The sequence below is a fragment of the Anneissia japonica genome, unplaced genomic scaffold (assembly GCF_011630105.1).
Source record: "Anneissia japonica isolate Jap-2015-1 unplaced genomic scaffold, ASM1163010v1 scaffold426_len1935630_cov189, whole genome shotgun sequence".
In the NCBI taxonomy this organism is placed as follows: Eukaryota; Metazoa; Echinodermata; class Crinoidea; order Comatulida; family Comatulidae; genus Anneissia; species Anneissia japonica.
The window spans coordinates 933,924-1,003,677 of record NW_022713172.1 but is presented as its reverse complement, the minus strand read 5'-3'; the positions used below and the strand labels follow the sequence as shown (position 1 = coordinate 1,003,677).

Here is a 69,754-nt window from a genome sequence, read left to right as displayed (position 1 = left end):
GTGTGTGTGTGAGGCTTGTCCCCTGTCCCCGCCGATGGGCTACAATGATCGCCATTAACATTATCATTATTCATTATACACAAAACACTGATGCAACACCTTATTGGCTAATTTTTTAGTGTGTTTGTAATAATATAACATATTACAGATAAAATTGATAAATTAATAATCACTATTAATTCTATATTGGTCTTTAATGGGAGGAAACTTGCCAGTTGGATCCTCCAAAACCATGGTATTTGGTCTCTTAATAGAGAGTTTTTAATTGGAGGGAACAGCAAGGTATTAATAACACGCATTCAACCGCAGCCGCAGAGAAGTGAACTTTAATTATTATTATTATTGTTGTTGTTGTTGGTGGTGGTGTTGGTGTTGTTGTTGTTGTTATTATTATTATTATTAGGCCTATTATTATTATTATTATTTTATTATTATTATTATTATTATTATTATTTTATTATTATTATTATTATCATCATCATCATCATCATCATTATTATAATTATTATTATTATTATCATCATCATCATTATTATTATTATTATCATCATTATTATTGTTGTTTTTGGGTTGTTATTATTGCTGTTATCATTGTTATTATTATCAACTTCGCCATCATCAACATCAATAACAAGGACACGATAATACAAATAGAGAGAAAAGGAACAATCATTAACAACCGGATGGGTTTAAAGAAGAGAAACAAAACATGATGTAATAAGTTTCTTTTAATTTCGCATTTGTGGGCGGTGTGTTGTGGTTACATTTGTAGGCGTTTTCACATTTTTTTAAAAATTATTTATTTGTTCTTTATACTGGGTTTCCTCTTCAGTAACAAATTACTGTTCTCCCAGAGGGCCCAGTTCACATAAAACAGTCCACGAAGGGCCGGGTGAACCAGTACACCGGGGTAACCCTCTACTCATCTCGAATGATGTACTGGGTTCTTTAAAGTGCACATGAGCATTTGTGTACACTGGGCCTACAGTTTATAGTCCTTACCCGAGAAGACTTGTTCCACCACCAGAACCATAGGAGCGAGCCGGCCGTGAACCTATGCCGATATTGTTGGCTATGATCACGGTGCCCCTGCCTTAACTGCTCGGCCATTTGGCTCGCATTTGTGGTTTCAACACCCCACTCCCTCACCAAAAGGCTGAAACGGACTATTATTGTGAGTTGTTCCTGCCTAATTGTATTGGTCTTATCAATTACGGAGCCATTGACGACAGAGCAACCATGAGAGGTTTTGATTTAACAATAATTTACGTCTGAGGTGTATTTCTTGAGTCGAGTTCTTTGTAGGAGGGCTATGTAGAAGTATTTTTCACTATGCTCTGAAATTCGCTTTACCAAAGTCAGTCTTTTCATTTTTGAATTAGGAAGCAATCTCACGACCCTCGGAAATATTTTGGCGACTTAGGGCGAGAGCCATAGTTTTAGAAGCAGCAGGGCCTTAAAGTATTAACATGTTTACGCAGTACTTTACACTGAGCCCGACAATGGTCGATACATCAGGACTTTGTCGCCAACTCAAGTTGAAAGTGACTCCGTGCGATCTACTTAAATACTAGGAAATATAATATAAGTGTGGACGTTGATGAATAATAATGATGCTATGAAGATGGGAGTCTATCACATTACTAACGAAAGTTGATTATGCTAAGTGAGTTTCTTTTTAAATTTGATTATGCATTCTGTTATTTATTTATTCATTTAGGTGCACAGTGGCACAAAATTCTGCTACTGTCATTAGATACAATAATAAACAGATGTACTTACATTGTGCAGACAGCCTGCATAGCATGCGCTAGTTTGTCTAAGTGTATTTATCTATTGATTATTTATTAAAATTCGACACAAAACAGGTTAGCGGCGTGTCAAGAGAAAATAAGGAGCTTCCGATTTGTGCGACGTCACGTACGGCGCTAGCACGGAATCACTCATGCGTGACCGTCCTACCCTATTATTATTATTATTATTATTATTATTATTATTATTATTATTGTTGTTGTTGTTGTTGTTATTGTATTATTATTATTATTGTTATTATTATTATTATTATTGTTGTTGTTGTTATTGTTGTTATTATTATTATTATTATTATTATTATTATTTATATCATTAACATTTTCTGAGATTATTACTGTATATTATCATTGTGTACTAGCGTTTAATAATCTGAATTTGCATCGATCAGGCAGATAATTAATGACATTAATTATTATGATCTCTACGTCTGGCCCGGGTGATATACGAGTATTTCACATGATATAACGCTACACTAAAGAAGTTCTTGTATTCATTATTGTTCATCTGAAAACAACCTTAACGGCGATTCTCGTGTCTTCATGTGAGGAATTAAACCGCCTACAGAACAATAGCACCGTAATCAATCGTCTCGCTCGCTATGTAAAACGTTCCAGGCAAAACAAGACACGCGAAAACAATCCTTTGATAATAATGCAGCCATCCGCATTAATTAAGTCATACAGAGAGTTTATTATCGAACCATATTATTATCTATCTGGTTTTGGATAGGCCTACCTTGCTTGGATTTTTTCAGCGTTTATACCAAATTTGAATTTATTGATGACTGCGATGATGAGATATCGATTGGTCCACGTATTGCGATGTGTCAGCTGGGCTAAGAGAAATCCCGCATTTCGAGGCACATGTTTCATTGAGAGTCTCTACACGCAACAGCAAGAGGAAGAAGTCGCACCCACCCGTTAGCGAATGAGATGTCATTCTGAGGATACAATCCTTTCTCAGTCTTTAGACAGTGTGAAAGACAGTCGCACGCAATTCCACATATCCCGCCAATTCCATTTGGAAGTAAAATGGCACCTTCCAGAAAAATTGTCCGAGCCATTCTCTTTACATCTATGTTGTGGATTACTCTCGATATGATGCTTTTGTCACTTTACGGAATGTCAACGGGGGAAGATAACCAAGATATATCAGTAAAATTTCCTAACTTAAATGCGAGAGCGGTTGACGCGGCACACGATACGCAAGTGTCTGTTAAAGAGGACATGGGCGATTTAGCAGCATTCAGCCTTCAACAGAACCAAATGCTTAATGATATTAAAAAATTACAATTAAAAATTAACGAAATGGAATCGAAAGTAAATAGAAAATCCGATACCAAAGAGGAAGGCCTACCTTATAAACTATTAGTAGAAGAGGATCAGCCTATTATCAAAAAGGACAACTCAAAAAAGGGAGAACATAAAGATGACGCCGACAAGGTAATACTTATTTGGTTTTTACGTATAATTATTGTCGTTATTAATGTGATATATTTTTATTTTCAATGAGTGTTGACATTACAAAGAAAAAATCAAATCTAGGTAGGCATTATATATTATAGTAATAAGTATGAAGGTCTACTATGTTTGATACAAATGGTATACCCTTTCATCATTTTTGCATAACCATTAATGGCATTAAAAAATCCAACAGGAGACACATATTAAACAAAAAGACAAAATGCAAAAGGACTGATACCAGAATATTGTTTCTTAAATGTATATTGGTATAGGCATAATGCATGTGTTAATGTGTATGAATTAATCTTGTCAAATTTGACCCTTATATTATAGGATTGTTTTTCTTTTGAATATTGATCCACATCCATAAAACTGTAACCATAACATTACTCTCTTTGATAATGCATCCAAAGCTCAATATTATAAATATATATTGGCCATTAGTTAATAGCGTTTAAATTAATGAACACCTATACAACTTTTTGTTGTTTTTTTTTAATTACATTTATATATTTTTTTTTGTCATATATTATTGTTACAAACTATTGTAATTTTATTGTTATTCTTAAGTCACTAAAATATAAAATATGAAGAATCTACATCATCGATGTATGAATACGTGTGAAAATTTCACGATTTTGGTAGGTGAGCCTTAAATAGGAGCACCCCACAGGGGACTTAACAAAGCGTACCCTTACAAGGGGCTCTACTATATTGTTGGATTATTACTGCGAGGTTATTTACCTGTACTGTAAAAAAGGATACATTCTCAATAAACTTATAGGGTGTTCGAACTCTATTAGAAAGTTAGCAATTCTCTAGTGCTATGTTTATTATTGAGCCCATGCCAGCGTGTTGGTAGACCTGATATCCTTTATCCAAAAAGGCATGATAAACTTCAGGGTACATAAGATTTTTTCTAAAACAACGTTTTCAAATATCACTTAAGAGAAAACTAATTCTGCTCTTGTATTGTTTTCCTGACGTAGGCGCGTTTTAAAATTCATCGTTTGGATTCTTCGATGTGTCTCCTCTGTTGTCTTCCGTCAAACTTCGGAGTCTACACGAGTGTTCTTGGTGTGTACTATGTGTTATCCAAAGTGTGTTCAAAACATCTATAATGCAATGAGGTCTAATTTGTTAATAATGATCGTTGACCAAGGTATCGCATAAAATCTCCATCTACAGATCAGACTGTCAACACCAACTCTCTTATAGTCAATGTCATTTTTTTTTCTCTTAAGACGGCTATTACACCAGTATCAGCAACAGCCGTAGGACTCACGGTTTTTTGCTGTACAGTATGACGCATAATGCTGCCTAAGAACATGTGTTTACAGTCTTACATACATTTTTCTTGTGGCTGTCTGACGCGTAATATTATATCCCCTATAATGGTTTTACTAATAAACCAATACATGGTGCATCGGTGATCGATTTCAGACAATGTCAGCTCACTGGAATTCGCGTTTTGCATGCAATGTTTATAATATATGTACATATATGTATATATGATGTAGATTTGCGGCTATACCATATAGGTCTGTATGGTCTAATACAGCCATAATATTGGCTCGCTGGTTCGAGCAAAAGGCTCGCTTATGGTTCTGGTGGTGGATCAAGTCTTCACGGATAAGGACTATAAACAGTAGGCCTGGGTACACAATTTGGCTCATGTTTAAATCGTCCAGTACATCTTTTGAGACGATTAAGGTGTTACCCCGGTGTACTGTTCCATTCAGCCCCTGTGGTAGCTGGTACAGGTGTACCGTGTAGCTCAGACGCTAAGAGACCTTAGTGGAGAAGCAAGTTAATGTACGAACTAGTCCAGTGCACCTCTAGCGTTTCACTTTTTTCATACAACTGAAAAAGTAACTTTTCGTTGAAGGACTATGCTTGATACGATTATAATTATCTTATGTTCCTATCTGTTATTATTCATATTATATACATACATATATACTGTTTAGACAACAATACATCTTGTTAGCACAGGTTTTCATTAGTGCAATCCCAAATCCCAATTTATATGTTGATTGGATGTATTCGGTGTAAACATCAAGGATAGCCCCGAAAGAAGACTTAATTCCAGTGGAGTCCTTCTGGTGGTGATTGGACAATACACCGGGAGACAATCCCCTTCTCTTTTTCGAAGAGTGTCGGCGTTCTTTAACGTGCACAGGAGCCATTAATGCACACGGGACCAACGGTTTAAACGTCTCATCCGAAAGACGGTGCGCTATTGTAACTTGTATTTCAGTCCTCCAGCTGAAGTACAAGGAGAGGCAGCGATGGGAATTGAACCGGGGACCTAGAGATCTCCACGGTTCAACGCACACACAGTTGCTACCACCAAATTAACCGACTGAGCTAAACTGCTCTCTAAAATAAAGATTTATTTATATATTTTATGTATCCTTAAATCAGTGGAGAAACTTTATACAGCAATTTAGTTTGTTTTTGTTTATCCTGTCTCTGATTTTTGGTATTGTTATTTCTGTATGTTTTGTTTTCTGTTTGACGAAATAAATGAAATAAAAAATGAAATGAAAATTAATGTTTCGGTTTGATATGATTCAATAATTAATGCTCGCTGTGAAGATTTATTGGTTAGACACACTTCATTCTGACACTATTATGCTGCATGCTAATGCAAATATTTACACTTTACAAGTAACTACAGCTGCTAATCATCCCACAATGAGAATAATACGGATGGAACTGAACGTTCTATTTCCTTACAGTGCTAATGATTATGATCAAAATTTACAATGACTTTCCTACTGCACAAAAGTGGCCGATTGGCCCAAACAAAAACAATTACATCATTGTAGGGGGTCAATTTACGTATTTAAAATAATATTTGCAAATTTTGCCTAAAAAGTACAAGGAATTGTATCCGGAATGAAATTACTGTCCCCGAAGGAAACATATTTATGTGCATGCAGCCGACGCTGAGTTATATATATTCAAAAATATGTTATCAACTCAGAAATGATTCTTTGGCCAACCTGAATCCAAGTCTTAGAGTGCGACACAACCTGATTCTGCAACAGCAATAGCCACGTAATACTCAATACCATATTAGCTAAATTCAATATAGACTTTTACTTATTCTATAATTTGTTTTTCACTCGTTCTCAGTTGCAGGTTCATCCGGTAAAAAATCTCGATATGACATCAGCACCACGTGATGTTCATGCACCTGGAGAAATGGGGGTGCCCGTTGATACCAAAGTAGCAGACAAACAAAAAGTGGATGCCGGGTGGCGCCACGCATCATTCAATGAGTTTGTCAGTGATATGATATCTCTCGAAAGATCGATACCGGATGTCAGACCAAAGCAGTAAGTATTAAATATTTTATTATATACTGTATATATTAGTGACAAATGTGTATGTTATGCCCATATATGGCCAATAGCAAAGCCTTAGTGAGAATCCAGGACCTATGGAAAAAGTGCCCATTGACCAAAGTGTAAAATGAACATAACACAGACAAACCCTCACTCATTATTTTTCTCCATTTATTCATTTCATTTATTTTGTATATTTTTAATCAACAAAGACATGACTCATGGCTTCTTAATTGGTTGCAACTAATGAAGTTGTATTTATGTTGAATTTTTGTTCCATTATTTTAATACATTGTGACTAATAATTACCTGTTACCTGTCGGTGCCATTTGCTCTAGCAGTTCAATGACCATGGATCTCCATCCCTCTCTACCTTTCGCCCTTCACACACATTCCCCATACTTTCGTGTCCAAGTCTTGATGTTGCTCATCGACCTTGTTCTTGGTTTTCCTCTCTCTCTCTTTTACCTTCTAATCTTCCTCTGTATTCCATTTCATCTTTTTATTTCTTCTAACAAGTGATAAATTGGTAAAATAATAGAATAACTAATTAACCAAATAATCGATTGAGTGATTGATTGATTTATTGATTTAATGAATGACATAGCCCAATAAAACTAGCTATATATATTCTGGTGATGTTTATAAATTTGGAACATGCGTGGTAGTTTTACTGTTTCAATTTCTGTCCTGCAGCAAAATAATATAAATGCAATTATTGCTCTACAGTATCGTATACTAACAATGGAATTATCAATACATTAGAGACACCATACGATAGCAAGTGATTCCTGGAAATAATAAACATAGACTAATGGTATCCAAATACTGTGAACTTCGTGGAGTCGCCATAGTCATTGAACGAATGAAAATATTTATAACAATAACAATAATAATAGGCATGCTAATTATAATATTCATAATTAATATCAATTTTCGCTTAAAATAGACAATGTAATAAAAAAATTAATACTGTAACGGTTCCTTGTAAATTAATTTCTAGGTCTCATTGATAGATTATAATGACGAGGATAGTAGGTATGCATTTGATGCCATGTAGAACAATAACAAGATAAAATATAATGAATTTTAAATTACGAAAAACAAACCCACATCCCATTATGAGTAAAATCGTTGGCACAAAGGCTACTCATGAGCGAAGATTAGTACTATGACATAAACGTATACATTGAGGCTCCGTGCAACAGATGAACGACATTTGAATTTCATATTTAAAAATGCATGGAAACGAATATATGATAGGCCTAATTCAAATTTTAATAGTTAAAATTAGGTCTAATGAACAAAAGGATTAATTTAACGGTTCTTGTGTGAGAGTTCCTATCAATTCAACTGGTTGCTTATTGTCCTATATTCCTTGAAAATGATGAAGATATTATGAACTTCGTGTTATCTAGTAGAAAATTTAATAAGATAACATCAAGATCGGATCAATATTTATACTTGTTTAGCAATGACTGAAACTGCTTCCATTCCTTCTCTGCGTCATGAATCAATTAACTATGTCGGTTGGTACGCTTTTGAATATGTATGACGAGTTGGATGGCCGAATGGGGTACTGGTCCATACTTCCTCTGGCCTAGTTCAAACTAGGTGGATAAACCCGGCTCAACTCACCGGGTTTATCCACCTGCCAGTCTGAACTAGGTGGCTTACCTCAAGCCGGGTTGTGTTCTTATAGTAACAAGGCCTGGCGCGCCACCGTGTAAAGGCCTAATTTAGACTAGGTGGATAAACCCGGCTCAACTCACCGGGTTTATCCACCTGCCAGTCTGAACTATGTGGATTATCTCAAGCTGGGCTGTGTTCCTATAGTAACTAGGCGTGGCTCGCCACCGTGTTTAACTTTTCTAAGCCGGGCTTTAATCATTGCGGGGGTCTTGCATTGACTTCCGGGTAACGAAATGACCAATCAGCATTCAATTACGTACGCTGTGAGCGAGCGTACGTTTCGCGAGCAATGTTTTGAAACACGTTTCCTGCTTACGGTTCATTATTATGCAAATTCTCGCCTGGCTAAACCCGCTAGTCTGAATTCCCGGCAAAGTTAAGCCGGGCTTAACTCAAGCCTGGCTTATCTCCAAGTCTGAACGTAGCCTATGTTGTGGACAGACGAGCTGCTACCAGTTGGTGGGGTGGGGGGGGGGGGGGTTATTGGTCCATACTTTCCCCTGTTGTGAACAGACGAGCTGGGTACCAGTTTACCGGGTAGTCAGACATGAAGAGACCCTTAGGGGAGAAGAAAGTCATTGAAAGGAGTTAGTCCACAACGCTTTGTATCCTGTGGAAAGGCGATAGGCCAATATCTGGTTTCTTTTTGCCACCTTTCGACAGGTTTGTTTGTGGTGTATCTGGCATGTTCACTAAAAAAAAGCTGAATACTATAATTACTAAAAAAAAATTTATGCACAATCAATCTCCGACTTTCACATGGACCAGAAGAGGTCGGAAAGTCAAATCGATTGTCAGTGAAAATACGAGGACAGGGCAGTGATGTAGGTTCCCTCTGATTCTAGTCTGTCTCAACTTCTTTAGTTTAAGTTAGCGACAGGTTAGAATCGGCGAAAAAAACGAAACAAAACAGAAAACAGTGAAGTGATGTTGTTGAATTGCTTATTGGCACAGCACAAAATCTTAATACTCAACTCAAACAAGTGCATACAAACATAATGACCTTGGTTTAATCATGGAGGATCCGAATTAGTGGTTTAATCATCAATCTTGTAATGCTGGTAATTATCATATACTAACGCCTAGGGATGATTTTTTTAAAAGTGGTTTTAGCTATTAGGGTCCCTTCCATTTTAATTCTGTACCTAAATGATATCCGAAACAGTAGGCCTACTACATTTTATGCTTTTAAAAATAAATTTAAACAATCAATGAAACTTGGTTGTAGATTTGTTTTTTGTGCAGGAACTTTAATCATTTAAAAAAAAAAAAAGGACAATATCATGGACTAACGTGTATAAAATGTATTGGTTTGAGCCAATACATTTTATAAAAGTTAGTCTTAAAAGTACTGATGTCATTTCTTATATTGTTCTATAGCAGACTAACGCGGCTAAAAAGTATATCTATCCGGGTTTTGTAATCAATAATAGGGACATTGCAGAGTATTTCTTTTTTTTTTTTTTACAGACGGGAAATTTTTGAGAATATAGCCAGTTATATCTCAGTAACTATATGCCTAAGGTTAATAATTGGAAAAAAATCGAGAAAAAAAAAATGTTTATGATAAAAAATGTGCGACGTGGATGGGACAAAATTTGGACATGACTTTTAAAGAGGTTTACATATTCTAATATTTCTCCTTATCTGAAAGAAATATTTAATAATTTTTCGTTTAATACTTTAACCACAAAATCATAACTGTAATTTTATGAAAAAATAGAATTATGTGCCATTACGGACGGGACATTCCTGACGTCACGGGCGGGACACTTTTGAGTCAGAGAAATACCATACTATTCAATATAAAAAGGGGAAAAATTATTAATTTAATTATTAATAATATTATTATCAATGCAACATTTTATTTTCAATCCTAAATGAAAATTAATCTTTTAATCACAAAATAAATAATTTACAAATTACCGTATTATTATTTATATAGCTTGACTATATATTTTTTTAATGACACATTTAAAGAACATATGCAAATAGATTAGAATCATATTTTGTAATCTAGTGTTTTATTTTTTAATTAATATTTGAAGATATGAAAAAGTTATAAATTTATCATTAATGTAATTTGTGATCACGCATATCAAATAACTCAAAAATATCCATCAAAAAAATAAATAAACATTTTAATTTTTTAATTAAAAATTGTACATTGAAACTAAAACATAAAAACCGAAAGGTCCACTGATTATTCTCAGATAAGATAGTATAATACATACGGTACTCCAAGTATCGAAATGCACGCCATCGAATTACACGATGGCGTGCATTTCGATACTTGACAAACTGTTTAATAATAAAACATTTCAACAAACACGTGATTTTGTAATAAAGGGAATACAAGGTAACTGTGTCTGCACCAAGTTATCAGATTCACTGTTCAAGAAATATTTAGCATTTTTAAATGTACATTCTTAATATTCAATATCAAATAACTCAAAAATATCCATAAAAAAAAAAAATTTCAATTAACTTTGATATATCTACTTTGAGAATTAGCCAACATTTATATTAATAAATGAAAATGAAATTTAACCCTCACAGACCAAATACTGTGGAATGCATTAATATAATTCATATTGGTCAAGCCTTGGCCTGATTGGCCAGACCGCTTCTAACCATAGGCCTTGTTAAAATGATTGGATAAAGGGTAATAAAAATGAATACACTATAGTGTAAGATTTGATGGCACAGCATGCATTGTAATTGCTTTTAAAATGTATTATCTATAATTCAATTCTCAATGTTCGTCGAAACGTATTAATATTTTAAAGATTTTCGTGTTCTAAAAATTGCAATGACTCAGTATGCATTTATCGCAATTATTATTATTATTATTATTATTATTATTATTTCATTTCTATGTCTACGTTGATGAAGTCAATATAATATGTTTTAGTTATTCGATATTTATAATTCGTCACAGACTGCGAATGTTCTATAATACATTTCTGCAGAGGCGTATCTAGGCGTGCGAGGGGAGCGCTTCCTCACCCCACCACAAAAAACTCCAGTCTCCCCATTCTTCTTTCCCCACAAAAATACTACGCTTAAGTAGTTAGACATCAAATAACATCACCTTATTTTGCGAGCTAGCGCCCTTCACCTTAGCATCGAGCCCCTCCCCATGTGATCTTCGCTCTTCCATCAGCCCTCCACCCCATTTCAAGACCCCTACATAGGCACTGATTTTCTGTCAGTGGTAATTTAGGACGAATTTCATAATACAGCAAGTATCAGCTTTGTGATGTTGGAACCGGTCTGGTACCCACTTGTACCCAAGCTCCTGGGTGGAGAGAGACTCGTAGGTGCCTTGACCAAGCACAAGTAAATGCATATCGAGGGGCTTGAACTAGCCTACAACCACAACGGAAACCGCACCATCAATCATTTATTTTATAGGAACCAATTTGGTGCTTAGTATGATCTCACAGGATTACGTCACTGTCATGCGATATGTGTACATTTTAACGGTCGCGTAATTACGTCATATGTATATGATTATACTCTTCATCATAACCAATCACGAGGTGCATAAAGCAGGATGTTTGTATTGTTTATTAAAGATTGATAATTTCAATCTGCCAGAGAGTGGTGTTTTCCTTTGTATATTATTAAAAATAATGAATCGCACTTAATTGAGCTCGAGCTTCTGTGGTAATGCATGTGGCTGTCGCTTAGGTTGACCGAATTCTGCGTCGTAGATATAATAATATACCATTAAATATCAAAGAATGGCATGAACTTTTTTTCTTGTATTAAAAACCATAAAAAGGTTTTTAGACATACAGTTTATAGACTAGAAGCATTTCAAATCTCTGAAGGTTAAGCTTTAGTCAAGATTCTATTTATTGGATATGACGATGATAAATAATTTTCATTATTGTCTGTAGTAAACAATGCCAAGGTTTCGTTCACACAGTTCCGTTTAGGCCTACTGAATGATTGTGGTCATATATTATTAGAGGTCAAAGCATTGTCGTGAAACCTCATGATTTCTGTTATATAGGCCTAATCGAATTTTGTTTGTTGTGTTATATTGTGTAGTAAACTTTTCTCATTTAAATCACATGAACATGTTCACTGCAATAAAGATCGTGACTCTGATACAATATGTAGACTTAGTCTGTAAATTTGAGTTCACCTTGGTTGAATAATACTAATACTGTAGGCCTACCAACGTCAGCAGTTTTTTTAATGGGAAAAATATGAAAGATAGGCCTACGCGTCCTCAAGAAAAAAATGAATTGATTATGTAAAGAATACAATGTATTTATGATATATACACTGTATATGTTTCAATAGATCTGACGATAACTCGCTGTCCGACAGCCAATCATTTTTTTGCATTCAAGAGTCTTTGCTTTAGTGATGTGTAAAACTTCTGGATATTGGTCGAGTGGGATGACACGTGAATATTATAGGTCTCATATACAACGGAACAAAATTCTGATGGTGTGATAAGAGATGCCAAACAATGTCATATAAATAGTGACTTGTCGGAAACGCTAACGCCGCCTTGGTTCATTGTTCTCCTTTAATGCCATAATAACCAGCAATCTATTATTTGTCGTTCATTGTCAGTCATCATAGCTATTGTTTGAGTTCATTCGGATGCAACTGATATATCTCCTGAGATTACCACTTCTTGTGGCTTACTGGACTAAACAGCATGTGATCAACGGATTCACTCGAATTCCAGTGTCTTGGTCTGTAAGATGAACTTTAACCAAAATTTGATGTTCCAGGAAACACAAGTATCTTTATTGTTTATAGGTAAAGTAATGTACTGGTAATTCATGATTTCGTTATCTTTATCGAGATAAACATCAAAACTTAATACACAGCAATGGCATTCGGTAACTGTAGTTTGATACTATTAAAATTTAAAAATTGTATTAAAATTATACCAATGATAGTATTGAATAAATACTCATCCGCAATTTTATTTTTTTAATTACCGTACCATATCATATAAATAAATTTGTATATAACATTGATCTTCTATATCTAAAATGTCTTAGCGTCTTAGAGTGCTTTTGTATGCTCGTTTAGCAAGCAATGTTCAACGCTGGAAACTGAGCTCCGACATCAGTTTAAAGACAGAGTAATTGAGTGATTGTTGCAAGGGGCAGTACCGGTACTAATGTTCAAGGGATCTGGTCAGAACATTAAATATGATATCAGGGATAGCTCAGTTGGCAAGTCCACTTAACGGCACTCCAACATGTCTCTGGTTCCAGGGGAAGATTTAGTGGGGGGCGGACACCCCCCCAGAAGAAAAAAAAAAGAAAAAAGAAAAAAAGAAAGAAAGGAAAAGAAAAAAATTATCGCCCAAGACGCCTCAAGAGTTTACTTTCGAGAGTCTACTCCGACATCAGTTTAAAGACAGAGTAATTGAGTGATTGTTGCAAGGGGCAGTACCGGTACTAATGTTCAAGGGATCTGGTCAGAACATTAAATATGATATCAGGGATAGCTCAGTTGGCAAGTCCACTTAACGGCACTCCAACATGTCTCTGGTTCCAGGGGAAGATTTAGTGGGGGGCGGACACCCCCCCAGAAGAAAAAAAAAAGAAAAAAGAAAAAAAGAAAGAAAGGAAAAGAAAAAAATTATCGCCCAAGACGCCTCAAGAGTTTACTTTCGAGAGTCTAGAAAACAAAAATTTTGCGGGGAATGCCCCCAAAACCCTTGGTGGTGTTATCTCAAAGGACCTCAATCAGGGCTCCCCTTTTGCCGACCCCCTCCCCTTTTCGGACATCTCTGGATCCGCCCCCGGGTTCAATTCCCGCAGCAATCCACATTTCCTTTGCTGAATTTTGATTTATGCATGCAATTTATTAGGCAGTCAACTTATAGGCCTATTTTATATACTGTAATTTGTTTTGGCAGGGAACAGTGAATGGTTTTGGCCTCAACCGCATGCCAAACTCCTGACGATGATATAATTAATGTCGAAATATTGAATCCGAACACGATGGCGTGAATTTCAATACTTGGAGTAGCCTACGTTATACTTTCGTACCGGTATACGGTATAGTTTATTTTGGTTTAGCGGCATAAACCTTGTTTCATTTAATAGTTAATAGGCCTAGTCACTTTAACGCATACAGTATATGGGTCAGTAATTTTTTAGGGGCATATGGAATAGGCCTACTCATATTATTAGATCTCAAGTTCAGGTTATTTTTTATTTCTCTGATAACTGTTGAATTGAATTGGATACTACTGCTATTAGTAGGCCTAATTAAACTTTAATGACAATAGGCTAATGTTATTATCTGCATAATGATTCCCGTGTTGTGTATATTATGGACATGATAAGCAATTTAATATTGTACTCATACCAGGTTTGCCTATTCTACACGCAACTTCAAATCTTTACAGCCATTAGCTAGATTATAATAAATTATTCGAAACGTTAATATCTCCACCCATCGGATATTATTTAAAATCAGACATTGCATGAGGTACCGCAGTATTGATTATATCTATACGACCAAACCAACATGATTATAATAATTAATGCTTACAGTACACTACGTAGATAGTTCTGAAAAGAATTGTTGTTTGTTGAGAACAATCACTAGCCTAGTTCTTTTCAGAACTATCTACGTAGTGTACCGCAAGCATTTATTATTGCTTGCCATGCAAACCTTTTAGCAATGATTATAGTACTGAATAGGTATGGTCTCTATTGTTTTTTAAGGGAAAATTATGGAAAGAAAATAAGTAAAGAAATACTGGATAGCGTTGACGTATAAATATCATTGCCACAAGACTAAATCGTCAACACAGATTGAATATTGAATTAAACAATAACAATCAATCAACTGATTATTTTAGATATTTGACAGACGTTACTGTTTCTCTCTTGATAGATGCAAATCCAAATTGTACTCAAACAAGCTTCCAACGACCAGTGTCATCATATGCTTCACAGAGGAATCGTGGACACCACTTCTGCGGACCGTCCACAGTGTTCTCAACAGATCTCCTCCAGAACTTATTCAAGAGATCATCCTCGTAGATGACTACAGCCAAAGGGGTAACTATCTGCCGTATTTTCATTTATGAATGAATGAATTTCTATTTATTACGAATTTTTTAATACAGTACAATTAGTGATAGTTCACAATTGTTGACATTTTATGAGCTTTATCTTTTTATCTGTGTATTTTGTGAGTTTATTTAATCATTACGGAATCGAGGAAGAATTCTTTCTCTTTTTGAAACCTTATGTTGAAATTAATTATATCCGTGAATAAATATATTACGTAGGCCTACTTACTATTAATTACATATGGAAAAAGTCGATCAAGGCCAATTGTAGAAATACTTATAAGAAACCCTAGCAACATCTCAGTTATGATAACAAACCATTAATACTGTCATGCCCCGGAGAAAATATATAATATGAATGATGAAAACAAATGACAGTACAGATGAATTCAATAATACCTTAACCATCTAAACGAATAAACGAATCTACGATGAGCAGTTGTGGTAAGAAAAATTGATGTTCACGGCCACCTCACATGAATAAACAGACGACCTTTAGTATACCTAGGCATTCCGGCAAAGATATTGCAGAGAACATTAACACTTATTTCTCAAGTATCTGCAATAAGTTACCACCTTTAGATATTAAAACTTTGTCTGCCTATTTGCCAGCAAGTGAGGAACCTCCACATATATTTGTAGGGCAAGTGAAAGCTTTGCTTGGCAAGTTAGCTCCAAAAAAGGCAGGTCAAACAGATATTTTTAATTGCCCTTAAAGCAGGTATATTCCCTAGCTTCTGGAAAAAGGCAACTGCCATTCCAGTTCCTAAAGTCAAGAGTGTCAAATCATATAATGACCTTAGATCAATATCTCTCACACCTATACTCGCTAGAGTCTTTGAATCTTTTTTAGTTAAATGGATCGTGGAGGATATTAATGTTAGTTTAGATTCTAGACAATTTGGAAGTGGGAAGAAATCATCGACATCCCATTACCTTATAAGCCTAATTGACACAGTCCTTAAAGATCTTGAGTGTGGTGGAACCTATGTTAATTTGTGTGCAATTGATTTTACTAAGGCCTTTGACCTTGTAGACCATTCCATTCTCATTAAGAAGTTGATCGACATCGGGGTGAGGTCGTCTATAATTCCTACCATTTGCAGCTTCCTCACCGATCGTACCATGAATACCAAGCATGCTGGATGTATATCTACATCTAGTAAGATTATTTGTGGCGTCCCGCAAGGGACAAAGCTAGGCCCTGTGTTATTCTTGGTGCTCATTAATGATGCATGTGTTGGAAGCTGCAGAAGGTGGAAATACGTAGACGACCTCACCCTGGGAGAGGTTGTTAATAAAGGAGCAAGACCCTCAATGCAGGAGATGCTTAATGATCTTAATAATTGGTGCAATGAGAACAACATGACTCCGAAGCCTTCTAAGTGTCATATAATGACTGTAAATGTTTTGAAAGATGTCAGTGTTAATGTAGAGTCCCCCATTTTCAATTTAAATAGCACAAACTTTGATGCAGTAGAGCATATGAAATTGCTTGGTGTCATAATCCAATTTTTTGAAGTGGGACCTTAACACCCAAGATATTGTCCCACGGGCATCAAGAAGACTGTTTGTTCTGTGTATACTAAAGAAATCAAACGTTGTTCTTGATGACCTACTCACTGTTTATGCTTTCTACACTAAATTAGGCCCATCTTGGAATACGCTTGCCAAGTATGGCGTGGTGCTATTACCAATAAAATGGCCAATAGCATTGAGACCATCCAGAAAAGAGCATGTCGCATAATGTTAGGTGCTGCCTACATTACTTATGACAATGCCCTAGAGGTTACGGGTTTACCATCACTTGCGGCAAGGAGAAAAACCCTTGTTTTTTCTTTTGGCAGGGGTTTGATTAAGTCTGACTGTTTTCGTGACATGTTGCCTCCTTGCCGCGAGCAGAAGAGAACCCTTAGGTATAATACAACTAGAACTCTTGATATCCCCAGATGCAAAACTGAAAGATATAGAATGCAAATAATTAAGTCCGGGTTGATTTTAATCCTGAATCATAATAATGTATTTAAAATTTTGAATTAATTGACTTTTTTTCTTTTTAAATTTAATTATAGTAATTTGGTGTATATATTTATATATATATATTGTAATATGAAATTAATTTTTAACTTTTCTAATGTAATTATTTGAATGTTTTGATATTTCTATATGTATTTTTAATTTTGAATTAATTGACGTTTTTGAAATTTAATTATAATAATATGGTGTGTATATATATATATACATATATATATATATATATATATTTGTAATATGATATTAATTTTTAACTTTTCTACTGGAATTATTTGAATGTTTTGATATTTCGATATGTATTTTTCCACCTGACTTGTTTTCCTATGTTGTCTTTATTTGTTGATTGCTGTTGTTTTGTTTTGTGTTTTATACCTTAATGAATAAATAAATAAATATTGATTCATAGCAGTGTAGCAAATCATGCCACGTGTGTTAAGTTACGTTTATCTCACTTGCGAGATGCAGATGTCACGCTCAACTCTAAAAAGTGCGACTTTCATTGCACCGAGGTTAAATTTTTGGGTCACATCATTGACGGTGCTGGGGTTAGGATATATGACGAAAAGGTCACAGCCATTACTAGGTACCCAGTTCCGCGCAACGTCCCTGAACTATGCAGATATCTAGGAATGGTACAACATCTGGGGAAATTTGTCCCAAGATTGGCACACATCAGTGCACCAATGCGACAGTTACTTTGTAGTTCCTGTCTCTTATACACATCTAGATGTGTATAAGAGACAGGTAAATACCTAATTCAAACGATCTACAGACAAGAGAAAATAGTGTCGCCATTGCAAAAATAAAATGCATATAAAATAGAATACAAACTCAGTCAAGCAAAGAAAATTAATAAATCAACGTTTCTTATTTGATTGTAGCAAGATAAAAATTATAACCTCTCAACCTAACGAACGAAAATAATATGATGGATTTATTTAATTTGGACAGAGAAAAATATGAAGGTTCCACATTAGCTTCGGCTGAGATGTGTTGTGATTGGATGTTGCTAGAAGAATGGTTGCTTGGGTGGATTACCAAAGTTCTATTGTTAGGCTTTATTTCTCTATGATTATTGCATGCACAATAGGTCCACGGTTACAACTCCCTTTGTAATAGTCAGTGACTGGCTTCCTGTACAATTAGCCTGATTAGTTATAGTACACATTTTATTGATTCTAATTGGGCAATCTGATTGGGCACTATTGTTCAGAATCTCTGTTCCATACACATGAACAGAACGAAGTAACAGAGAAACCAGACCGGGGAGCAGACTCAAGACAAATAACAAACCAAACTGATTGCTTTAAGACTACACGTAATTTTGTATTGTTTGTTCTGGGTGAGTAGGCCTACAGCATTGAATAGATGTAGTTTTTATTTTTGTTATAGTTAACGTGTACATCCTGATCAGTCTCAGCTATCACACAGTAGTTGCCATAGGTATTACGACCGTACTTGAGTGATATGGTAGTGCTATATTTTAAGTTCATATTTGAGTGGGGTGTGCTATAAAACTCCTCATGTATCCCAACCACAGACCAGTAAGGGAAATTAAAATAACATTTAGCTTGTATTGTTGTGCTGTCGGTGATGTCCTGACCGTTTTGGCCGTGTAACATGGAATTTCAAACACCAACATCTGCTTTCCGATCAACATGGTGCTACATCGTGGTCAAACCGATTCCCGACCGGACAAATGTATAATCCATTTAGGCCTACTTATCTTTCAGAACTTTCAATTGAATGTGTGAAAATATTTGCAGCTGCGGTACAGTATGTCAACGCATGAAGGGAATTTGCATAACACACTGAAGCCTAAAATTAAAGTTGAACCAGGTTAGTTCTATTTTTTAATTTCAGCGTGACCGAAAATGAAATGTTGTATTTGTATGAAGACAATATGTTAATGGCACAGAGATATAAAAAGATTGAAAATTAATTGTTTCTAATCGGATTTGAATATAATAGACACCTCAGTGGCCAAGTTGGTGCTGAATAGACAGCAGAAGGTCGCGGGTTCAAGTCCAGAATTGTCAAAATCGTGCATGATAATTCTCAATCACATTAACATAATTTCCTGCTAATTATTGTTGTAAACGTTACTACAACCTTGTGTTAACTTGTCGATTGGTCTATTCATTTTATTCTCTATTCTAATCCGATTAGAAACAATTAATTTTTTTAGGCATATTTCATTTGCTTAGGCTTCTGTAATAATAATTCCTGACTAGCGACATTGTTTTTTTTTTAAATTATTATTTTCTAGGCCAGTGCAATGTTTTTGATAACTATCCAGAAAGAAAAGATGATTACGGTTTTTTGAAAAATGTTTTGCCAACAATTCCATCAACAGTAAACCCCTTATAAGATCTCAAAAAGAAATTGGAAATAATGATAATTGTATGAAATATGAGGATAACTGCAGAAATGTATTCAGTGAAGAACAATATAAGTTTGACAGTTTAATAGAACATTTGGAAGAAAACAACGAACATTGTAGAGAAACCCATTTAGGTATCAAGATAGAAGAGGCACACTCTCAATGTCAATTTTTTGCCAAGGAATTTGATCATAAAACTAAATTAAGAAAACATTTGACAATACATACAGGAGAAATGCCCAATGAATGTAGGAATTTGAACGCACATTTATGGAAAGTGATAGGAGATAGGCCTACATCATATGAATGTGAACATTGTGGAATGAAGATCAATCAAGGCAAGAGTTTGAAGGTACAATTAACGAAACATAAAGGACAAGTAGCATATGAATGTGAACAATGTGGAAAGAAATTTACGCACAGGAACAGTTTGAAAACACACTTCAGGACACATACTGGAGAGAAGCCATATGAATGTGAATATTGTGGAAAGCGATTTAATCAAAGTGGTAGTTTCAATACACATTTAAGGATACATACAAAAGAGAGACCATATGAATGTGAACATTGTGGAAAGAAGTGTATTACCAGTAGCTATTTGAAAATACATTTAAGGACACATACGGGAGAAAAACCGTACGAATGTGAACTTTGTGGAAAGAAGTGTATTACCAGTAGCTATTTGAAAATACATTTAAGGTCACACGCGGGAGAAAGACCGTATGAATGTGATCATTGTGGAAAGACATTTATAAATTACCGGAATTTTAAACTACATATAATGGAACATACAGGTAAGAAACCACATTCATGTGAACATTGTGGAATGAAGTTTCTTCACAGTGGCGGTTTGAAAAAGCATTTGCCAAAACACACGGGAGAGAGACCGTTTGAATGTGAACATTGTGGAAAGAAATTTAAACAACGTAGTACTATGAAAAAGCATGTAACCATGCATACAGACGAACCGAGTGAATGCAAAGAGTGTGGAAAGATATTTAAGATAAAAGAGTCGTATAAAAGACATATGAAGCTGCATGCAGATGACGTACCGTATGAATGTGAACATTGTGGAAAGAAGTTTCTTTATAAAGGCGTCTGGCAAGTACATTTGAGAATACACACAGGTGAGACTCCATATCAATGCAAACAATGTGGAGAGAGATTCGGTGACATTTCCAACCTCAGAAGGCATATAAAGAGGTGGCACGAAGAAAAACTGGAATTTTCCTGAATCTGAAAGCGGGTTGTACATCCTTCTTGAAAGACAGTCCTACCCACCTTAACTTAGGTTGTACAGTATACCCCAGAAAATAATATGCTGAATAATATAATTTTGATTTATTTAAAAAAAAAAAAAACAAAACAAAACACAAAAACCTTAATATTGAAAAAAAAGTAGAAAGTCATAAAATAGAATAACCTTCAAATCGTATACTCTTTTCTGTAGTCAGAGCACAAAATAGCGTTCTCCGCGATTTACGCGTAACAAATAAAAGCGTCGATTTGGCAACAGAAAGTAATCATTTTTGGGAGAGGGCGTCCTAGTTGTTGCCATAGATCTGAGATAAGGTATTTGCGTTACGCCAAAGTTCGTTACCAAGTACGTTATTATTATTGTTAATAGGCAGTTTTCGCCGCACGACGTTAACTTTAACGTTAGTACACAACATGCAGCGCGATAGCTCAGCCCCTTTTGTAAACAAATCGAAATTTTACGTGCTCGACGTACGTTGATTACGGGTTTGCGCATGAGTATTTCGATTAGTTTACAAAAGGGGCGGAGCTATCGCGCTGCATGTTGGGTAGTAATGTTAAAGTTAACGTCGTGCGGCAAAAAATACCTAGGCCCTATTTATTGTAAATCGACGCTTCTAATTGTTACGCGTAAAGGTAAAATCACGCGGTGTACGCTATGGTCAGAGCGGTCAAGGTTCAAAAGCTTTCCATTTTGCAAGAGAGCGCCGTTCATGCGTTATTATATAATTTTCACGAATAAATCACGGAGAACGCTATCTTATAAAAAGATAAAAAGTAATCACTTTTATAGAGGGCGTCCTGGTTGTTACCTTGGCTGTTATAGAATTTGCACCTCAGATGCGCTGTCTTTAGTTACGATTTATTAAGAACACTCTTTTTTTTTGTAATTGTGTACCGTATTTCTTTTGGACGCTCCTTCAATATTTTGAGTATGCCACTTAAAAAGCGTATTTTTTCCAAATAAATTACTAATGCAATATAAAACGATGTCAAAGTTAAAAGACACTACCTTTTTACAGAATTTGCATGCGGAGAACGCTATCTTGTAATTATATGATCTTTGTAACAGACATGTACCAGCTGAACGTGAATATTGTTAGAAGTGACACCATATGAAGTTCACAGGTACAGTTAAATCATATGTGGCAAAGACAAGCCAAACCAGTCACTCGTCGGAAAAATCAATTTTTAGTTATTAATACAGGGTTTACCAGTAAAATGAGAGCTATAAAATGGTAAAAGAATCATTTAAATCCGTCACTTCGTTATGAAGTTACACGAGTTTAAACATACAGCTGTTTAAAGAAAAATATTTGAGAAATCAGCCTTCAAAGTTTACGATTTCAGGCATTTCTTAGGCAGAAACCATCACCAAATCGTTAAAAATGGTTGTTTTAACATTGAAAATGAGGAAAATAACAGCATAGCATGATGTATAGATATATAAAGGTTAGTTTAGTGCAATAAAATAGATTTCCAAAATTTTGAAATTCCAGCATGTTTCGGCCATTATCTCCAAAACAGGATTTGCGACGAGTGACTGGTTTGGCTTGTATTCTTTTGCACACGTTATACACTTTATATCGTGTAAAATAAAAAAAAAAATAGAGTAATAAGAATTTACATAATAATAATATTAATAATAATATAACTATTATTATTATTATTATTATTATTGTTATTATTGTTACGATTGTCACTGTATATAATATACTATTGTTATTATTGTTATTACTATTATTATTAAATAATAACAGCTTTCTTTTTTTTTTTCTCACATGACGTTTTCTCGTAATTTGTTATTTTTCTTAACATCACATTTTATACCTGTGTACATAAATTATTTTTTAGTGAATGATAATGGTATAATTATTTCTTGCGTGTGAAATGTAATACAGTGAACAACTGTAGAGCTTGATGAAGTTACAGTTCGGGATCGAATGTTCATTTTTTTACTCTTACCAGTATAATTATTGTTCTGAATTTAATTCCTTTATCTGTTGTTTTGTCATATAACCACATTAGCTAAGCACATTGTTGAAATAAAAACAATATTGTGAAATAGAATGTGTCGTTTCTTTTTTTTTCTCAATTTCCTTGTTATGTTTTGCTTAAATAGACCAACGCCACGACGACCGCACCATAATTATGCACCATTCCGCTATGAAAAAGTGCCTGTAGCGGAAATGGAACCTGCAGCCTCTCGCTATGCATTTGAAAGTCCCACCCTTCAATATAACAGCAACAATATAACAGCAACAATATAACAGCAACAATATAACAGCAACAATATAACAGCAACAATATAACAGCAACAATATAACAGCAACACGTGTGTCCTAGGCCCTGATTCGTCGGTTAAGTTTGATCCACAATAAGTAGGCCTACAGATGCAGTAATAGTAAGAGAGTACCGGTATTCCATCGTGAATTTTATGCTGTTGTGTTTATGTTTCACTGCGTGCTACTTTCGGCAAACTGGGTTTCGGCAATGAGATTCATTGTTTTTGAATCGGCAAACTATGTTTCGGCAAACTGGACTTGGGCAATCGGGCATTCTGCAAACAAGGTTTCGACAATCTGGCCAAGATACGAAGTAAGACCATGGAGGTATAAAAAATACCTACTTGGTATATGATTTATACCGAAGTTGTGAAAAGCATCTAATGACCGATAAACGTAATCGTGATAATAGCCTATTCGCACTGTACTTTTTTTTTACCGGACCTACCTGCTGGTAAGTTTTACGGTATATTGGACAATATATAAAAACAGGCTTAGGTCTAGCTATCGCATAGCTAGATAATTTCGTCTCCGTTACGGTTTTAGGCCAAACATAAACGAAGTTCGATTGTATTACATAAAGGGCGCTTGTTCTGGACATTTTTAATAGCCACAGATGGTTTTGCTCGACCTGCCCGTGCGTGATCGTGTCGATCAGATACACATGGTTTTACGTTTCGAAGCTAAATATATCTTTCTTTAAACTGATTTATTTTTATTAAATTTATTTCAATATACACTTGGCAATAGTTAGTACTGTATGTAGGCCTACTCCGTCATCACTTTGAATATTTTTTGTATGGCAAGCTTGTCATCGTTCTATTGTAGTGCCTACGGGTAGTACAAGAGGCCATAGGGTTTTCATAATAGGGACTGAACTTGCCGGCCTATTCTATTTCAGGTATTACCGACGGACAGGCGATCTCGATTTTTTCCCATTTAAGGGCAACACAATTCAATTCAGTAGGCCTACTGTGTAGCACTCTATTATAATACCACACATAATGCTCAGCTAAAGGTGCAATGTAAATTGACGATAATAATTACGGTTAGGCCTACTGTAGAACCCCTCCTTTGGGACGCCCCTATTCAGGGGACATCCCTATTAAGGGGACACCTCTATTAAGGGGATGGGGACACTTTCTGAGTGTTGAAAATGGTCTAATCAATACAATTTAACCCCTACACTTATTTGTAATAATTTATCAAAACAATTAAAGTAGTCTCAAAATAAGAAAACAATCTTTCAAATTTATATTTTGACAACTCTTGAGCAATAAAAGTAACATCAAACTAGAGTTTTTCCCTCTCAGTCGTTAGAATAACAATGTAGTTATCGTAGCAACACAATCTTGTCAATTTTCACTATTAACCATAGGGATTTCATGTTTTGTGTATCTTCACATACCGGTAAGCTTAATTCAACTTACTCAAGTCGAGTATTCTATCTTGTACATCAAATAGAAAGCTCAATACCGGTATTTGAAAAAGAATATTTGACCATTCATGTCTACTTGTATGTTATGGATAATGGCAACGGTTTCTACCTCCGTCGTATGACGCAATGAGTGCCCGGCATGAAGGATATGTGGCCTTAAGGTTGTGGGTTGGAATCGCGTCTTGATTCCATTTTTTTTTCCATTTAAAAAAAAAAACATTCAATATTAAGAATTTTAATTTTGTACAAATGAATAATCTAAATAATAATTTGTTGTGTACAAATAAACATTCTGATTATTTATAAATTTCTATCTTATTAGCTCTTCCAAACAACCCAATATAATAACTTGCGCCTGTACCGTATTTAATCGTGGAGGAACGTTCACTGACAAACAAGGAGTTTGTCGCCACCTCAGCAAGTTTTGACCAACCGCCAGAGAAAAATAACTAACTGCAGTTTGTAAACCGCAGCAAGTTTGTCGCCCTCTATGCAGAATTTGACCAATCACATGCCAAGAAACTTTCTGATGAAAGTTTCCGACAATGTAGTTCAAGGCATGATCTCATATTTAACATCAATCGTTTTTGCATTCCTCATAACTAAAAGAAAAAATAAAATAAATTAAAAAAAAACATGCCCGTATAGTGGTGGTGGGGTGGGGGTCCGACGCACCCACTCCCCAATTCCAAAAGGTTCAATTTCTATTTATTTCACAAAATCGTTAGTAATATATCATGGAATGCTAGTAGTATATTTTGCATTGCATTTTATATTTGCATTGGATTTTAATACCCTGTCTCTTATACACAAGATGTGTATAAGAGACAGGTGTAGCAGCGCCAAGCCAACACATGTCTGTCACAATCAGAGAGTGTCATTTTTGGCCATCCAGAAGTTCCCTATTAACAAAAATTCATTTGGGATGGGAATATACCCTCTCCAACCCTTCCCCCAGCTCGGGCCTACGAGCCCAAGCCAGGCTGTCGGACTACTGAGCCCCCTCCCCTCCCCAGAAAATATATCCGCCACTGGGTATGAAATTTGTTGGAAATTGATCTGCTCCAGTGATTGCAGATTTGAACCATATGAACAGTGCTACTGTCTGTAGGCCTACAGATAGGACATTAAACGTTACTTCTTCGGGTCCCCTAAAAGCCCCAAAATTAATTAAAATTTAAATAAACTATTCACAAAAATTGGTTCGAGAAATACAAGACTCTCAAAATGCTAATTTGTCGGACTTCCAGCAGAAGCCCTGAGTGCTCCCCACCCAGCCTGGTCCACTTCACACTCGCAAAAACGCACCATCAAAAATCTTGCCTCCGCTCACTGAGACGGTAAACATGAAAGAACCAATCCTTTGTATAAATGAAATAAACATTCACGTCGTTATGTAATAATCTTTTTCCCCTCAAGGTAAATGGTGAAGTATAATTAGGCATGTTCAGACAAACATAGATTATTAGGGAGGGCCTATAAACCTATATTATTTATTTACTTTAAGAACGTACGCCTTTGGAACGGCGGCACACACAAGAGTGGTGCTTTCAGCTAAAATTTCAAAAATATAAAATTAACTATGGAAGGAGCACACTTTAACACAATCATTGATAAAATATGCAAATAAACACGGAAAATACTGTACATACAAAATAAGACTACAGATTAAAAAATTATACCATTGAAAATTAAAGGTACCAATATATTCTCAATTCCTTATTCGGAAACGGCACTTTCACAACACTCGTCTTCAGTGCGTCAAAAAAGAAAAACAAAATGAATAAAAAACGTTAATAAAAAAGAACGTAACAGAGTAAACTAAACTATGAAAAAACGTCATATAAAACCTCCCTGCCTTCATCACCTTTCAGATAAAGCCCATCACTAATATTTATACTGCATCACCCGGCGCACCCTGCACATACCCCAATTTATTTTTCTTTTAACATAACAAAAGGAGAAAATGAAAACTAAACAAGTCAATATAAAAGGCTGTCTTCTGTAGAAGACCCAAAACTGACATCTGCGTAGATAGATAGTCCCCCCGTTGTAGGACACCCTTCGCGTTCTTCTGAAGCCATGAGGGTGTTCTTGGCGGCCCTCAAGGTCGAAGACGGTAAACATGAATGAACTAATCGTTTGTATAATGAGATAACCATTCAGATTATGTAATACCTTATCTTTTGTTTTTTTCCAGAGGAGAAATGGGGGAGTATGCATATTTTATTAACAGGCACGGATCCAGGGTTTACCCTGACACAGAGGGTTCTGTTGTTGGAAGACAAATTTTAGACGTGGGGTTGGGAGTTGTCTTGGCGTCCTCCTTCGGAATGATGATGATGATGAGGATGAGGAGGATGAGGAGGATGAGGATGATGATGATGATGATGATGAGGATGATGATGATGAGGATGATGATGATGAGGAAGAGGATGAGGAAGAGGATGATGATGATGAGGAAGAGGATGAGGAAGAGGATGAGGAAGAGGATGAGGAAGAGGATGAGGAAGAGGATGAGGAGGATGAGGAGGAGGATGAGGAGGATGAGGAGGATGATGAGGATGATGATGAGGATGATGATGAGGAGGATGATGAGGAGGATGATGAGGAGGATGATGAGGAGGATGATGAGGAGGATGATGATGAGGATGGTGATGAGGATGATGATGAGGATGATGATGAGGATGAGGATGAGGATGAGGAACTTTAGCTAATATAACAGGCTCCTGTGCAAGAACAGACCCAACCCTTTGGTGTGAACCGTCAAACGAGACCCGTAGCCAGAGGAATCTGGAGACATTATCATGTAGTTATAAAAATAAAAATATATACCTTCATGACATTATAATTACTGTATTAATATTACGCTTATTAATTGAGTAGGCTATCTACTCAATTTCTTAGTGTTCACATACCATTCATGCCGTTGCTCTTCTTCTGATTCCAAATTCATTTTCAGCCTCTTAGTGCTCGGTGGTCACTTTTGACTTACTTTTTAGATGTATTAAACAAAGTGTGTTCGTAAGTTTTAAGCTCTAGATCTAGAATCAGGCTACCCACTCTATTAAAGACTTTTTTCCCAATTTTTTTGTTTAGCATTCGTTAAAATAATGAACTAATTCGGTAATTCATTAATAAAAAATTATTAATTAAAATATAGGTTTTCGCATTAGTGTGATTTTGAAATAAGGTTACAAGAATCAACGCACATATATATCCTCCATGTGATTGATTTTTGATTAACTGATTAACCATACTATTCCATCATGACAATACATTGTGACATAAAATCAAAATACAAAAAAGAAAAAAGAAAAAAAGAAAACATAATACAGTAGCCTACATTATTATCAGTACATTGTGCAGCCGATTTAATTAGAGTCACTTTTTAATTACCTTAAAAACATTATTCCATTTATATTATTTTGTCTCTATTTGGGTCTTTAGGTGAGGTTAGGTGGCTTTTTTTGACAGAGTTCGCCAATTCAATCACTTTATGTTTTTATAGATATTTTGTCTCTCACTCTGACATCTGACCTTCGCCACTGCGAACGATGCGAAGGTCTGGATCTGACCTTCGCCACTGCGAACGATGCGAAGGTCTGGATCCGCGTCTGACAATAGGTAACTTTACTGTCCTTCTCGTAAATATAATAAAAGTAATCTTCCATTAACAAATGCTTACAAAAATAGTAATAGGCCACAAGTGTAAAATCACTCACATGTTATTTATTTATTTATTTATTTTAAATAAGAACACATTTTATAAGAGCATTGAGGCTGAAATTGCCTAAGAATTCAGAACAAAATGAGAACAAATTGAGGCTAAGGTAAAAAGTAAAAAAAAAAAAAAAATAAAAACCAACAAATCCGAATCTGTAGCTTTGAGCAGAAGGTGAGTATAACACAGTATTACTGCTCTACAATATTAATTTTCTTATGATTATAAAGTGTATAAAATAAGAAAAAAAAATTTAAGAACATTTTAAACACTACCATGATGGTGTGCAACCGTTTCAATAGTGTTATAACAACAAATTAATTTATTAGAGCGCCATACTCATAACAACACCTGTTCTCCCTATAACTGCATACTTCTATTAGATTTATACCTCTTTGATCTAGTAAGGCCGTTTCTTTATATATTTTATGTTTAAATGATGTAATAAATGATGTTTATTAATAATGTTCATTATCCTTGTTTCACAGAAGGCTGACCGACGACGTCGCGACGTTGTACCTGAACGTCGGAAACAAAAACAATTCTGTCCATCAACACGTTGGTAGAAATAGAATTAAACGAAATAATATGTTATTGTTGTTACTAAAACCTAGGCTTAATTATTAAATTGAACTAATAGAGAGGACTTTATTGGTAACTTTTGAACTTTAAATATGCCTAATGGGATTGGCTAATCTTTACTTTTCTATTTTCATATATTTTATGTAGCTGACCTGGGCCTAAATGATGGCATTATTAATTATAAATCCTTTTTTTTATGAATACTTTATTGCGATATAATTTAATACTGTATAGATATAATGGTTTGTTAGACCATGGAGGAAATATATTATGGTTAGATGAACTGAACTTTCGTTTTTGATTGGACAGTAAAGTTTATCATCCTAACTTATGATTGGCTTATTGTGTGCCTGATGGTCACATGACCGCAAACCACGCCAGTCGCGTACTCAATGTTGTTTGGATGTTTAGGTCTAGGGATGTAGGCCTCTCTGATGGAATTTCGATTTATAGGCCTAGGCCTAGTGAATCACCCAAACTACGGCTATGGTGAGGGTTACAATTATTAATACTACTACTACTACTGTTAATCCTAGCCTACTGGAGCCTAATAATGCCAGGCCCCTGTATTGCATGTTGTTTCCTCTAGGCCTGCCCTAGGTGCCTCAGGTAGGCGAGGAACTAGCCTAGTAGTAGTAGGCCTAGTAGTAGTAGTAGTATCATTGATGTACAGTATGTATGAATATGATGACCAAAACCTCCTAGCTTGCTTGATCACACCACCAAGGTTAAGTCGTCTTGTAATTTGTAGATGATAAGCAGAGGGCCTATACAAAGCAACTACAAACATCAAGTAGGCCCAGGCAGTTGCTAGGCCTCGTAAAATTTGCATAAGCCATAATAATTAGTAATAATATTAATATTAATTAGGCCCTAGGCTTAGGCCCAACATACAGTGAGTAAGTAGCCTGTAGCATATAGGCTAGTAGTAGTAGTACTAGTAGTAGTAGACTAGTTGCCAATATGGCCTATATAGGGCTTAGGCATAGTCATACTACCATAGTCATCCATAGAACCCAAGGTCATACTACCCTAGCCTATGTTATATTTTGATTTCAAGGAACTGTCATAAAAGGAAGATATATTAGGCCTAGGCCTGGGGAGCACTGTTGGACTAGTCAAACCCCCAGGGGTGTGCAGCAGCCACTCCAAAACATGAGACACTTGCGCTACCTATTTTACTGAAAATTGTTAGGGACTTAAACTACCGTTTACCAGAATCCGGTGTCAGTTAAATTACTATTACAGCCATTTAACCTACCAAATTAAATAAACTTGTATTGTACTAGTTCTCAATCGTGAATAAGACCGCGGTTGTGTCTGTTCGTGATCCCTACTGTTTGTGGCTATGTATCAACAGTTGGTTTAGCACTGAAAAACTTTAGCAAAAAACCTTTGCTTAAATCGTGTGAAAAATTACGCTACTTTGATAAGGGACGGGGCAGGGACTTTAACTACCAATTTTACATAGGTATTTCCCACACTTGTGCTACCAAGTCTTCGCAAATATACCCTATACAAGCTGATACTCTTCCATAAATTCCCATGCTTGTGCTACCAAGTCCTCAAAAATACCCCTGTAAATGCGGCACCTATCCATATGGAAATATTTATGAGTGAGCCTCCCGGGTATGTAGGCCTCATTGGCCTGTCTCTCTAATAACAAGCCATAGGCCTATGCCAGTTTCTACATTTACAAACAAGTACTTACAGAAAGTAGGCCTATGCATATTGGAGGTATAAAATTAATAGTGTGTACTGTAGGTAGGCCTAATTACAGTAGTAATACTGCACTAAAGATATTACCACTCTACTACTATTTTACTCAGTCAACGGTGAGTTTTTTTTTTTCTAGTGTCTTTGTTGCAGCTGCTTTGCACAATACAATGTGTGAGCTACCTGTGTCTGTAAATATTATTATGGTCCCTAGAATTTCCTCTAATATTTGAAGGAAAATGATTCTTTATAATTTCTGGTAATTAAAAACTCATTTTCATTGATGATGAGTTGTGGATTGAATAGCACGAAACATGTTATGACATATGATCATTAAATGTCAATAATAATTAAGCAAGCATACACTACTACCGACAGATTTTTTGCATAATTTGATATGTGCCTATATATAGTTATTAGTATTCTTGTCATGATTATAATATAATAAGCTTATTTTCTTATGGCTATGTAAACTAAGCACATGTGTTGTTATAGCTAGTTTACTATGTTCCTTTATTAGTACAGCCAGCAAAATTAACATTGTGTTTCGAACAATCAATATATCTTTAAGGCAAACATTGATTATTAAGCTCCAAGTTATTAAATTCTCTTCAATGGCTAGTAAGAACAAAGGAATGCATTATGGTCCATGGGTAGACCAGGAGTGGTACTGTTGGCTACAGTGCTCCCTTTTCAGTTTGATGATTGTAGGTTCAATCCAAGTTACTTGCCAAGATTCAAAATGACTTGTTAGCTTGAAGAAATTTTATCATAATCACATTATCATATTTTATAAATTATGCGCATAGCCCCTAGGTAAAGCAGTCCAGTGCTAAACTCGGCCTACCTAGATCTACTCTATTATGGGATATTATCAACCAACCCTACAGTAGCATTATTTATAATTATATTTTTTTTGTACTGTTACCAAAAAAATAAAGTTTTAATATTTCATATCTCAAATGGATTAATAGTAATAATATGATTTTCTTCAACAACTAATTTCTTCAACATGTAGTACAATTCACTGAGTTATATGAACAATCAAATGATAACATTTATTGATTCAATATAAAATATAGTAGAAACAAAAACATTTACTATGGCCAGGATGCAGCCTGAATTAACAGGCTTGCAGGTAAACTCTAGCAAAACCCCATTTAATTTCCTCAAAAATGTCTTAATTGAATTTATTGTTGAATAATTTATTAAAGTAAAGGTATGTGCAGGTACTAAAGGTACTTGAATGAACTCTCACTTTGCCATTGACTTTTACATAACATTGGCTATGACCTTGTATTACCTAAATTTCAAGAAGACCAAATAACAGTTGCACCTGGTGCCTTTGTAGCTTTCCTCGCTGCACTTATAATATTTTATTATTACTTTAACCATGAGTTTACTAAAGCTCTAATAATAACACTAATGCAGCACATTTGGTATATTGCTTGTGACACTGCGTTTTCTAAGAGCTTGGCCAATATCGTTACCGTTCTCGAGTTGAAATGAAATCTTAATGGATACACAATCAATCATAGAGAAATCAATGTGCAGAGGATCTCTGTTCCCTGGGGAGTCTTTTAGTCCTCATGCAGCAATTTAGGTTGGCACAGATTACCTCAAATACCGCAGTTAACATCTTCCTGTATCTTGCTAAAGGCTTTTTTACCCTGAAATTTTAGTCATATTCATTCCTAGCCTAGAAAATAAAGCCGGCTTGCATTTCATAGTTAGTATACTTCCTTGCCTTATCAAACTCTAGTAAAACCCCACTAATTAATTTTCTAGAAAAAAGATTTCAATTTTATATGCAGGATGTAACCTCGCCCGTAGCACTTTTATGTAGAATGTTGTCATTCTCTTCAATTAAAATGCAAATAATTTTTGTGTAGATCTTTCCTATGTTAAGATGATGGGTAACTGAGCAACTGTACACATAAATTTCCTCATTTCATCCATGTCACGTACTCCTAAATAAAAATTGAAGACAAGTTTGTTTGACACAAAAACACGGAGTGACAAGTAGCAATAAATTTTCCTTCATGTCGATGCTTTTGGCAGAAACATTAGTCAAATGAGAAGACAAAATTTTAAATTTTTTTCCCACCTTTTTAACATTTTTTTCTTATTAATGTGCTATATTTATAGAGTTATACCCTTTCAGCTTAGCTGATTAAGGGCCCTGATAAATGAACAAAATCAAAACTATAGAGCCGGGTAAGATGTACGACCATCGCGCGACTAAACCAACTCTACTCATTGTGAGTGCTAGACAACGTGATGCTGTCCTCTGATCGTCCTTTTAGAACAGTCTATTGCGTGCGCTTCGTCGCGTTGTGCTCTTCAGAGAATCGCATTTTGCGACGACCATCAGACGCAGCGAGTGCCTGGCTTAAGCTCTGTCATAAACTCATAAATAAATAAAAAATAAATAAATAAAAATAAAATAAAATAAATAAATTAATAAATTAAATAAATTAAAATAAATAAATAAATATTCATTCATAATGTTAACCTGATTTCCCTCACTATTGTAATCATTTTTCTTTATTTTGATCCGGTTTTTCCTTTCATTGTAAAGCTCTTAGAGGTTTCTTGCATTTTGCGCTATATAAGAATAAATTTATTATTATTATTATTATAACGAGGCAAAGGATGTTAATTAATGTATAAATAAGCTATCACCTATTAAGGATGTGTTTGGATTTCTGCAGGAGTTAGGGGTTGCTGCTAAGTTCTGAAATGAACTTCCCATGTCAGGAGTCTTCTTCACTCGCTGCTGTTTAAGCAGAGACTAAAATCACACCATTTTCTTTCTTTCTGAATTGCCTTTGTTTTACTGTAAATTTTCGCTTGTTGTTAATAAAGGCTAGGCCAGATGTCAACACTATTTGAGCGCTTGTGATCGAGTCATGTACAGTACCAGCTAACTACTATCTGTTGGTGGTCTCGATTGCAGGTGAACGGTGTGATGGTGTTGGTTCCTCCATGTTAGCCCGTTTAACATATCATTTTTAGCATCATAGTTACAGTACCCAAGTTGAGCTACTAGACAGATTTTGCTATTTTGTTTTTTTCCTCTACAGTGCATAGAGGTTGTGTATGCACTACAGTATATACACTATAAGTCTTCAACAGTTACCATTATTGTTATGTTGCATTAAAATATAAAAAAGAGGGGTGAGGGGAAGGGAGGCATAAGTGGAAACATGCTGTTTTATGTCTTTATACTGTATGGTACTTGTGTAAATTGAAAAAATATAACATGTTGACAGCATTTTCCTTTTCATGCAGCCTACTGTACATTATCAGTTTTATAATTTTATTTTAAAAATGGCATGCCAATTTTTTATCTTACTAGATATATTACATCTAAGCCGACTCAAAAGAAATGCCATGTCATTAATTTTCTTAAAATTTTGCATGCCATAATCTTAGAAAGTTATCTTGGCACTTAGCATTAGCACCCCATAGCAGTAAGCGTACATTAATGTGACTGAACTACACACGTCCGTTCCCTCGAGAGTGTACTTAATCTTGTGGTGTGTAATGCAGTGTAACCGATGTGGTACATGAAACATTAGAACAATTGCCGCCTACCCATGATCCTTTTACAAAGTTAAGTGCATTTAATTAGTAAGGGCAAGGGTATGGTTGAGACGATTTGATGTAACTATTAGTATGCCTCTGGCATTAAGAAAATTCTTTTGTGCCTCGTATCAATGAAAATTATTTTTATAAAATGCCATTAGCATCAAACGATTAAAAAAAGATATTTAAAAAAAATGAATGTCTTCTGGGAAATCTAGCATTTTTTCATTTGCCAGTCATGCAGTCACAGACGATTCCAGGCCCTGGTAGAGCTATTTAACGTTATATTTTGTATCCCTAGTTTACAATGTTACTTAATGAATAATTTTAGTCCTATCCCCATCATGATTCGAATCGAAATATTTTGATTAATAAATACCACTTAGCTCTGCCATCTATGGCATGAGGCCAGGTGGTACAACCTTGTATTTCCCTATAGAAATATGCAATTAATGGGAAATTTCAGGGGACCAATATTAGTGGCAAATCTATGTGGCTAGGGGATGCATGCCCCAAGCAAAAGTTCCGCTTTCAGGACCCCTGTCCCCCTCCCCTACCGAAAAGTTGTTTACTAAAGGGATAAAAATAAAAAAAGAAAACGCCTTATACCGTCTCATTTCCACATCCCCCACCCCATGTTACTAATCCTAGAATGTCCATGACCGACATGGCCTTATTATAGGGCAGTTGCCATGATTCATTTAAGGGTCGTTGGTTCTATTAATCCCAGTGGGAAAAGTATGTTCTATCTAAAATACTTTTCATATGAATATTTTATTTGACCTTATTAATATAGGAAGCATGAACTGATTGCCACAAATTTCAGTCAGTTTTATCAACACCAAAACAAGGCAGGCATGATGTGTATCTATATAGTATTTCATACTCCACACATATGGTATTTTTCAGTAAGATTAAAAAATAAAGTGGTTAAATATTTGCTTGTAAGTAATTACTTTGCAGCATAGTTAAATTGTTTTACTGAGCAAAGATATCCATATGAATTAAATAATTTGTGACAAGTGTAATTATATCACCTGTTAATTTCATTTTAAATTTGTATTTGTGGATGCACAGAGTTTAGTTTTGCTAGTTATCATCAGTGGCAGATTCTCAGGGGTCCCATATTGGGAAAATGATTGAGGGAGATACATACTGATATTATAACTTTGACAATGACATGTATATAATAAAATCCATAAAACAGATACCTAAAATATTAATTTCCTTCATTTTTTACAAAATAATAATATACTAATAAAAACGATTTTCTGCATTTGAAGTAATATATATATACTGTCTCTTATACACATCTAGATGTGTATAAGAGTCACCACCCTCCTCCACTCATTTCTAAAACTCAACCTACAGTAGATGGCTCTAAAAGGAACTGGAAACACATTGCCCAGCTACATTTGGGCAGGTGGTCAGAGATGTCGATTCAGAAAGTGCCCATTCTCCAGTCTGTAGATAGTTCCCACAGATAGAGAGAGAGAAAAAAGGGAAAGAAATCATAAAACTACTGAAATTATATTAACTGTCTTTTTCAACTATGCTTTCCCGTATGGTATATGCACAGTTTATTAGCTTGTGATCTCACTAGGCCCCAGCCTGGCCCCAGCCTCTCCCACCTCCTTATTGACTGAATGTGAACACTAAGAGTGCATGTATAAGGTGTGCAGTGATGTACTAAAAAAATTGCTCCGGAATTAACTTCAAAGTAGTTAAAAAAATTGCATCATTCCCATCAAGCGCCCTCAAGTCCCAATTTCTAATTTCTTCCTCTACCCTATCAGTTCCTTAATGATATGCCACTGAAGATATTGCAGTGTACCAGTAGAAGCTTCTCTACTCGAAAGTCTTGGTATTACAAACATAACTTTTTTTTGTTTACAAGGCTTTTATCATATGATTACTTAATTATAATTCCAACTCAAGTAATTTGATGCGATCAAGTTCATGAAGGCAAAGATGTTTGTGAGATCCTAAACCACAATCAGGAAGTATGTTTACTCATTTCTTGTGGTGTTTGCTAGCATTCAATTAAAATCATAATGAGCAGCACTGCAAACAGAAATGGATTGGGAGCCGTGGCCTTCCCGTGAAAATGAAAGTAGTATCTTTTCTAGTATTTATGAGCTTGAATTGCGTACACGAATGTAACTTCCCAATCTACGTTTTCAAGGGTAGTATAAAGTTGTTGATAAGAAAATTGTGTCCCTGGATTAAATCAGAAAGTTTGCTTAATGATGTATCTACTGTAGTTTCTTGGGTATAAACCCACTTCTTAACATGTTGGCTGCCACTGCCAGCGACGAGTATACTCGTCCCACAGTATGTTTCGGAGGTTATCAGGGATGAGTATTCTCGTCAAAATTGGCTAACATTCTTAGCGTTTATAACTTCTTTATTATGCATTGTAGACCCACAGACTCAGTGGCTGGTAGTTTGGTTAAGACACACCTAGACGATAATACAAATAACGTATGTACAGTATGTTTGTTGTGTTATGTTGCTGGTAGTACACTCGAGCGGCACAAGTGTGGGCACCTTCTGAACATATATCAAACCCATGCAAAATCTCTTCCCCTAATATTTCCCTTCCTTCCCCCCCCCCCCCCAATTTATTAGACACATATTTTGATGATATATGACTAGATAAAATAAAAAAAAAAATAAGTATGTTTGTATGTAAACTTGTTTTGGCACAAGGGAAGGAACCTTAAAAAAGGTCTGGCAGTCAATGTGTTAAACCCACAGAGTCCAGGGGCAAAGGCTACAAGGGTCCTGTGTTGGAAGGAGTTATTTCCAAGAGAGTGGTTTTGACCTTTCTTAAAACATTTAATTTTATTTTTCTGCACATGGTGACACCTGTATCAGTACTGACCCTCCGTAAGACAAATGATAATAAAGTTGCAGTAAATATTATTATTTATTTATTGGGCGCTGTTGCGCTATTGCCACTTTGGTGCATAGAGACTGTTGTATTATGCACCTTATAAATCCATTGATTGATTGATTTGATAGTAAAAACATGAAAGTATTATGAATTTGCAGGAGATGGGTTGTTTTCCGAGAGATTCTTGCTTGCAAGGGTGCAGGAGGCCATCCTGATTTTCAGGGAGGCTCCTGCAGCTTGTAGGAGACCTACAGTATGAACTCTGAGGCTGGCTTTGGCTGAGATTAGGTGTGGGGTGCAGTATGTGAAAGTTGTTGTGTTGTGGAAACTAAATCCCTATTCTAATAAAAGTCCATGGTGATTTTTCCCCCCACTTTAAGTGGAACTAATTTGTTACCGTATGGGGTGCATCCTCAGTCTATGACCCTGTAGTCCAACTCAGTGCATTTAAGACCTCACACAGAAGGCACATCTAGAATTTGGTGCTAAACTTTCATGAAATTTATTTCATGAAATTTCATTATACTTTGAATTTAATATTTGAGGCAATGCTATGTCAAATTTTCATTTGAACTTCTGATATTATATTAACGATGGATTTACCCCAGGTGGAACATTTTCCATCAAAATTTCTCTGAAATTAAGGGATGGGCTTATACCTGAGATTGGCTACTCAATGAACAATGGTCAGTGATTGGTTAATTTTAATACAAATTTTTGTAAGATGAACGTTATTGTTCATTTGACGCCAATATTCCTGCCAGTAATAAAGATAATGAGGTAATCTCGTTTAGTTTTTAATTGTATTTACAAAGTGGTTGAAGAATTTCAGGAGAATGCATCGTGTTGAAGTGGTAGTGTGATTTGGTCATTAGATTATTATGTCTATTACTGGTAGACTAGCTACTATTGACCTGTAAGTAGTTTATAATTGTTATGTAATTTACTTATGTTGTTAATGGTGCTTACTGTCTGGAAAAGCCCTAAATAATTAAATTATTATTATCAAATTGCTCATTTGAATGTTTCAAATAAGTGAGCAACTCAACAATGACACAAAATGCAATTTAAATTGACCGTATACTCGCATACTGTAAGACAAGGCTTAAAATATCAAATTATTTAAGGTGTATTGTCAAACTTTCAATTTTGAAATTAACTTGCCCATTTTGATGTATCATAAAAATTATCAACAGTTTATTTCCTTATAATTATACAAGATAATGAATGACCCAAAACATATCTTCTACAGAACTGCTTACTTTTAATATTGTGGAGTAAGACTATGTGCTTCTTTCAACAAAACATATTTTTTTTTTTTATAGAAATCCCTTTGTGCGATATTCCATCTACATTTTAACTCAATGAGACTATGAAGGTAGACATTATAAAGTACAGTAGATGATATGTCACATCATATCATATCATATTTATATATCATTTGAACAGATGAACAGTCTTTTTAAATATCCTGTATATTTAATATTTTTTTAAATAATGATTTAACCTGTATTACTTTAACTAATTGTTTTCATCATTATTGTCATTATTTTTAACAAAATTATTTTTTAATTTGTTTTATGAATTAACATGTATTCTAAAATTTCTTTTTTTTTTCAAAAGGCAATAAATTATCTTGGGTATTTTGATACAAAATTCTTTGAATTGAACACCAGCCAATCTATCGGCCCATGTGCAAAGAAAATGTAAATTATGTCAATCTGTTAATTATTGCAGCTCATTCTCAAATTTTTAATTGAGATAAGATAAACAGTATACGATAGTCAAATATTGCATTTTTTCTGTAAGGTAATTACCTCAACACAGACTATACATTCAATATTATAGTCACTGAACAAACATTAATTCCTTAAATACATTTATTTTAACTACATTTTTATGTGTTTGTTTTTCAGTCTAGACAAGTTGAAAGCATTTTCTAGACTGTATTTATATTAATGGACAATAAAAGCCTACCGGTACAGTGTCTATGTCCGTATTGTTCTACTGTGAGTGGACTGAACCGTGAATTTTTGAGTCCCTGGTTAAATTTCATCATTTCTTTCCTTTTGTTTCTGTTAGTAGTGGATAGCTTTGTGGTTAAGGTGTACGATTGCCTTCCTATCCTGTGACAATGCAGGATTCGTTCTCACGAAAAAAAAGAAAAAAAAAAGAAGACATCTCCACTCTCTTAAAGCATCGCCATGGGACTTCGCTAAAGTGAATCCTTGTCGAGCCATAGGGCAGAGCTTATTCTCAGTTTCAAGTAACATGAAGCGAATAAGAGCATAATGCTCCCCCTGGATGGGACGCTGGTCCACCACCGGTTACTCCCAGCAATATGCTGGAACTCATTTATATAGCTAGGTAGACTGAAGCAATAGATAAAGTGCCTTGCTCAAGGACACAAGTAAAATGCACAGCCAAGGATTGAAACCCCGACCTTGAGGCGGGGAAGCCAAACCCAGAGATCCCAAGTTTGAAAACCAAAAAATAGGGAGATTTTTTTCATGAAGCTATCGCCTCCTGTAGCGGCACGCTGTGACGCCGTACAACGCGCTGTGCAACATTAAAGTATTACACAAAATGACGAAAACAAACAATTTTCATCAATTTGTTTACTTTTATTTAACAATTTTACATTTGTTTACACATTGCAGTTGGCCTAAAATATAAATTTATAAATATTATTATTTATTTAGCATTTAGCTAGTAAAACGTTCTTGGCAGCAGTCAACAAGGCTTTGCTTGGTTCATTGGCATGTTAGAGGCTACGGCTGATTTATTACATCTCATGAAAGAACATAGAATTCTAGCAAGGTAACTGCAACTTGCAAGATTCACACATTTTACTGAAAAATTGGCACTAGCTAGATGCAAAAGATCGTAACATGGAGGATAAACACCACGGATCTAGGCCTGCCTTGCCCTGGAGTTGTTATTTTGATAAACAACTTAAATAACAACTCCCTGGCCTTGTTTATGACATTTTATGGCTGAGCGAGCGCCATAGTATATTGGCTTAAGATAAGAAATTTTGTTTCACTGCTCTATGACATCGTGGAAATCACTTTTTTCGTGAAATTTTCGGGATATTTAAAAAAATCGGGAGATATTAATAAAAATCGGGAGGGCGGGAGACGGCCTAAAAAATCGGGAGAACCCGCGAATTTTCGGGAGACTTGGGATCTCTGGAAACCATTTCGACTGCACCAAACTGCCTTCGCTGATGAAGCATCACATTATTTCATTTATTTAAGTGGAACTCTAAATATCATCAGCCGACTTTCTAGAATATGCTGGAAAGGTCAACCTTCTATAAAAAAAAAAAAGGGCAAGTTATGGTATCGACTAGTCACAAATGTGTTACATACGCCATCTTTGAGAAATAGGTACTTTCAACCTTAGTTTGTAGAGCGTCGTATGAGAGCTTTAGCATTATTATGTTTTCCTTTATACCGTGGGTTCAAGGTACAGAAAACTCCACTTCCTTAAAGCTTCACCAAATTAGACTTCTAGTTTAATAAAACCCCATCCTGCCCACCTCGCTCTTCGATTTCCCCCCAGCTGATACTTCTCTCGTTTCCCATAAAGAAATCTGGTGCCAAGCTTTCTCGACTACGGTCCGTCTCTATGGAATGCTCAGATCAGAAATTTTGACTTCACTTCTTAAATTTAAAATGTTACTAAAGCATTATCTTTTCCCCACTGACTAACGTTCACTGTTTTTCAGTGCCTTGCATCCCTTATATAAAAGGCGCATTATAAATCCCTAGTACTGTATTGTTATTAGTACAGCATCTTGTGTGTGCGTTTGTCTTGTTTATAATCATATTTCCATCCTCTATTTGGCGATATCTTTTGCTGCCAGAATTCGATAGTTGATACTAATTATAGCGCATTATAAATCCCTAGTACTGTATTGTTATAAGTACAGCATCTTGTGTGTGCGTTTGTCTTGTTTATAATCATATTTCCATCCTCTATTTGGCAATATCTTTTGCTGCCAGAATTCAATAGTTGATACTAATTATATCTTTATTCCTACCTTGAAGTAACATACATTTAAATTTTAATATACAAATGGATTTTAAATAAGAATTATAAATGGTTTAATTTAGAATGCAAAATATACCATATATCAAAGCTCTTCGTTTACAGTATTACAGCATATCAAACAGTGTGTCATAAAGACGTTTAAGGCAGGAATTATGTAAATTATACTATTTACATAATTGATTAATTGAATTACGAGCGCTTCTGAGGATTAATCGATGCGAATTCAATCACATCAACTTAATTATCCGCCGGAATGGGAAGTTCATGCTGATGTGCGTGCTGAAATGTTTTAAATAGAACAAGCTCGCTCTTGCCTGCACAAGTACATGTCAAAGTGTGCTGTCATAGTCATAAATGCCTGAAAATTGGTGATAAAAATAGCAGACTGCATATCGAAGGTGCTCTTAATTTGACCTTTGTATTACTGTATACATACAGTATGTTCCATCTTTAGCCTTTAAATGTTAATAATTAAAAAAAATTCAGTGAATGTTCTTCTCTTCTGGTTGTTTTCTATGTATTTTTTTTTTTTTTAAACAAGTGCTTCTTGCAGTTTAGTTTTTTTAATGGTTCAATATTGAAGTTCTTAAATTCTGTAATTATTCCAATTTTAACTAGGCTAATTATTTTTAATCTCTCACTTCATGTTTTATTGGTATTTTACAGTTGTGGTTTGCAGAATGAATTTCTGTAAGTCCCTATTTTAATTTTAATCTCTAACTATTTTATATTTGTGGCAAGACAAGCCAAACCAGCCACTCGTCGCAAATCGTGTTTCAGAGATAACGGCGATAACATGTTGGAATGTCAAAATGTTTGAAATCTATTTTATTGTGCTAAACTATCTATTTAAATATCTATACATCATGCTATATTATTATTTTCTCCATTTTCAATGTTAAAACAACAATTTTTAACAATTTGGTAATGGTTCTCTGCCTGAGAAATGGCCAAAATTCTAAACTTTGAAGGATGTATTTTTGATTATTCTTTAAACAGGTCTGTGTTTAAACTCTTGTAACTTCATAACGAATTGTCTGATTTACAGTAAATGATCCTATTACCATTTCAAAGCTTTCATTTTCCTGTTTAACACTTAATAACTAAAAAATTGAATTTTGCGAGGAGTGACTGGTTTGACTGGTCTTTGCCACATTTAATCAATCTTCTTTGTAGGCTATTGTAATCTATTAATGTATTAGATAGTATTAGTAATCTATTATCCTCTGTGCTCTTTTATGATTTATTGTATGTCTATTTGGTCGGGGTGGTTTAGAGAATACACCTACATCAGCTTGTGTTAGGCTTTCAGCCATTGAGCGTCTTCTTACCATTTTCTTTGATTTGCAAGTTTAGTGCTGAATATGCGCGTACCATATTTATTTGAACGAATGCCCCGCTTAGAATACCACCCCCTCGAATAAACGTCCCATCCAGTCTCATTTGGAATAAACGCCTCCCAATAGACTCTCCAGAGCTTTTTTGTAACAAAATGAAAAAATAAAAGACGATAAAGAACAATTGTGTCAAGTCTAGCAGAATTTATGTAAACAACATTGGGATAGGTGATACTGAAAATTTCAAGAGTAGGCCTACCCGCTAAGTAATTATTTTTATGTTTCCTCGGTAGTTCTGTTTAATTCTGTATAATAAATACTTATAAAACAAACAAAAAAAAAACCTAGTTTTCCTGGAAGTTTATGTGGGGAAAAACGGTTTATGCTGCAGCATTATGACTGAACTTAATTAAAAAAAAATATGCAGCACAAGTTATTTAACACCTGAAATCAACAAATTTTTTATAGTAATTCTAAAAACAAGATGCGGCCTGTAGAGTTTTGATAAATGCCTTATTTGTTATGTTCTAGTCGTTAGCTAGGTTCATATGGCATTATAGCCAGATGAAGTAGCTGATCTACTTGCCAAGTTAATTGGATTAAATCCACTAATCGCGTTCGACATTAAGGTTAGAGCGAGATATTTTGATTACCAAAAATGGTAGGGTAATTACTGTTGATTTTCGCGCGACTAGTTTATGCTAGATCAAGACTATAGGCGTAAGCTAGGCCTAGGCCCTAGGTCTCGGTGGTTGATTAGACTGGCCGAGGAGTCCAGTCGGAGGGTTTACACTGGCTTTTCCCCAAAGTATTTCGTTTAGCACGTGGTAGTGTGGGCATGCCGATTTCGGGTCATCCCTTATTACATTGGCCGACCCCTTGCCCGTCCCACAAATAAAAATGTCTCTCTTCACAGCCTTGTGGTCTGCTCTTAGATTTTTCAACTTTGTCACAACAATTGCCGATGTTATGCTATTGTGGCCTAAGTCCCACATTCTCTCTGCTATCCTTTCATGGACACCAGCCTTCTGATGATACCATTTATCTTCAACTTTTTCAGCGATTTCTGGCTCCCTCCAGATATCTATTAAATCACATTCTTGCGCATACGTCCAGAGATGGCGTTTCTTTACTACTGACTTTTCGGCAATCATTTGCAAAATAAGACTTGTTGAAATTAAAGTACACAGATCAGGGAGACTGCGTCAATTCTGAATGGTGGTTATGATAGTAACTAAGAAACGCGCTAACCAGCAAGCATGGAAGGTCACTTTACTTCAATTTGATTGGTGTATTCGTGACCTGTGGCCACCCGCTGTTTAATTGTTTACTGGCTTTAGGCTGGATTAAGAAGTTAGTCGACATAAATTTACTCGACGGGCTTAGTCGAGCTGTGGCCTTCATCTCGCCATACTTGAGCGGTCATACTCAAACTTATAGCGAGATCTTCTAGCTCATCCACTAAAATTATCTCGCCATAGTTGGATATGAACAGGGCTGTTGTGTTTCCATGTGGCTAAATAATGATTTGAAATTCCTGTGTTTTGAAACTCGAGCCATTAATTAATCCAATCAATGTTATTAGATATGCAGGCGGTGGGAAGTCAACGACCTAAACAATAGATTGCTGACAGGGATGAACACTCTATTATGCAATCAATGTTTATATCATATGTGCAAAACATTGTAGTAAAATCCTTCAGAATGTATTTTTCATTCAGACTTGTATTACTCTTAAGAAAGTAAAATACATACTCAAAGTGTTGAAATGCACACCATGATGTTGGGATTCAATATTTTGACATTAATTATGTCAACATCCCAACACGATGGCGTGCATTTCAATACTTCAAGCGTATATTATATACTTTCTTATCTGAGATTAATCAGTGGAATTTCGGTTATATTCCCCTTTGTAATGAAAGAACTGCAATCCATAATATTTGTAATTATAACTTAATGATGACATCATCATTTTGGCATTATTTTTCTATTTCAAAACCTTGAGCATATTTTTAATAGCATATGGTTTGTTTGACCTTTTGTAGTTGATGTGCAAAAGGTCACACAATATTTTTAATGTACTGCACCACACATAAATGTTGGGCCCTCACGATATCTTTAAAGATGAATTAATCTTACCTTTGAATGATAATTTCCATCTTTAGTATATAAAATGCAAGTATATAAATTGCTTATTAAATAATGTATGTTTATTTAATTAATCTCTATTGGCTGTTGTTGTTGTTGCCATGTTTATTGTAGATAATACACTTCTACAATACAAAATTGATAATTGGAATTGTTCTCCTTTCTATTATTATTAAAATGTATAAAAAGTAGGCCTATAATTATGTTAACTCATAAAATGTAGTATCCAGTACAATTCAGTGAGTCTAAAATCTATGAATGCTGCCCTCAGAATAAAGAAATACAGAATAGAACTTTTTTTGATCTCGCTTGTAAAATGTACTAACAATTTTGTAGGCATTTTACACCAACAATATTAGATCATCCAGATGTGGCTAGGGTCCTGCCAAAATAAAAGAGAACAACAAGAGACAGAAAGAAAAGTGAGATTGGAGCAGGGTACCTCAAATTTTCTATTTAAATTCCATGTAACTATATCAACGGTCAAGAATTTCTAAAAACTAATATCAAATTTTCTAAATTATAGATCATAAATTGGATGGTTTTAAGATTTTTGTTGTAAAAATCAGTGATTGTTTCCCTTAATCAGTTTAGTATTCATGTGAATCATTTTAAATACACGCTTTTACCTTAAAGAAATTGCAAACAACAATGTATTATGCTTAAAACCAATTTTAATTTTATGTTTATATGAGCTGTTAACATTACCAGTCACACGACTGGAGGCCCAATCTAGATTCTCCCTCTAATTAAAGAACTCCTCCCCCCAATTAAAGACCACTTCCACTTAATGACCACTTTTCTATGGTCTCATATTATCAAATGTCTTTAATATTCTTATTATAGAGACCAAATCTGCTAGACCATGGAAACTCTGGTCCCAAAAGTGGTCTTTAATTGAAGAGAGACATATACATTCAATTTTTGAGGATTTTCACATATAATTCGGACAAAGTGTATCTATATTGATTGCCGACTTACTGTTGTACTCGCATATAGGTATGGATAATGTCTCCATGGTTACATGAGTAATAAACCACATGGGAGTGTGGGAAGGATACTTGCCTGTTTACATTAAATTAGTTTAGAAAACAACCTGTCATCTTGTTTACATCCTTATATGGTAAGGATGTACAGTATGAGCTGGCTGAATAAATCACCAAGTATTACTGTTTATTGGTCATCAGTGGGCTTCATTAGATTTAGGATTTTCACAGATTTACTATCTTTTTCTTACCTAAGAGAACTTCCTATTATATTGCTGTATCTGCCCATTAGATCATTTGGCCTGCATGAAAAATAGGAAAACATTGTATATTACGTTATTCAGGGCTAACGGAATAGGAGTGAGGTGTAGGACAATGCCGTGGTGCATCTCCTGCCGAATCTGGTGAAGAAGGACTTTTTTCCCCTTCCTGTACCCTTAGAGGTTGTCTTATGTTTTTATCACATAAAATACTATATATTGTATCATTTAAAATCTGGTTATTGACTCGTCAAACTAAAAAAAAAACAAAAAAAAAAACAAAAAAAAAAAAACACCGATACCATCAGGAAAAAAACATCCGATGCTTAAGACATCTCAGATTGAAATTTAGAATTGTGAAAGAGTAAGGATTTCTCTTCCAAGGATTATTTAAGAATTTGTTGCATAATATGGTTTATTCATTGTATTCATGTCTTTATGTTAGCCCACAGGTTAGACCTGTTTAGATTGTGAATGAATTAAATATTTCTCTGGCTGCCGAACATCTGATTTACCTTTGTTAATTTCATTGTAGTATGTTCAGCTATTTTACAGTGGCTTATCTAGGTTTTGGTGGGAGTGTGCCCCTCCCCCCACTGACCCCGATATGCCACTGCTGTTTTTAATATATTGCTGATTGTATTATTATAGACAATACATTTTTTCCACTGGACTTACTTTCAATATAATATTAGGGAGGTTTTATATCCATTACCTTTCTATTTGGCCTTAAAATACACATTTTTTTTCCATAAGGACCAGTAAAATTTTGCCCAGCCCTTAGTGTACTTATAATATGTGTTTTTATAAAAAAAAATTGTAGGCCAATAATTATTTGGCCTTGTAAGAGAAGTAGATACATAAGTCACCTACAATAGAAGGATAATGGAATAATTGAAAATACCTCTACAGTATTAAATCAATCCTGTTCTGCATCTTCTTTTCCAATTTATATTCACCCTTGACCATCAAGTCAAACTCCTACTTCATTCTCTGCCTGAACTGCTAACTCTCCTGCCAATTTCATTACCATTTTCATTACCTATCTTATTACTTAACTTACTATCATCTTATTGGTCAAATGATTTTAATACCCCTCTACTGTAATTTCATTAGATGATAGCTTGAAAATATTCAATAAGTGTCTATCAACAAAAGCACAATTCATTCTTAATTAGAGCAACGATAATTGTCATATATCCATGAAGTAGGTTCTTTCTAACATGATGTTACAGAACTAATGAGTCTATATGTTTGTTATCATTCGTGACTGCTGCCTCTTTCATCCATTTTTCAAATGTCAATTTTTATTACTGTTAATTACATCTGAATTTCTCTATTGAAGATTCTGCTTGCTGTGTTTTACTGTTGGTCTGTACTACTGGTTTATAATAACAGGGTATGGAGATCGGGTAACACAAACAGTCATAAAGTGAGACACAAGACATAGTTTTTCTATGGGTTCATCTTGAAGTCATCTTGTAATCTTCATCAAGTATCAACATCTTGTATCTTGAGTTTCATTAACACGCTGACTGCCAGACCTTTTTTTTAACTTTTTTTTAGGTTTCTTCTCATGTGCCAGAACAAGTATAAATTTGTACAAACATACGTTTTTGAAATTCTATCCAAGTCATATATCATCAAAATAATATGTCTAATAAAATTGGCGGGAAAATATTAGGGGACGAGTAAACACGTCGCTGGCACTGGGACAGCATTTTTTGTTGTCTCTGCCAGGTGCGAGTTTTCTTGTCCGCTTTTTGCATTTGTTGGTATATGTTCAGAGGGCACCCCCAATTGCGCAATCAAATGTACTGCCGGCAAGATATACACAACAAACATATATCCGTTATCATCTAGGTGTATCTTCCCCGAACTACCAGCCGTTACGTCTGTGGTTCTAGTATAACAAAGAAGTAATGAACGCTAGAATGTTACCCCGATTTTGATGAGTATAGTCGTCTCTAGTGCCCCAGTAACATCCTGTGGGACGAGTATACTCGTCGCTGAAATCCAGCGTGTTAAACAAAGTATTATTTGTGTGGATTGTTATATTTTTTTTTCAGTTCTTATTTTATTTTGCGTACTTACAAAGCTCACAATCGTAAATTACATCATCTGGGTCATGAAGGGTGACAATGTGCATGCAATACTAAAACTACTTATTTTAATCTCACTCACCACTCGGCCACTCACACCATGTAAGCGCTAGACGATACGACGGCGTCAGCTGATTGTCGGTGGCATTCTGAATGGATCGTCTTTAAAAACGATCAGTTGCTTGCGTGTTGTCGTGTTTCAAAGAATCGCGTTGGCTGTCGACCAATAGGCACAGTGAGTGTCTGACTTTAAGCGCAATTTTGAATCAGCAGAAAGCAGCACGCACCGTTGTTGGCCTACGAATCCAGCTCAGCTCCATGAAAGCGCTTAGCGACGTATCACCGTCTACTGAATCTCGGTTGTAGTTTAAATGAATCATTGAAATTAATCCACCATGATGTTTGTTCTCTATGGAATCACATCAACCGATGCCTATCAGCATTGTGTTTGCCCCGGTTTTCAGGGCTTCCATACAAGCATTCGAGAGTTCAATTTTGAGTTAGACCACTTGTTTGTATCCTGGGGCAACAAGGCACTGCATTGCTCATATATTTTTGTTATATAAGATCCCAATGAATGTAATAGTAATATGCCTTCGGGTTTTATTGGGTTATCATGGAAAATTCTATTATACAGTACGGTACTACAGGTATTTATTTTGATAGTCGATATTTTCTTGGTTATGATTATGCAATGATATTTCAAATATACTGAAATCATTCAAAACTCTCAGGAGTGTAATGGGTACTTAATAGGATTATGAAGTCGCCTGCCTGCAGTACTTGTAGCATGTCATGCATACTTTCACATCATGGAGTGAACTGAGACATACTATAGCGCCACACAAGTTTTTTCACAATAGTGGAAACTACAAAGATCTTTTAATTTCAAGATTCGAGATTATTTGTTGTCCAAATAAACAGAAAATCTGTTTGGGTGTAACCATTTGAATACATAGAGACACAAAAAAATATATACAAATATCGAAAATGTAAAAAATATAGCAAAGAGTAACCAATTAAAAAAGGGGAGGAAAAATAGCACACTCTTCGACTTATGAGCGAATTCTGTATGTGCGCTATTTTCTAGGGCTCCCTTGCAAAACTAAGTACTTTCTGGTATGTTTACGTGAAATAGAATAGGCAGCAACAGGGAAGCCAAAGATAGAGAGTTGTGATGATGATTCTACTATACGTGCATGTTCTGGTTTATAACAAAGAATGCATGCGTATGTTCATTAATTGTTTTTGTGAGAGAGCGAATGAAAATTGACGCTTCTATTTTGTTACGCGTAAACCGTGGAGTGCGCTATCTTTATAAGATCTTTTTTTGTGTGTGTATTAATGCCACTTTGAATACGGAAGCAATACTGTCATATCCACAATTCTCTGAGGCTTAAGTTGTGGAGTTTTTTTTAAATTTATTTTTTAGATGATTCACTAGCATTTGCACGATTTTTACTCGGGGTGGCCCCTGTGTTAAGAAGTCAACGAACACCTTACACTCACCAAAATGACAGCTAACTTTACCATTCCAGTATTAAGTTTCTCTTTGCAACTTTCTTTAAAAGTCCAGGTTTCCGGACAGTCCTCTCCGGAGGCTATAGGGTAACAGGATCAAGCTGTACCGAAAATCTACCGGGACTAGACATCAGTTGAAGCTGTTATATTTTCCATGAATTTGCATGTGTTTCATCACGCTCCTGGTTTAGTCATATCCCCCTGTGCCTTGCGGCTTGCTTGCACTCCCCCTGGAATGCTGTGGTCATGTAATAGGTCATCATTTAAAAACAGTCATGTGTTTATATTTGATAAACTATAAGGTCTACATTAGAAAACCAGATAGACCTTTTGGACACATTGTTCCAGCCCTTTTGGAATTACAAAACATGAAAACACTGCATCATCAAATCTCTAGGTAATTAAAAACATATTGAAAAACTAGTTTATTTGCTTCAGCTTGTTTAAAATTAGGACAGGTATTATTAATATTTAATGTCATTGCATATAAAATCAGAAATGACAGATGGCTAGATAAGAATATTTGTAGAGCAATCGTACCAAAGTAAATCCTTACAATAATGTACTAATTCATAAACCATCACATTTATGGATTGGTGTTTACACCATTAGTATTTTTCCTCACTATTTTTGCCAGTTAAAAAAATTGACAAATTCGGTTTATGCCCATAGACTTAGATGGAATTAGTGGAAGGGATTAGTAAATATCTCTATTTTGCCATTTTAAGCATTAAATTTGATAACGATCAACAATATTAAAAGCAATTGTTTATATAGAAAATAAAAGAAATAAGAAGTTTTCACACTAGCACGATTCGATAATGATTTATCATACGAGAAAAATAATTATTTCAAATTAAATGACGTCACAACCATAGGAAAACGATAAAATTGTAGTAGTAAAAGCGATTATTTTCCTATGATTATGACGTCATTTGCTTTAACTTGTGAAATTTTTTTTTATTATAGTATACACCATAAATCGTTATCAAATCGTGCTAGTGTGAGAAATTTTCTTTCTTTTATTTTCTATATGAACAATTGCTTTTTAGCTTTTTATCCTGGGTTATCCTCATTGTAAACAGGACTTAATTAACATACATGAAGTTACATTTAAAAAAAAAAACCTATAAATTTTTTACTCATTTATGGCCATAAAAATAACAACAGACTTGCTAAAAAAAAAAATTTAATATATAAACATTTATTTTGCCATTTGAATTAAATAAGTACTGTTATTGTTAATGTAATAACTTGTAATATTTACTTTTACTCACTCTACATTGTTTTTGTTGACCTGTGTTTTCAGGAACAAGACCTACAACGAAAACAAGGGCAAAATCATTTTTAAAGATTTGTTCTTTAATCTTTTAATTTAATAAATGTCATACACCATTAATATAGAGCTGTTTAAACATAGTAAATACATTCAATTTATTGCTGTGGATCATATAGAATTTGTATTTTTTCATAAATGAATGTACATATTGAAAACTGATGATGGTCGCTGTGCAGACGTGCAACACAAATCTATAACTTTTAATTCACTTATGAGTGAATAAAAAATAAATTGGACGGCCAACTTGACAAATTTTAATGCAATTTAAATATCACTCCTTGTCAGGCCAAAAATATTACAGTGTAGGAGTAAAAAGTAAAGCAATACAGGAAATCCAAGTCTCCTGCAGATCGCAAGAGGTTCTTGGAAATTGGGACAGTCCCCCCGCACTCCTGCAAGAAGAAAGAGTCTCTCGGAAAATAACCCATTTCCCGCAAATTCATACTATTTGCATGTTTTTACTTCTTTATTATTCAATTGTTTCATTTGAAGTCATTCAGATGGTATCCTTGTGTGCAGCAAAATTAAATTAGATGTGTTTATGAAAGCTCATTTACCCCGATCTCCCAAAAGTTACTTTCAAAGCTGGAGCCTGAAAATATAACCATAAAAAGAAACAATCTTTTAGTCTAACTGTACAGTAATACAAGTGTCCCTCCAATGTAAGACCCTTCCAATTAATGACCACCTCCAATTAAAGACCACTGTTCAGTGGTCCCAAATTAACAAAATTTCTTTTTATCTTTATTTATTGCTTTTATGTCAGATTAGAAATTATGAAGTGGGCAGGGGGGAGGGGGAGGGGGAGAAAGTAGGTTGAAGTACATTAGAAGAAGAGCTAAGGAATAAGTATACACAGCTCACTAATCTGTTGATTTTACCGTCTTTTTGCAAGCTAACATTTTGTAGGCTACAGAAGGTGTCAAACTTTATTTTAGTTTGTTAGTCTGTAGGTAGACTACAGAGCATTATGTTCAATTGCTTTTTTTTTTCTGTTCCTTTATTATATTGTTGATTATAAGGATGCACCGTTCACTGTAAATGTATGCCACCGATCTGAAGGTGTATATCCAAGTAAATAAATGAATTATTCTAATTAGAGACGAAAGCTGCTAAAGACAATGAAAACCCGGTCCCAAAAGTGGTCCTGATTTGGAGGGAGACCTGTAGTTATAACAATTCATCTTGTTCACAGCGAAGTATCTTGGAGGATATACAATCCAGCCGGGACAGATTGCCTTTTTTTTTGCGCATGTGTTCTTTAGCAACATTTGATTCATTGTATCAAAAAAGGTCAAACAAAATTTTATTTGTAATAATTCATTCGTTAATCTATTATTTGCATATTTATTCAGGTATTAAACAATATGGAATTAAAGAAAGTAGGCCTAGCAAAAACTAACATATTCATTTCAAGTAAAGATTATTAAAAAAAGATGTATATAATTTATTCAGAAATATGAGAATACCAAGCTAATAACAATATATATAGTCCCAGTCAGTTCAATACTCTTGGGGGTAAAAGGTAAAAGGGGATAACCATAAATTCTAAAGAATTCTGTTTTAATGAATGATTTTTTTGTCCACAGCAGCAAGAGTATATAAGTTAGGGATTTTAAAGCCATGACGTGAAAATGAAATATGATACCATTTTGAACCATTTGTCATGGTTATTAATATTTGTAAAGATTTACGTAGACTTTATCTTCTTCCCTATGAAGATGGTACTTCGCACACTTCAGTCATTTCACTGAAGAATATTTGCACTGCAGCTCAGTTGATGAGGCCATCGTCTCTAAAACTGGTGATACTGCAGATTTTCAACAAGCAATGTAGTTTACAAAGAAATTCATTACAATAGTATTGTAGTGTCCTTTTTAAACCACATTTTTTATAAATAAAGTTGTTATAAGAAAGATAACTGTAGGTTTGTGGTAGTAATAAAAATAGTTGTGATGGTGATGATGATGATGATGACAGTGGAATTAAATGATGAATGTATATTGATGAATCATCATGGTATGATGTATATTATAAAAATAACTATTGATGTTAATTGGTAAATGTGCTGATATATGATGATGATAGTGAAAGATAATAAATAAATTATTAAAACTCAGTAGACGGCCTGCCGAATATGGTAACATCTATAATTAGGATCGTCACCCTATTCTACCTTCCCATACTCTTTCTTGCTTTCTATTCGATTATCGTACTAAAAATTTATATAAGCTGTATTGTATTGTATTTTTATATTGTAATGTCTGTTAATGCGAGCAAAGAATTTCCCAAACAGGATTAATAAATTTTTTCATGTTATCTTGTTAATCTTCATTCACATCATCCGTCTTTCGAAATCCCATTATAATCATTCCCTTCTTGAATTCCGACAAACTACGCGAAAAAGCTGTGATATTCTCACCTTTTCTCTGGAACAAACTTCCCTCTATCGTTTGTTATTCTCCCACGCTTTCTCAATTGAAATTTCTTCTCAATACTCGCCTTTTAGTTCATTCTCTTTAAGCGCTGTGAGACTATAAATAAATGCTATAAAATGCTCAAATATTAATTATTATTATTATTATTTCATTTATTTTGTCTTTACAAAATGACATATAACAGTATATTCTTCCTTTCCTACCCATTTTTCTTTCCTATCCATTTTTCTCTTCCTATCCATTCTTTATTCACATTCTCACCCTCTGGAATCCAATTATAATCATTCGCTTCTCGAATTCCGACAAACCATGCGAAAAAGCTGCGACAGTTAGTTTAATATTTAGGTAACTAATTTAGCTGATTAAGTGCGATCGATCAGTAGACTCGGGAGTATCGTAAGTGATTAGAACGCTAGAATCACTTACTCCGTAATGCAATAATGGTTTATAGATTGCACTCATTAGACTCTTGCCACAAATTATGAATGTAAACCTACATACATTCTAATAAATTAATACATATTTTTAATGCACAACTCATAATGCTGTTCAACTCACATTAATTGCAATAAATCTCATTGAGCAAATGTAGAGCATATGTGACTACATTATCAATTAAATTCACATATTTATAAAAGTTATATTTAGATTGTTCTTTCTTTGTTAAGATTTTGACTACAATACAATCCTCCATACTGCAATATTTGAATACTAAATGTATAATTACAACAATCGTTCTGTGTAAATTGAATAAGACCTAAACAGAAAACAAAGGCAAAATCACTTTTGTAAAATTATTCTTTTATCTTTTAATTTAACAGATGTCACTACCATTTGTATAGAGCTGTTTAAACAGTTATACATTCAAATTGGAAATTTTATTTTTCATATAAATAAATGTAATAATAAAAATCACTTTTGAAGAATTGTTCTTTATTCTCTTAATTTAACAGATGTCACTACCATTTATATAGAGCTGTTTAAACAGTTATACATTCAAATTGGAAATTTTATTTTTCATATAAATAAATGTAATAATAAAAATCACTTTTGAAGAATTGTTCTTTATTCTCTTAATTTAACAGATGTCACATACCATTAATATAGAGCTGTTTAAACATAGTACATTCAATTTGGAATTTGCATTTTTTGCATAAATAAATGTATATTAAATTTTAAAGAGTTAAATATTTTAATTTATAGATATAGTAACATTATAATATTGTCACAGATTTGATAATGGAAACCATTGCACTATGTGGAATAAATAATAGCATTAGCAAAATATAGTATGGCAACACTATATAATTGTCATTTCATATTTGTCCCATTTAATGAATACTTTTAATTCTATAATATTACATACATACTTACCAGATGTATTATTATAACTTGCACAGGTTTAGGAAAATGAGAAACTAATGGAATATGTTGAATAAATAACCTAAATATTCTGCAAACTATAAATTAATTTAGATCTAATAATTATTCCAACATTAAGTATACATAGTCAATATAATAGTGGCCTGGTATTGTTTAATATTTGCTCGTATAAAATCATCTCTTGATAAGTCATCTTTGGTGTAATATCCATGGATTCATTTATTGCACGTTTGCTGTTGAATAATTCAAAATCCTGGTTAGCAATAGGCATCTGGAAGGATTTGTTTATATTCTACCGTAATGAAAAATAATAAGCATATACACAAAATATGATTGCAAATGTTCTGTATACGCAGGCAAAGCTGAGCAGTTGGCTGAGAGGTATTATTCCTGCTTCTTTTGTTCAAGACCCCAGTTGAACCCGGTCAGCGTCGAGTTTTAATTGAAGTTTGATCGCTCGGCTCCTTGAATAACCATTAGGCCTATATTAAAAGTTAGACAGACTAGGGACTATTATGTATCTGTATGTCCATTACATCTTGTTGTTAAAGCTATATTTACACTAGACACGATAACAACACAATGACATATCATCTCATAGTTTGTATTCTTCAACACTGCGCGCATCTGTATCTTGGCGTTGTTGTGTCGTAATCATGTCAAGTGTAAATGGAGCTTAAGTTGGGTCGCGCTGCATGACCGCAGCTGCTGAGGGTCCTCGGTAGCCCAGGTTCCCAATTTCCAAATTGAACGAGGACAAATAATGAACCTCCAAGATATTCAATTGTTCATGGTTCAATGTAACTAAGGTCCTAACGCACAAAATTTCCATTATTAATAACATTAATAACAGAGTACCATGCCTTTTATTCTTAATAAGTTTCTGGCTCAGATGTCAGAGATTTCAAGCTGGACACACACGATTGTTCTGGCATAGTACATAGCTTTTGCATGGGGTGGCTATACAACTAATTTTTTCATTTGTGGCTTTGCGCAAATATCTACCGTGTTCAATAATTTTTAGCAATATGGAAACAATTTTCTTACCATGTGCAGTGAATGAAATCTGTACTACACTGGCTTGAACATGGTAGTCACGCAGCTCACTAAATATTTAAAAGGGCAAATTTTACGTTATATCTACTGTACCGCATCTACTATCAACCAATTCTCAGAAATGACATCTGCATTCATTAACACGTTCCTGCCTAGTGGTACTGATTCACACGCTATATGATTGATCTGTCTTGACAACGATTTTTGTGCGACGATATAATGTTAATGAGAATCAAAAGTTTCAGATGGACCCATTTGAAACGCTGCATTAAAATTGACTTTGAAATGTGGTACCGTCCCGAGCAATGCGAGATGGTTTGTAATTATGCTTATATATGGATACCCGATAACCTGAATGATTCAAAATGTAACATGTCGGTGCTGAATCACATGCATAGATAGCGATATTCCCCCGGGAACGAAGGAGGTTGTACGTTATGATTGATTCTGTATCCTATGTCCGGGGAAGAAACACGGATTGAGAAATTCTTTTTGAAAATGAACACATTGAATATAAATCCTATAGAAATAGTAATAATGGTTATCATTTTATCTTGTGCCAATATTTGTTTGCAATTTTTGTTATTGTGAACCTAAATTAAAACAAAAAAATTGTTGACCTTACAATAAAAATTTTTGTTATCAGAAGTGTACTGTTAGGACAAATATATAATTTACTTTGACAGTAATAATAATCAGAGTTTATAAGTCCATATTATATTTTATTTGCAGTTTTCATCAAGAACATGATACATTATACATCAAATTGAAAAATAGTTGGCGTGCACAGAGAAGGTAAGGCCTAGTATATTTGAAATATTTTAATCCAAAAGCTGTTTTTTTTTGTTTGTTTTACTTTTAGGAATGGAATAGTTAGGGGTATTAGCAGAAGGGCTAGTAAAGGCTGATAAAAGAGTGTGATGCGGAGGTAGGTAGGGTGCAAAGGCGAACTGAGGAGACGCTAGCCTGCAGAATAATGCGATGTGAGGTGAATTTTAACTGTTTGAGCATGATTTTCTGCTTTATGCATTTTCAATGGAGAGGAGGGTTGACTGGGGAAAGCAAGCTATTTCTGGTGAGGGAGCGTCCACCCCCGGAAACCCCCTAGATACGTCACTGCCCAGTGCAACCTGTGTGTCCAGGGCAGTTTATCGAGACAAGCTGTAATCATTTCTGCACAGACCAATAAGGAACACAAGCAAAATCTATTTTTTCCTATTCTGGATGAATTAATAACATTTTATTTTGTGAATATATGTGTTTTTAAAGGAAAGAATCAAAAAGTGTGTAATTTTTGCAATATTGCTGAACTAATTGTATTGCAATTGGCACAACACAAAACTATCCTGTCCCCTTGTCAAATTTAAAAAAATGGAATAACATAGTGGAGAGCATCTGCTCTGAAGACAGGCATTAAATGATGATGGATTATATTTCAGCTATTGTTAAAATATCACTGAACTCAATGTATATAGTTTAATTGACATAACACCAAATCACTCCTACCCTGACAGAAGCCAATTAAACAACATACAGTACTATTGAATGTCAGCTTAGGAGACAAAAGGCGGAAACCGATGATGGATTGTACCATGTATCACATGATATGTTATGAATATGTTTACGTTGCTCGCATTTGGATATTTTTATTAATATGCCGTAAATGTGTACTGTTTCAGAAATGACCGTAGGGTGTGACAGCTACAGATTTTATTGTTTACACTGCAAGATTTTAGTAATCATTACTTCGCTTTCGTCCTAAAGAAATTGAATCTCTGCATACTTGAGAAACTTTGGTCTATTAGCAGTGGCTTCCAAGAGAGTATCAATTATCTAGGTTGAGTTCTAATATAACTCCCGTATAATATTAAAACAAACTTCGATTCCATGGCACTTTTGAATTTTGAAACTTATTTCAAATCCTTTATAACATAACTTGTATCAAATTCTTCTGTCATGCATTATTCATGTAAATTACTGTATTGTCAATATTTTAAGAAATTGTTTTTAATTATGTTGCTTTAATAGTTTTCTTTTCTTTCCTTTTTTTGTTAATGCTGAACTACTGTACTTTGGTATGTTTTATTACTGAAAATGTTATTTTAGTATAAAGACAGAATAAATAAATATGGTTAAACGGAATTTAACCCGGTTGATTCCAATTCTAATATATGGGTATTTTAATTTTCTTTATTTTAAATATTTAATTTTTGACATTTAAATTGGGTATTAGTTTTAAATTTTCAAAAAGTAAAGAATATTGTCATTTATTTTGATAATTATGTAAATGATAATGATAATAATTTGGTATACTATGTTTATCCTGATTGCCATGTTTGAAAAGAAATGATGGAATATCACCATCAGGATCAATGATAATCTGTTTGTTTTAGTGCTACTAAAACACTCATGTTTAACTCTCCTCAAATGCTCAACAAAGTTCCGTAATAACCCGCTGTAAATAAAAACGCATCGCTATTATGATTAAAACTATAGTTGAATGATTACTTAATGGAAAAAAACTCCTGTCACATTGCTATACTAAGTATAATCACGTATGACTTCACGATTCCCACGTTGCCAGAATTTTTTTTCAGCATATTTACGAGCTACTTCACATTGTTTATAACGCATCTTTACCGTCTGTGCGATTCTCTCAGAGCGTGCATCTCCTTGGCGTGCTTTGTTGATCGGCTTTGTGTTTGAGTGCTTCGTGATTTATTCCCAGCTCTTTGACACTTTTACAATTTATTTAAAAAAATAACTGTTTGCTTTTAAACATGAGAGAATTACGCTATATAATCTTTGCCACATACCAGTGGTTGTCCGTTTTTTAGGTTAATTTTTTTTACTTGCGGTATAGATCAGCATGTACACTAATATTATTTTACTATGTTTGCTAATAAAAATATTTGGATTGTATAATTGTAACGTTATAGTGGTGATAATCAATTCCAATGCATACAGCTGACTTCAATTGGATTAGGTAATGCAGCGGTCCGTTTTATCTCTTAAGGCAACAAAACATGCAATATAATGTAGGTATAGGCATACTGCAGTGAGTTAATCTAGGTCTATTGCATGAAGAAAATGAAACTAGGTCTACACCAGCAAAATATACTGTATATACAGTTGAATTGCTGAGTGTAATGCCCGTTTCTGTTTTAAGCCTAATGGTCACAAATTTGCCGATCACCTCATTATCTCTATACATCAACTACGCCATTAAACTACCAAAGAGTTAACAGCAAGCGCCGAGTGACATTATTCTGTCTTTCTGAGCCCAGAAGCAAAGCGTGAGATGATAATTGAATTAAACATAGGGTACCCGAGTCCAGCAATTTAAATTTCTTTCCATTTGTAAGATATTGAGTTTGTAGCCAGTGTAATTTTGAAGAGGTTGTTAGCCTAGCTTTGCCTTCACATTCTCAAATATTATCACTTCCACTTTTTTTTAAACCAATCATTGGTTAATTTATTGCATCATATAGTAGCCTTTATTACTTAGCAATATTGCAAATATATTTGATTGTAAAGTTTTGTAAAGATTATAATAATAAAAATATAAAAGTTTGTTTCTCAGATCAATGTATATTAGTGATAACCTGTTTTGAAAAGTACACTCATGCATTAAGAAGTCAATTCTACATATTATACTGTTAATATACTTGTAATTGCAAATATATTGGTTTTCCGTGAAAAAAATGTTAAAGGTAATGATGAAATGAAATAAAGGTATGTTCCATAGATTAGTATTATTGTGTACACGATTTGAAAGTGCGCATACCTATGTGATATGAAGATAACTAGCACAGTAATTTCTGTGTCATCCTACCCTAAGGTGATAGATATGGCTTATATGAATATTCCGTGTAATTAAAAATTTCCTAGGGAAAAATATAAAAGTATGAAGAATTGAAATACGTGCATCGTTGTATACTTTGGTAATTACAGTTCCTAAGACGAACAGTATTTCTATTATTACTGCCTGCGGTAAAAATTTTTCTTGTAAAAAAAATGGGCCAAAAAGAAGAGATTTACACAGATAAAATTGCAGCAAAGAGATCTATAGAAGTGTTTGCTTTATCCTGTATGGGATAATCAATGAATTGAGAAACTGCACTTGAATATATTAATGAAGTCAATTCCGATACAAGATCCTTTAATTTATCAGCAGTGTAATATTACCCTCAACCTATTATACAAGAGAACAAAATTACAAGTGATTTTAAATTGTAGTTAATTATGTCTATAACCTGTGGCAATATAGTTATATAGTTTGGGATCACACGCAATGTTATTTACAATGATTGTCCACTTCAAAGTGTTTAGGAGAATTGATTCCGGTGGAGGGTTTTTCGAGGGCATTGTTGTATTTGTGAACAAATAGATCTTTATCAGTGAAACTATACCTCCATGGTGATTGAAACCCAATCATGAAGAGAGTCATGACAGAATAAACCTGTTAATACTGTAGTTATTTGATTAATATCACACATGCAAGTCTTAAAATCACGTTTTGTATCTGTTGTCTGATTAGGTTATCAATCAGTGAATAGAGGAAATGTTGATTTTCAATAATTAATACATTTTCATTAATTTCAACATTTCTTGCATTTTTAGATTTAGAAAAAGGCATTTGACACTATTTGGAGAGAAGGGTTTTTCAGCTGTTAGTAATATTGGGGTTAAAGGAAATTTACTATTATTGCTGCGAAGCAGCCAATTCATATTCTTGACAGCAATTTGACCCCTGAAAGGTCATTGTTTGTCAAGACAACTGAAAAGCGAAGTTTCCTTCTTTCGTTCTGCCGGGTAAAATCAATTACTTTAGGCGACGTTTGTAGACTAACCTACACGTACCAACGTCCACATGTGGCAACGCTCGAGTATTACTATTCAGCGTTTTTACTATATTTCTAGGTTTCCTAGGCCCATGTCTCAGCCACAATATTTTGAGGCCAATATTATTTACAAACCCAGTTAAACTTATTTACTAGCCTATTTCAGCGTGCTAATTATTACATTTAGGCGACGCTTGTTGTAGACCGGCATACACGGTACAAACGCTCGTTTTTACTATGTTTCTACGTCAGCTCGTCAGTGTTCTAATATAGACAATGGGTCGTGTCTCATATTATTTGTTATATTTTTATTATTCATTATTTTCACTTGACTCGCATAAATAATTTTGTTCGAAGAACATTTATATGCAGTTGTACTTCGCAGCACTTCACTTGCAATTTCTAGTACAGTACATTAATTCCTATGTTCAGGTTGATAATATGAATATTACCGTACTTCAAAATGAGCAAATTAATTTAAAAAATTATTTTTATGATATTTTTTTGGTATTTTTTGCATAGGATAGGACAGTACATCTTTAAGAAATAATGTTATTTTATTAATTGTTAATATTATGTTATGTAAAGTAGTAATAGTTCAGTAGTAGACTTAGTATTGTTAAATTATAGTTGCTATTGCCTTATTGGTTATTTTTATTGTCATTGTTTTCATTTTTAATATTTTTTTTTTACATTTTTTTGTCATAGCCATCTTCATTAGTAGTATATCCCTTTTTATAGCCAACAGAAAATACTGTACAAATTAATGAAGACATTATGACATTCAATGAGGCTATTTTATATGTTACCTGTAATCTAATATTATAAGTTGAGCCTTACTAATCTGATTGATTCATAAAACACAGAAAATTATGTGAGTTTTAAATTAAGACCAGTATTTGACATAGCACAGTGTCGTAACAATGTTTGTCAGTTAACCTAGTCTTGAGAAGTAATACAATGTCCCGTAAAATTTTATGAAGACCAATACGCCTATTTTAACATTTTGTTCTCGATGTTGTAACTCGATTAGTCACCTTATACTGAATAGCTTTGAACAGATTTGAACTTGTAGTCTTGGAATTAGGGCTTTTGTTCTTTGCTAAGCCATTGTCAAATCCTTTTCACAATAAAACAACAATTAAAATGTCTTCAGCGAATGTTACTACCAAGACAAAGAAAGTTAAGCAATGACAACTTGACCATTTATGGGATATTCTGATTTGCAGTTAATTAAGATGAAGGACATTTGCTATTTTAAGTACAATAGCAGGCCACAGGTGAGAATGATTACCTAAAAAGTGTTAACAAATTTGGTTAAAATTAGGAAATGTCCATAAAATCAACTAGTCCCAATTTCCTGTTCCCACCCCTTAAGTAAAATGTAATCTTCCAAAATGCATATTCATTTGTTGGGTCTGATCATTTGTGTGAGGTCATATTTAAGTAACCAAGTAAATTTTCTATCCAATATTTATTCTTTCTCAACATTAATTCTTTACATAGACATTACTAAGTAATTTAAACATTATTAGAAACAATAGGGCTATAAGAAAACCAGTCTTCATATACCTTCTATATTTTATTTTCCTGTTTGTCAGTTGGTTTAAATATTCAACCCCTACTTCAATAATGGACTATGCCATTCCTTCTGAGAGCTATTCCCAAATAGAAAGGACATTACAGCAGTGATAATGTGTGTGAGAGGCGCTCGAATCACCCTAAAGACAACTTGATGTAAAGCTCACTTGAAGTCCAGATGAAATATAACTTACTGTGTTAAAATGACAATTTCTTCCATGATTCCAGTGAAGAATTTTCTTTTGGGATTTATTCTTATTCAACTGATAAAAGGTAAGAAAAAAATAAAATAGTAAAATAAAATGAGTAAATAACTTAATTGAATCTTTACTGATATTATTTTTATTATACAATATCAGAGTTTAATTGATGCTTAATTCCTTCTTTGAATGTAGATGGCAAAATAATGTATGTCAATTCTTAATTTATTTGATATTAAATGTAATAACTGTCTTTTTTAATATTGAGTACTGTATTGTCTGTAAAAATTTAATGAATTACATGTTTGGAATTTCAATCAGCTCCAGCTTGGAGCTTCACTGTTACTTCATTCGAAAAAAAAAGAGCATACGAACAGAAATTTTTGCATCGAACTGCGTGACTTATTTTATTACATGGTATTATAAATAATAATTAAATTATTATTAAGAGTTAAGGATCATACTAGGCCTTTGATGTTCTCGGTTAGGGCAATTTGACCCTGCTGAGCTAAGGTTAGATTCTTGTTGCTGGCCAATTTACTCTCATTAATCAGAGATGGCTAAACATGATCTTGTGTTATTGAGCGTGCTATCATAATACAGGAATCTTCACTTTCATATTTGACAAAAATAAAAACAAATTAGAACCACTCTCATAAAGAATCAATATAAAGACATACTGAATAATTTTTTTAGCATATTGAATAAATAACGTTTATGTTTTCCAGCTGTGTATGTTTTTGTTTTTTCAAATCCATATTTATTTTAATAATGGTGGTATAGTTTTAGAAAATCTTACAGAAAGTCAAGTCCTCTAAGCAATGAGTATCCATGTGTTACAGTTATGTGTGTTGGCCTGGCTCAGGCAGTGGTAGCTATTTGATATACATTCATTGGAAGGGGGTGGGTGGTGGTAGGAAAAGTTCTCCAACAGGGAGGCCTGACCATTTCCCATGGGGTTCAGGGCCATAGCCCTGGTGGAAGCCAAGTGGGCTTAGCCTCCTGTTGCATAGAGAAACTGGGCAATGTTGGGCATTTTTAAGCTGGTCTAAGACATTTTAGAATAATATTACTGTATGCCCCCAAAAATGTGTTTTTTCCTTTCCAAACTCATGCAATAACGCTAAGAATAGGCCTATAACCAGTGGCATAACAGCTACACTGTGAACTCTCACTGTCTAAAGTCTGGGGCCCCCAGGCCTAAGAGGACCCTGGGGATAATTTCAACATCAAAATACTTCTTTAAAACAGCAAATACGCCAAAGCAGGCAGAGCTTAGCAGGGTATGCCCGAAGAAGCCTTAGCTAGGGCCTCATACCACTTTGTTACATAACTACCTATAAAAAAAAAAAACTCTGTGATACATGTGTTTATTTATTTTATGTTTATTTTATGTGGTATAAAATTTTAGAAAACAAAATAAAAAATGTATTCAAGGTTAAACTAACGATCATACTGTAATAACAGTGTGAACAACTTGACAAAAAAAACAACAAAAAACAAAAAAAACTAAAAAAGCCATCTTTGTAATAAAAAGTCAAAATAACCCCTTAATCTTACACCTTAATGTTTAAATTTAATTATTCTTGTAATAACAGCTGAAATTGATTTTAATGTGTATAATTAATGTTGATGTTATGCTTTAGCAACATTGGTACTAAAAAGAATAGTATATATTTTTTTGTCACTGCTCATTATCAATTAAAATAAAATATCAGGGTTTATTAACCATTAACATAAATTATACCAGGAGTTTTTTCCTTGCTGCTCTCCATAAAAATTTTGTTTGTATGTCGAAATTATATAATGTATTTGGATGCTAACCTCTGGCAATGGTAGCACAGAAAAAAAAAATAGTTTTATGTTACTGCTAAAAATGTATAAAAGCAAATAAATCAATCAATCATAAATCATGGTTTATTAACCATTAATGTCAGGTATATCACAAGTATTTTTTAGATCCAAAAAGAAAGGGTTTTTTTACACTTGCATGCTTGAACATTTAATTGACATGAATAAAAAATTGTTAAAAATATCTATCTTCATTTTATAGTTGTTATAGAAGATATGCCAGGCCAAAAAATATCAAGATTTTTTTGTGGCTTAAATTTACATTGCACAATAATGATACTAAAAAAAACGGCATTTTAATGTGTAATACACATTTTTTTTTCTTGTACTCGAATATATTGCGATCATAATCTGCTGGTTTCAATATTTTATTGATGTCTTTGGTTTTGAGTGGAGGCAATTATCATTACCACTGTGTGTGACATCAATGAGATATCCTGGTGTCTTGCGTCATTGTTTTAATGCACTATTATTTAGGAATGCTTACATCATATCGATGCTTATATATTGCTCAGCTGGGATGATGCAACACATTCCATTGGATATTGCTATCATGTTTTATAAAGGAAAATTATGTACCATTACTAAAATGTATATAAAAATTGTAATTAATTTGTATTTTTTCTCAATGAAGATGCAATACATTAAATGGAAAACCACCCTGAACAAATGTTGTTGTACTATTATTTAATTATAGTAGAATCTCCCTTTAGGATTACTGAAGGGGACACTTTTTAACTGAAAAGTGAAAGAAAGTTCCATAACACTACCAACCACTATTAATGGGGATTCCCCTATTACAGTACTGTAAGAGGACACTTTTTTGGTCCTAAAGGTGATGTCCCTAAATATGTGTTCTCTATTATACAAACAAATAAATCTTAGTATAATCTTCAGACCCTAAGAGCAAATGAACATATTTGAAAAACTAGAATAAAATAGTAACATAATTATTAATACATTTTAAATGGAAAAAAGCTTTTCAGTTGTATTCCATCGAATTGAAGATTGCCCACTGGAATGCAGGCCTTCTATACACTACCGTAAATGTATGTTATCATGTGATGAGTAGATGGCATTTCCATTTAAAGTTAGACATTCGTAGTATTCAACCTTGTTATTATTTGTATTGTTTCTAAAGTAGTAAGATAATATAGACAATTATTATTATTTACCTTCTTCCCATCCCATTAAATTTCCCTTTTTAAAACTACATTATACTTGTGTATAAAATAATTTTTTCAACTGGACTTGCTTGTGAAACATTGTCATCTAATAAAAAAGTAAGTCCTGTTGAAAAGATTTATTTTATATATTATATTTACTGGATGAATAATTATATTCACAAATGTACATATATACTTGCGTTAAAAACTTAGTATAGGTGATGGAAAAGTTATCTAATTGCTGGATTCTTCTTGTTGCTTAGGTAATCAAATGTACCTTTTAATAAAGAAAATAGAGAGAGAGAGAGAAAAAAAGAAAATTATTCTGTTTAAAATTGCCCTTTGGATGGCAGGCCTATATCATACACTAGTGTATGTTGTATGTAAGGTAGATAGTAAACTTATTCCATAAGAGTTGGCTAGGGGAGCTTATTATTAATTGTCGTTTAGAGAATTGAGGTACAGTAATTATGATACAATGATGCTTTCTTGAGAAAAAAAAACTTGCCATGTTAAACATTGCTCTACAGACTAGAGCCCTACATTAATCCATGTTGTAGTAGTAGAGTAATATCTGGGTTAATAAATACAGGTGATATAATGATGTTACAAACTCATTTCAAGCCAGGATGTCTTAATTTAATTATGTGATGAATTGAAGAATCCCTAATGTTGTCCTCTTTGAAGACTGCTCTATGGAAGGCGAGACTCATTATTTAATTGATTAAGTTTTACATCTGTTCCCTTCATAAAAGTCTTCAGAAGTAAAGTATCACTGCTCTGCATGGTCATAGCCTGTGCAACGAAAATGTCATTAGAATCAATAGATTGATTATAAACGAGACCTTTCCATGGGAGTCCTACATCTTAGACTAAATGAATGTTCGCTTTGGACATTAATAACTATTAAACTTGTAATGTTACAGATCAAAAGTTGAAGATGTTTTCAGGCGCAATTATTGCGCCGTTACTATAAATGTTAACGTATGATTGATGCAATGCAGTTAACATGGAGTTCTTAAAAATCTGTTTTTATCGCTGCATTTTCTAATCTTTTTGATGGCAATAACAAATTATGTAGATTTGTTATATAAAATGATGAGAATTTTTAAAGAATTCTAGGTCCTCTTGGGACTTTGAACCCGTTCCCCAGTTTAAAAGATAATGATAAAAAATGATTTTTTTTTTTCATGAAGAATTATATTCTAATTTCCTGTCAATATTGCTATCATAATTGTGTTTACGGAGACAGTACATGAGTGATGTTGAACGAGGGCATTGCCCGGGGGCACTCATCTGTTTCTCCTACTGTATACACGCATGTAATAAAGGTTATAAACTTTAAAACATCTTGCTCTGATGTTGATATCAATTATAAAGTATATATATGATACATATTTGTCTATCATTCTATGTAGAATTTTATGAAAAAGAAAATGTCTGCATTCAAACTTAAGTCCGCTTGGCAACTGGGGCTTGGTGCCAAGTTCAAATCCGACTTGGCTACTGAGCTGCTTGGTGCCGAATCAAAATCCATTTGGAAGTAACTTCCTTCACCATCTTTGCATAAATATGGAACACTGCACTAGTTCGCCAAGCATTGATATTGAACAAAGATAAACTTGATATGCCTTCATTTTAAATATTTGCACATAATATTAAACTTATAATCAATATCAGTGATATAAATGATCATTAAAGAGTTTTTTTGGGGAAAGAAATGTATGAAGAAAGAAAACAATTTATTTTGATAAAATACAGTTGTAATTTTTATATTAATATTGACTTTCATTTTAATAAATTAAATCAATTTGTTTTTATTATATTTTAAGTTTAATTTATATCAAAATAACTGAATAATATAAATTCTTCTTGTAGATCTCATTTGTTTTAAAAGTGTTCACATTGTAATTTCATAGCATTGATAATATTCCATAAAAAAATCTGGACATTTTCTGGTAAACATCACGTCATAAAAAAATAGAATTGCCAATGTCAGCAGATTAATTTGCTAATGCGATAGGAGTATTTGATGTTTAGAGAAGTATCAATTGTAAACGAGAGCACTTGCCGCATCTAGTATAGCCTGTTTGTACGTGACCATGTTTCACGTACTTAAACTCTGACTTTTGTATGCTACATATGCACATACAGATTCAATGTGTTGGCATATAAATGATTGATTGACAATATTATCATAGTAATGCATATGTTACTGTTAAAAGCATGGATTTATGATCCGTAAATATTTTCGGTAATATTATGCTTAAGGCTGAAACCTGAATTCCAATAATAATGATTTGATGCTTTTTTTTTTCTTTTGAATTCTAATATCGCAATTAAATTGGCATCAGCAGATAAGTTATCTCCACAATGTGGAAAAGGATTTGGGGCTTTTTAGCTTTTAAAGTCACAGTAGCTCTATTGTTATTTCATAGTTGCACCATTTACCTCCATGGTCATACCCCCTACAAAATGGATTTCTTTCAAGGAGATAGGTAAGATACCAGTAGATTTATAGGCCCTGCCATGCTCATATCTTCTGAGCTTCCCTGGGTAGAGAAGGCAGCTTAAGGTGATTTACATAATAGGGTTTACAAAAGTGCAGATTGTAGTGCAATGATTCTCTTCACATTATCAACATGCAATTCTTATAATAATGAGTGTTTAATATGCATCTAATTAAAGCTGTGCTCTAAAATCAGATAGCTTCTCATTTGTTTGTTTTTACACTTTATATTATCATTTGTTTGTTTTTTCACTTTATATTATATGAGATATGTTATATTATATATATTTTATGCGTTTGAGTTTTTTTTTTTCTTTATTATTATTTTTTTCATTTTTTAGTTAATAGTTAGTAGATATTGTTTGCATTATCTCAATCATGTTTTACTTTGAATATTAATGCACCAGCATACAACCCAAGGGTAGTATTTGGCTTTAGCAAAATCAAAAAAAAAAAAAGCTTTCCTCCCTCATCACATTCCTAGCCTAGGTGATAAACTAATATTTTTTTTTTTATAGGTGATTTTACATAATAGGGTTTTAAAAAGTGTAGACTACTGTAATGATGTTCTCTTTATGTTATCAACATGTCCTTTCTATGGATTAGATAACAATGAGTGTTTGATAATGCGTACTTAATTATAAAGCTGATCCCTGATATACCTTGAAAAGTATACAATAATGAAAAGAAAGTGTTCTAATTGTTTTAACATGAAAGGACCTTTTAATAACATCATCTATAATCTCCATAAATTAATCCTAGAGAAAATTGATTTTTTTTTTTCAAGATTTGATTTATTAAAATTTATTCAATCACATACAGTAGTCAAAACATACAATAGTGTTTGATCATGTTCTAACACAATATTATTGGAAAATTATATGGCATATTTTGGTTATATTGCTTGTTATATTAATAATTTACTTATTATTACTGTTATTAACATACAGCTAAATATAATACAGTTTATTTATTTAATATTTAGGAGAACTTAATAACTTGAAAGAGAGAAAAGAGAGGTTTAAATTATTTATTTTTTCACTACTGTTGACAATTGATTTTTTATCAAACAAGGTTTGCTTCTAGTACCCTCTGTGTCATGTTTTGCATAGGCTGTAATTAATGAAAATATCTTTGAAATTGAACAGTGGTGGATTTGTAAGTTTAAGAATCTGTATTGAAAAGACAAAATTAAAGTATGTCATTGAATACTTATGAAAAGTATCCACTTTGTGAAAATAAATTTGAAATTGAACAGTGGTAGATTATAAGTTTTAGAATCTACGGAAAACAAAATTAAAGTCTATCTCTGAATAATTATGAAACATATCCACTTTGTCTTTGTTGAATTGGAGATTGCACTCTTGTTAACATTGTATTGAAGGTCTCTCAATTACTAAGAAAATGTTTTAATGGTTAATGTTATGTATTTAATATTTATGGGACTTCCAACTTTAGTAAGCCCAGAAGTTCATTTGATGTTCAGGGACATGTTTAAAAGAAATTTAAAAAAAAATATATGTTTACCAAGATTCATAAATTTAAACACAAGGCTAGATGAAAATTAGTAATATAAAATAATAATAATAATAATAAAATAATAAATTGATTCAGTATGAATTACTGTAGGTGATATTTATATCACTAACTACAATACAAAA

At 33.9% G+C, this 69,754-nt stretch overlaps 1 protein-coding gene and 1 long non-coding RNA gene across 2 annotated transcripts; both read left to right on the top strand.

Moving 5' to 3' along the window:
* The first annotated feature begins 18,525 nt into the window (after positions 1 to 18,525).
* Positions 18,526 to 21,216, top strand: LOC117108366 (zinc finger protein OZF-like). The gene is made up of 3 exons (XM_033250363.1): positions 18,526 to 18,777; positions 19,169 to 19,274; positions 19,705 to 21,216. Exon 3 carries the CDS (start codon positions 19,841 to 19,843, stop codon positions 21,050 to 21,052), a length of 1,212 nt encoding a protein of 403 aa, XP_033106254.1. The 5' UTR covers positions 18,526 to 18,777; positions 19,169 to 19,274; positions 19,705 to 19,840; the 3' UTR covers positions 21,053 to 21,216.
* An 8,573-nt stretch (positions 21,217 to 29,789) lies between these two features.
* LOC117108388 lies at positions 29,790 to 59,524 on the top strand. Its single transcript, XR_004445362.1, has 2 exons — positions 29,790 to 29,831; positions 56,805 to 59,524. It is a non-coding gene; the product is annotated as an uncharacterized LOC117108388 (long non-coding RNA).
* Positions 59,525 to 69,754: the final 10,230 nt, after the last annotated feature.

Coding starts and splice junctions, on each gene's coding strand:
- LOC117108366 (XM_033250363.1), top strand. CDS start 19,841: ATGAAATATGAGGATAACTGCAGAAATGTATTCAGTGAAGAACAATAT.